The 72,089-nt window shown below is 31.3% G+C and overlaps 3 protein-coding genes across 3 annotated transcripts; 2 read left to right on the top strand and 1 right to left on the bottom strand.

The window, feature by feature from the left end:
• The first annotated feature begins 23,345 nt into the window (after nucleotides 1–23,345).
• On the top strand, nucleotides 23,346–24,255 carry LOC120084236 (protein TIFY 5A-like). The gene is made up of 3 exons (XM_039040135.1): nucleotides 23,346–23,604; nucleotides 23,688–23,775; nucleotides 23,888–24,255. Exons 1-3 carry the CDS (start codon nucleotides 23,468–23,470, stop codon nucleotides 24,095–24,097), a joined length of 435 nt encoding a protein of 144 aa, XP_038896063.1. The 5' UTR covers nucleotides 23,346–23,467; the 3' UTR covers nucleotides 24,098–24,255.
• On the bottom strand, nucleotides 24,251–30,409 carry LOC120084234 (phospholipase YtpA). The gene is made up of 8 exons (XM_039040134.1): nucleotides 29,944–30,409; nucleotides 29,430–29,474; nucleotides 29,219–29,348; nucleotides 26,061–26,130; nucleotides 25,931–25,979; nucleotides 25,560–25,657; nucleotides 24,849–24,987; nucleotides 24,251–24,632 (listed from the first exon to the last, which is right to left on the bottom strand). The coding sequence occupies exons 1-8, from the start codon at nucleotides 30,298–30,300 to the stop codon at nucleotides 24,486–24,488; spliced, it is 1,035 nt and encodes a 344-aa protein (XP_038896062.1). The 5' UTR covers nucleotides 30,301–30,409; the 3' UTR covers nucleotides 24,251–24,485.
• Nucleotides 30,410–45,549: 15,140 nt separating this feature from the next.
• LOC120083777 lies at nucleotides 45,550–46,872 on the top strand. Its single transcript, XM_039039643.1, has 2 exons — nucleotides 45,550–45,954; nucleotides 46,363–46,872. The coding sequence occupies exons 1-2, from the start codon at nucleotides 45,588–45,590 to the stop codon at nucleotides 46,665–46,667; spliced, it is 672 nt and encodes a 223-aa protein (XP_038895571.1). The 5' UTR covers nucleotides 45,550–45,587; the 3' UTR covers nucleotides 46,668–46,872.
• Nucleotides 46,873–72,089: the final 25,217 nt, after the last annotated feature.

Raw genomic sequence — 72,089 nt, 5'->3', positions numbered from 1 at the left:
TAAATTAGTAAATAAACATTTTATGATTTTTAAACAAGTTAACATGTGTATTATTTATATTATATTTACATTAGTAATATTTTGTTGGTTATTTTCTCTGTTTAAATTCCAAATAACAGAAGAGGGTATTGGCCAATTATTAAATAGAAAGTTGGGGTTTTTTTTTTTTTTTTTAACAATTAAAGAAATTGAGTAGTTAAAGTGTGTGTATATAATATATATGGTCAAAATTCAAAGTTAGCGTATATATATATAGGTTAGCAAAATATATACTTTTCCAAAGCTACTTGACATAGGTATTCTACATACTCTATCTCACAAGTCACAATACCAAGTCAAAATGGAATTCAATACCGTGGAAAATTAATCCTCTTATCAAAATTTGAAAAAAGAAAAAAATCAATTTTGATTAATTTGGAAGGATGTTACCATAACTTTAAAATTTTAAAGATGTTAGATTTTTAACCCTCGAATAATAAGTTCCCACACCAAATATTATTAAAAATATATTTTTTTTAAAAAAAAAAAAACCGTAGTCAATAAATTATATGATATGAAATTAACAAAATTGAAGAACAAGGGCATTAGAACTTTTTTTTTAAATTTATGAATTTTGGCAAAATTATTCTATAGTTAATCTATGCATTCTCAAACTTATTTTTGTATAAAGCTTTTTTTAAAAAAAAAAAAAAAAAAAAAAAAAAAATTGAAATCAATGGATTTATACAAAATTTTTCATTGTTTTTTAAAATCAGTGGTGAATTTGAGCTTGACATTGATTGATGTGGGTGTAGTATGATCTTCAGTATTATTGATACTCTCTAATTATCTCTTATACGAATACGGTTCACTTAAAAGACAAAACACATGTTCTTGAAATTAGCCTTCTTTTTAAGTCATCTAATTTAAAGTACTTTCAGTCTTCAAAGAGTGTTTGATCCTCTGGAGTATAGAGAATCTTCTAATAGGTTTATTTCTAAATCCTGTTTCTTCTCTTTGAAGTTTCAACTCTGAAACTTGAAAGAAAATGGAAAAAACCTCTATTTCATAAAGTCTTTTAACTCTTGAGGTATGTTATAGACTTTTGGGTTTTGATGGCTTTTGGACCTAGTAAGTTGGACTTAGGATTTGGTTAGCTTTAGACCAAATTAGAGTCCAATTTTTTTGGAATCATTCCAAATATCACGACTTAATTTGATCGAAGGTAATTATTTGATCGAAGGTAAGACATGTGATATTATTGGATACCGTCATTTTTTTGTCTCTAAATTATGTGTCAATTTGTAATTGATTCTAAAAGTTTAAAATATGTAATTTGTTGTCATTATTTAAATAAATGATATGACAATTTGTGATTGAATAAAATATTTTAATTAGCAAAGATATTTGCATCTAAATCAAATCTATTGAAGAATTATACAAAATATAATTATTCAAATAATAAATAGTTTAGTAAATTACAATTTTTTTTTATCTAAATTTCAACTTTGAAATGTATGTTTCATATGCTATTTTACAGTCAATTAAAATAATAATAAAAAAGGAACTCTGAGAATATTCTCACAAGAAAATCACTCCTTTTTCTCCCAAAAAGAAAAAGAAATCGCCTAATCTTTGATTAGAATGGTTGAAGTAAAATTTTAACTTTCTATGCCTAATTGTGTTTCGGACATTTCAAGAAAAATAAAATAAAACAAACCAGAAATATTTTACTTTAGAATAATTTGACATGTTTATTATATGCACAGTCAAAGTCAACCCATAAATTTTTCCAAACGTTTGATTTTATATATCTCTATCGTTGTAGGCTCAAAAAAATGACGACGAATCTTGGGGCTGGAGTGAAAGTAAGGGATTATCTTCAAATCTTTAACTTTTTTTCTTTAAAAAAAAAAAAACCTAAAATTTATTAAATAGGATCTAGAAAAAAAAAATTAATGAACTAAATTATACCTCTCATTCAAAATCAACAAACTACTTCTATGACATATATTGGTTTAAGAAATTTGCACGCCTTCGTATGCTTTCTTGACTTTAGTTTGTTCCTCTGGTTAATTTCATCGTCCCAATTAATTTGTGTGAAAGTACTAATATTTACATGGTGTCAAATCGAGTATACTTTGATGTCTAAGTTGGTATAAAGAATGTATAATTTTTAGTTAAGTACAGAGAAGACGATTAGAGATTTTCTTTGAAGTTTACTTACTTCTCCCCCTTCAGAGTTGTCGAATGGGGCTATTTATAAGATCCTTCATCTGACTCCATCTGTGGTTATGTGTAACATTGACAGTGTCAAGATGATTACGACTCACTATGTTGCAGAGCCTGATCGAGCTTGGCTCGATTAATTCCTGATCAGTATAATTCGTTTAGTTCAATTAGTTGACCCAAAACCCAAGAGTTTGAATTTCTCTTTTGGGATGCACGGTTTCCCATACCGCCTCTCGATTTTCCTTGAACTTGGTCCTATCCATAAATTTTGGACCTTGCTTGAGACGACTCTCAACAAACAAAAAAATAATAAATCTTAAATCAATTAAAAAAAAAGATATGGGTAAAGCTATTTAAATTCTAAAAGCTAACAAATTATAAGACAATATCTCATGGTTCAAAATTAGATAAATGATGTAGTTAATCGAGTGTTAGGCTAAGTTCTTGGCCAAACAATGAAAATCCATTCCTTTGAGTGGAGAGAGGACACTTTCAAAGAACGAAAGTTCAATATTTAAAAATTTATAGCCTCTTGCAAATAAATATAGTCTCGGTCCATTAATGGTCAAAGTTGGATAAACTCATGCTCAAAACTATTTTATGGTTATTTAAATGTATTTAGAGATAAAATGGTCATTTTCTTAATGAATTAACCCGTTTTGACATACGTGCAAGATTTTTTTTATTTTGTGCTAAAATGCGACTGCATTTTCTACGAGATGAAGGGTGTGGTTGGAATACATTTTCAAGTGTTTAATTTAAAAAATAAATAAATCACTACAAAAATCTTGGACTTTAATGTCGGTTGAAAAAAGTGAAATCGGATATATAATGTCGGTTTTTTTTTAAAAAAAAATAGATATTTAATATCAGTTTTAAATCGATATTGTAGGGGTACCTTTAATCGGATATATAGCCTCCATTCATCGATCTAGCTCTATTTGTCATCGATCGTGCAAGTCTGCTATGGATCTAGCCTCCGTTCGTCGTCGATCCGACCTCCGTGTCATCGCTCGTCGACCAAATTCACTTCTCCACTAGACATTTTTCACCCTATAGGTAAACTTCTAGGACATTTTCCTCTCCTCCTTCCGTGTCATCGCTCGTGGCGGTGATGATGGTGGTGATGCTTGAACACTACCACCACACCACTGTCTATTGATTTTCTTTTTTTTTTTTTTTTTTTGTTTCTCTTTCTCTCTAGGTGGGTGTTTGGATTCCGCGAAATGGGGAATGAAAATGATTGTGTCAGAGGTGGGGAAAGTTGGGTAAAGGAGTTTGAGTTTGGAAATGAGGAATTTATAGATGTTTGAAGGGAAATTTTGAAGGAAAAAAGTAGATGTTTGAAGGGAGATTGGGACTAATAAAAAAAATGCAAAAGTGATCTGGTGAAGGTAGAGTTTGAAGGTTTAGATTTGTTTCACGTCCAAATCAACTTTAAGATGTTATATTCATCCTAATCCAGTTAAACCCAATAACTTTTACAATTTAACTGAATGCATATGGTTTTGGTTAGATTGATAGAAAGTGTCTTGCCATTGGGATATCTTAACAGTAATAAACATTATTGGCGTCCATGGATTTTTCTGAGCCAGAAGATCAGAGCAATGCCTCAGATCTATGACTAACATTTGGTATTTTCTATCTGATTTCTTTCACTTTGCATTACATAATCTTTCTTCTTTTCAATTTTTTAATTCTGCTGAAATTTGAATATTTAATGAGATTGGGTATACTTTTAGTTTTTGTTTATTTACAACTTCTTATATGGGATATTCTGCTGAGCTTGCTCTCCAATCATTTGTATACATACTGTCACAAATACCAAGCTATTAGAAACAGTTTGTAAATTTTTATTGAATAGAAAATGGTGGTTCTGTTTTTTTTTTCCTGTGTTTTTTTTTAGACCGTTCTCCTGTTACTAGTTACCCGTAGAATAAATTTAACCTACAGGTCATATTGAATGACAGGCACCTATATGCTATCTAGAAATAAAAAATAACAATACCTATATTTTAAGCTTATAACAATTACGAAAATAATAATAATCATTTAAAAAAAAAACAACAGTAACAAGGAGATGGTAATGTTTTGAATGGGGTTAGCTTCTGATTTACATTAATAACCCTATTGGTATCATAAATTTAGTCATTAGTTACCGATATGTCCAAGCATGCCTCTATCTTCATATACATTAAGAATGTGTTGTATATGTGCAAGATATACAATATTGTGCAATTTACCCATTTACACATTCATTGTTGCAAGATTTAATGGTTGGTATATTCCTTTGTTGAAGTTTTAGGGTAGCGCATATATGCAATTTATGTTGCATCAATCAATCATCTGCTATCTTGTTAAAATTTGTGTAGATTTTTCAAGCTTGAAGACTTTTAATCTCGTACATGATATTTCTTGTTAGTTGTTATAATCTTCCACTTATATGATCAGAAGCAGTAGAAAGTTGGAGAAAGGAAAATTACAAACTCTTTCTAATAGAAAGAGTGCATTTCTTTGAATAGGTTCAAGGTAAAATTTTGTTTTTATTGTGGTAGCATCGTTATGTTGCCGAAAATTTTCCAAAATATAAGAGTTTGTAAACTTAGTTTCAAGTTAAATTTTTGTAACGGGGTCTGTTTTCTTGTATGCTAGCATGATCCTTGATTTACTTATTTGTTCAATTTTCTTTCTTTATTATATACTTTTCACTTTTTGAGTTATAACGCGTAATAAGCTCAAAATAGTGCCATTGAAGTCTTCTAGTCCGGATTTGTGTACATATAATAACCTTATTCACATGCTCTGTTTGGTAGGAAGGTTAAGGATGCACTTATCATATGGAAGAACTTAAATAGTTAGTTCATGGGCCTGATGCCTCCATTTTGATGCCTTCATTTTTATAAATTTGATAAAAAAAAATCTCTCTTGTGACGTTCATCAAGTTACCTATATTTATTCAAATCATGAAAATGCTAATCGGGTCTTTCTTGACGACGAAAGACCGGACCAGTGCGGTACGATGGTATTTTGGAAGCCTCCATTGCCATTGCAGAGCTTGCAAAATAAGGGTGTTGCCAGTCCTGTTATTAGTGGTAGTTATGGTCTACCATCACTAGATTCTGTTGCCAGGTGTATTACTCCTATTCAAATTAATCATTGGATTTTGCCTTTCAAAATTTCACTAGCTTGATTTAGTTTGCTCATTCAAATTCTTTTTCAGAAAACCTTTGTTCAGATTATTAGCTTCCTAGTTCTTGGGGGAAATTTTTTCATAAGAATATTATTAGCTACTTTTGTGAAGCACGTATGGATATTGTTATTTTGATCTTCCTTCACCAAGATTATAAATTGCTATCTCTGAGAACATATTCTTTTACAATGTTTAATTTGGAATTGTATATCCATTGTCTGTAAACTGGCTGAGGAAATTCAATAGCTGCTCTGAGAATATATTTTTTTTACAGAAGGTATGGTTGTATGGTGATGATCCTAAAAGATTTGTTTGACTTACCAATTTATTTTCCAAACAAAATTAGTATTAACCCTAATTTATTTTATTTGGCAGCCATTGGATAAAGAATATGTTGAAATTTTGCACCTTTTTTATGACTTAGAGATATCAACATTTTCAATCCATAATCTTCTTCAGGCAAGAAGAGCCTATGACCTTACTGCTGGGTCATGGGTGGGACCATATGCCATGTGTAAGTCATGGGAGACTCTAGTCCACTTAAAAAGGGAGACCCCTAATCTCCAAGACCAGTAACTTCCAACGGCCATTTACATTATTTCTGGAGACAAAGATGGAGAGAGAGGTGGTGCTCCAGTTTTATGCATTGATGATGCCTCAAGACATTGTTTTGAGTTTTCAAAAGGCCAACTTGATTGGAGCCCTATTCTTTTATTAGTTCCTTTGGTTCTTGGACTTGAAAAAATCAATCCAAGGTATGTTATAATTTTTTACTGGCCTTGTATTTTTAATACTTTGGGCTTAAATCTCATTTTAATAATAGTAAAATAGGATTCTAGTTCAAGATTTATTACTTGGAGAGGCTATAGTTTTCCCTAATAATTGGTTTTACATCTTCATGCTTTAGCAATTTTATTGAAAATTATAAGCGTTGGTAAGAAGTACTAAAGTTTGACCCTCTAGGTTTGGAAATGGTTGCTGTATCGAACTCTTTTAAGTTTAGCATTGCATATCCATTGTCTGTAAACTGGCTGAGGAAATTCTTGCAGCTGTTGATCACCACCTCTCTCTCCTTTTCTGCAATTTGTTTGAATCTCTGTTGTTTGACCTTTATCACCGTTCTTGGCAGGTTTGTCAGTCTTTTGGTTAATGTGGAGGACTAGTTTACAAAACAAAATAATGTTTGGACTTTGGAATGGTCCAACAACCCCTTAGAAGGTGATGGTATCCTTTGTAAATGTGAAAACCCAGTCTACAGAACAAGATGTCATCCATAAGTTGCAAAAAAGATTTTTGAGGTAGTCTACTCTTACGAGTTTGCCAGCCTTCTTCATTTCTAGTTTTTAAGAAATCCCACACAAATATGGAGCAAAAGCTAATGAATGGGTGAAGATGTGCAACATTGAAAAACAGATGACATATTTTCCTGATGTGCAACATTCTTTAATATGTTTTTATAAGTTCTTATTATATGTTGTTTGCCCATTTTTCTCTGCTTGCAGGAACATGCTTTCGATTTGGATCAAATCTATGGTGGATGGTGGAGAGAACATAATGACGGAGCAATGGAAAGACTATTTGGAAAACTCTATATAATGACAATAAGTGTGTGGGGGAGATATTTACAAGTTTTAATTTGTACTTTATAGTTTAAAAGTAAGTTCTCGCTCTTGTTTGGATTAAAATTTTAATTTTTTTATGTAACGCTTATGAGTTTTGGTAATTTGTTGATTACCTTGGTTTTAGAATTAAATTATCATCTCCGATTCCTCTTTTGTAACTTATTATTATGAATTTGTGAAAGCAATTAAGAATTTATTTTATGCATGTATAGGTTGATTACCTTGGTTTTAGGGATATGTCGATTTTAACTTTGTGACCGACATTAAAAATGGATTGGACAATAATTATATCGAATACACGAATAATAATTGAAAAACGGACATGGTATTTATAAAAAACAGACAATAATTGAAAAAAAAATGGACAATAATTCCGAGCGACATTAAAGATAGTGTTATTAAAGCTCTTTAATGTCGGTTTTAAACCGACATTGTACACCCTCTTCAATGTCGGTTTAAAACCGACACAACCGACATTAAGAGTTTTAATAACACTATCTTTAATGTCGGTTTTAAACCGATATTAAAGCCCAAAATTCTTGTAGTGAATCATTTTGAAAGAAATTGGAGTGTTTGGCAACCACTTAAAATAGTTTTTCAAGTATATTTAAATTAGTTTTTATCATAAGTAAAAATGATTTCTTTGAAAAACACTTTTTTCTCGAGTCATTTCAAACAGGTCGGACGCAACCGCATTTCTCATCTATGTTTTATGAATTTGTACTTTTTTGCCTGTGTTTTACAATTGAATACAATGTATTTATATGACCAATGTGTTAAGTACTATAGCAAATCGACTGTATTACGGTACAAAAACAAAATAGGAAAAAATATTCTTTTAGCCCCTAGGTTTCAAGTTTAGTTTATATTTGGTTTCTATGTTTCAAAATTTAACACTTTTGCTCTTGAGATTTTAATAATATGTTAAATTTTAATGCTTGAGATGACAAAATCTCAGTGACTTGACATAATGTTAACTAAAATGATAATGCGGAACTAATTTTAAACCTAAATAGGTTGAGACAATGTGACTATTTTAATTTAATTTTGATAGGGCGAAAAGTTCATTGAATGAAGTTGTCATTGTGAAGGCCTTTTGAAACCAAGGAGTTTGCATTATCTCAACCACTGAAATTCTCTTTTGAGGATCAATATCCAAACGCTCGGACACCCATTTCCATGGGTTTTGAAAAAAAGACAAAAAAAAAAAAAAACCAGGGAGGAAACTCTAACTCCACATTAAGTTGTCTTCTTCACATTATCAGCTCGAAGTGGAGTCGTCCCACTAGACCAAATATCCGCCTTAGCGCCGTCGTAACCCCTTTTACTGAGCACCTTAGGCGCCACATATGCCTATCCTCATCATACTCTAAGGAGTGTCTTTTTATGTGTCTTCTATTTTAGAAAGAAAATGTTGCCCAATCAAGATTAAACTAGTCATATCATCAATCTATTTAAGTTTAAAATTAGTAAAGTCATCATCCTAGTCAGTCTTTCGTTTAGTCATTAAGGAAATGTTTGATCCTTGAATTTGAAAGGTTTGACATTTGAAGTCAAACCCAGATATTGGTCTATTGAAATAAAATTCTCAGGATTAAGAAACTAAACATATGAGTTCGGAATATGTTTTTAAGAAATATAATTAGGTCTGAAAAAAAATTCTCTTCATCCCTTACATCTTGTCCATAGTTTTCGGCCACAACTATGGGCCGACTTTTGTGATCCACTGTCGGCAACCAATCGTCTTGACCATGGGAGACCGGTCGCCTTGATCATCAGCAGCAGACCGTTGTGGCCATTAACGATCAACTTGAGCATCAACGATTGATCGTTTTGACCATTGGTCGGTGACCATCTTGATCGTCGGTGACTGATCCTTGTGACTGTTAATGACTGACCATCGTGACTGTTAATGACCGACTATAGTGACAATCGATGACCAAACATTGTGACCTTCGGCTACCAGTTGTCATGACTATTACTGAATTATGGACTGTCGTGATTGTCAGTGACTGGCCGACTATTGTGACTATTGACAACTAATTGATCGACCATCATAATCATCGACAATCGACCAATTGCCCTATCGTCGTCAATTGACCATTATGATTATCTTAGTTCGATGCATGGTTGTCGGTGATAGTCAACAATTGCTGTTAACAGGCCGCTTGTGACCTTTGGCCACTGTCAACTTTTCTTTTTGTCCATTTCCCTTTTCTTCCTTCTTTTCCCATCGGATTTCTCATTCTTTTCTCTTCTTTATTTTCACAAAAAAAAAAATCTTTCTTGTTCTAGGATCTTCTCCTTGTTGAAGCATAAGGTTGATTATGATAGTCATAGATGGTCGGATGTTATTTGTCATCTATTGTCCACTATGAGTCACTAGGGGTTTATTTTTATTATTTTTTCTCCTTCTTTCCTCTTCTTTTCCTCTTTCCCCCCTTCTAACTTATTTTCACACTTCGGAAACAAGAAATTGACTCTTTCATCTAGAAGCTTTAAAGATTGAAGTGTTGTATGAACCGTGCTACTCATAGGTTATCAAATTCTCTCCACCAGCCATTGCACACCTACCATCGTTGGTCACCCACTGGCGGTTACACTTTTTTTTCTTCTTTCTTTCTTATTTCCTTTTCTCTCTTCAATTTCTCATTCTCTTCTCCTTCTTCATTTTTCACAAAAAATAAAATAAAATAAAAAAGAAAAGTGACTGATGAATTTAGAATGCTATTAAATGCAAAGCTCAAAGGTAAAATACATTTCATGACTACAAGAAAAAAAGAGATAATCTAGAAATTTAAAGCAAAACTATCTTTGTTATAAATATATTAGTATATTAAAGTTTAAAATTTACTACTTTGTTAAAAAAAAAAAAAAATATTATTATTTAAAATGAGATAAATTAGAAATGGGGCATTTCTAAATTTAAAAAATATTTAAAAATATTTATACTTTATAGCAAAAAGTTTCAAAAATACAAAGCACTTTGTAACTTTTTGCTATAAAGTGTAAATATTTTTTGAATTTTTTTGTTTATAAGAATCTGAAGGGGAACTGAACATATGTTATAAAACTTAATTAATTTCAAAACTCTGTTACTTTGTTACTAATTTTTTTCTATAAAAATAACTAAATCATTGTGATTCCTACATTATTGTCATGAAAATTTATGGACCAAATAAATTAATTTAGGATTACAAAAGATGAAATTAATATAAATTTCATTTTAAAATGAATGGATTAAAATTTTCTTTCAAAATTATCATAAAAATTAATCCAAAATACATTAAATATTATATAGTTAACAAAACAACCACTAAAAAAACAGAGGGAGGGAGGAAACCAGATTGTTTAAACCTATGCCTACACCCCAAACCCAGGTTTGGCTTAAAAAATGTAGGCTTCTGAACCCTGCCCCCTAAACACAAGAACCTCTTTAATTAAGTTTCCATACATTTGATTCCCAAACTTTTGATTCCAAACCTACGCTCCAAATGCCCCCTAACAATTATGTTATCTCAAAAACTAAAAGTGAGTATTCATGGAATCTCAGGGACAAAAGTGTAAGATTTTGAAACATAGTAATCTAATAAAAACTAAACACAAAATCTAGGGATCAAATGAGTTTTTTTTTTTTTTTCTTAACAAAATATTGGTCTATTTTTGCATCTCACCTCTATATCACACTGCCTAAAAGAAAAATAATACATAGTATATTTTAGAATACAAACTTCTTACTTCTTTATAAGAGATATTCCAACTAATTAATCACTAAGAAAAGCAAAAGCAAAGAACTATAAATTAGCCGCAAAGCATAGTTCCATGCATATATGTTTGGAACACAAATACACACTATTTCTTGCACTGCCTAAAAGAATAATAGATTAATAATATTAGTTACGGTATTTTAGAGCCCGAATCTCGATTTAGCCATGTTTCACATTAGTGTTTTTTTTTTTTTTTTTCACAATTTTAAAAAATGAGGGTATGTATATATACACACTACTTCTTTTCAATTTCATCTTTAGGTTTTCTTTTTAAAATACTCAAATTTAAAATTCTCACTCGGTCTTTTCACTAAAAAATGTCAGAGTTGGTTAACATATTGAGGCACATTTGCATTCTATTGAATCTGTCACTCAGAAAAGAGAAAAAAAAAAAAAAAAAAAAAAAATTTGTTAATTCATAGTTCAAATTTTATTAATTAAAAAATTCATTTTCTATCTTGTTAGAAATTTATTATATTTGTTTAAGGTTGATTGGTTTGTGTGTTAGAAGTGTTCTTCTAGTTGTCTCATTAAATATCTTATGGAATATCTCTCGGATTGTTGATTTTGCAGATTATTTTTTCCTTATTTGAAAAATCCTACGTTTTTATTACTCTTGGATATTTTCCTTTCTTAAGCTCTACAATTTTTTTAATTGAGTTATTTTCTTTTTTCCGTTGTGTCTATTTAAGAACGAGTTGTTTTCTTGCTAGGGTTGCCACTTTGAGTATTTTGTTTGAAGCTTTTCGATTTGTATGATAGTTGAACGTTGTGATTGTATGTCAATCTTCGAGATTGTGGTTCAAAGTTCTTGTAGATCTTGAAGTTGTGCTCTAGATCATTTTGAAGCTTGTTTGTGAGATAGTTGTCTTGATCTTAAGGGGAGCCTAAGATATCACTGTTTGAGAAGAGACTCTCAAACTTAGGGGGAATTTAAGTTCATCAAGTGAAGTGATCTTCACTAAAAGGTAATGGAAAAATTACAGTTGAGAATGAGTCTCACATACTTAGGGGGAGACTAAGTTTCTTTGAGAGAAAGTTCTACACTTAGGGGGAGCTTAAGTGATCATTCATCAAGTCGTGCTATTCTTGTGTCCCTGAATTTACGATCTATTTACATATAAGTACAACGTTGTAATTGTTTGACTTCATATTAGTAAAAGCATCTTTCTTGGGCACACTACCCCTAGATCGTATATCGCCGAAATGGATTACGAACTCTGTGTCTTGTCTTTCAAAGTTTGTCTCTTTAATTTTCTATTTGTTTTTGCCATTGCTGACACATTGTGTGTAACATTGTTATATTGTGTGATAGATAACTTTAACTTCACATCTACCATAAAATATCCAAAAAATATGTTTGGCTAAATAGATGTCATAAAATATCCAAGTGACATGTTTATGTTCACAAGGTTTTAAGGATGAACAACTTATAATTGACAAAATTTTTATGATAGAAACTAATTGAAATTTTTTAATAAACTAGGGGTAAATTTGGAAATATGAAAAGATTGAGAAGAAAATTGATAATTAGCTTTAGAGGACGTTTGGGGCAAGGAGTTGGTTATTATAGTCCTAAGTTATTATAGTTGGGTTATAATAATTCGTGTTTAGGGTGTAAACTATTTTAGTTTGGGTTATAATATTATGTATTTGAGAGGTAAACTATTTTAGTTTGAAAATGAAATATTAAATACTGTAGCAAAGAATAAAAAATAATGAATATAAAATAGTAAAAATGTTAGCAAATAGTAATTACTGTAGCAAATGAAGTTTTGAAATAGTATTGACTGTAGTTAACTGGAGATTTTAAAATAATATTTATCATACTAAAAGTTAATTATCATAGTCTTAAGATAGTCTTTACCTCAAAAATCTCTTAAAATCTTGGGAGAAGCTAATATTAGGGTTGGCAACAGGGTCGGGTCGAGGCGGGGGGCGTCCCCCGTCCCCGACCCCATGGGAAAAATTCTCCCACATCCCCGCCCTCGTCCCTATCATTTGAAGGCAGGGACGGGAGCGGGGATTCCCCACAGGCTCCATTCCCCGTTTCCCTGCAGAGAATCCCCTACTAATTTCCCACGGGGATTCCCCATTTTTTTAATTAAAATTTTATTTAAAATTTGATTAAAATTTGGGCTTAACTTTGGGCTTAGATTCATAATTTAGATATTTAATATTGGGCTCCACGACCTAAGTCTATACATTATAAATATACATATAAATAAGTTATTTTATATATTATAAATATATATTTATAAAATATTAAAAATATAAATATATCAAATTGAATGAGAAATTTTAGACCAATCACAAGTTGCCACGTCATTTACTAAATTAATGATGAAATTTCAAATCATTAAATTTGGGCTCAATTAGGAGTTGACATATGTCTTGAATTGAACTTGAAGACAAATTTCAATGACGCCATGTGGTTTTATCATGACCATTGAATCACATAAGATTAATTTGACCCAATTTGATATTATTATTTGGGTCAAAGTCCAACTAAGTCCAAAAATAAGCTGAATTTGACCCAAATGTCAAATCAGGCCTAAATTCGTTTAATTAGGCCCAAAGGCCAACCCCATGGACCAACCAAGCCCAAGTCCAACTAGGCCCATGGATCAACCAAGCCCAAATCCACCTGTGAACTCTATAAATAGATAAGCTCTCCTCATTTGGAGGGGTCAACAATTCCGACTCCTTGACTTCTGAACCTGACCATGCCTAAAGACCGAAGTCCTTTGAAGATGCAAGCATCCTGAAAACTGAGATACAAGCAATCTGACCATGCTTGAAAACTGAAGTCCTTTTGAAGATACAAGTAATTCTACATTCAGAGAGCCAAGAGAGAATTCATCAACAAGCAGAAGACTCTCAAGACTCCTGAAGCTGCACTCCTAGAAGACAGAACACCTTTGAAGACACAAACATTCTTCTAAGACTTCTACTTCAAGAACGTTCAGTGTTTTCTTTCTTCAAGTCAAGCGCATCCACCCAACCGAGAGAGAATAAGAGGATAAAGTACTAGAGATGGAACCACATCACATTAAATCAACCTCAATATCAACACCAACTCAAGTTCAAATCCACGAAACAAGTTTCTCCGGAAGCCTCGTGCGAACACTAATCCTCCAAGAAGATCAACAAGCCCAAAGGCCGATCATCCAAGAAGATCAACAAGCCCGAAGGCCGATCATCCAAGAAGATCAACAAGCCTAAAAGTCGATCGTCCAAGAAGATCAACAAGCCCAAAGGTCGATCCTCCAAGAAGATCTCAAAAGTCGATCTTTTAAGAAGATCAACAAGCCCAAAGGCCGATCATCCAAGAAGATCAACAAGTCTAAAGGCCGATCACCCAAGAAAATCAACAAGCCCAAAGGCCGATCGTTTAAGAAGATCAACCAACTTAAAGATTATAGTTTATTTTGAAAGTATCAAAATATTATGTATTAGAGATTATACTCACTTTCCACGAAATTAATACAAATACAATGTTCAAGTTCCACGAAATAAATTTCTCTTGAAATCTCGTACGAACAGTCTCCATCCCCGTCCCGTCCCCAGACGGGGCTCAAAAAATTTTTCCGGTTTGACCTCATCCCTAATCAAACTAGTGATTTTCCTCCCCGCGAGAACCCGATCCTGCCGAGAATTTTGCCAACTCTATCAGATATGGAGAAATGAATGGTTTGTAATCGCGGATTTGGATATGATTTGGAACAGCCGTCGAAAATTCCATATTTAATGGCTGAAAATTTTGAAAAATGAAGTGGAAATGGATTATTTTTAAGAAATTGCATTATCCACGTGTCGAATAACAAAAGGTGGAGAAATGTCGGGGGGGAATTGTGGGCCTTATTTCCAGCCCACAAAATTAGTTGCAACTTGAACTGCACGCCGAAACCACTTGCTTCGGTTTAGTTTTATTTCCACGTGGTCTCTTATTTTCACCACGTGAAAGTTAAATCATTAAACTAGAGCCAAAAAAAAAAAAAAACAACAATAATAATAATAACAAAACAAAACAAAAATAAAAACAAAAAAATGGTTTACAACACTATTGGTCCAAAAATAAGTAACAATTAAATCATTAATCACAATTTAGGCTTCCAAATTTCTCTTTCTTTTTATCAATGTTTTAAAAAAATTAAGTCAAATTTTAAAATTTAAAAAGAAAAATAGCTATTAAAAATTTGTTTTTTCTTTTTTTTTTGGAAATTTAGCTAAGAATTCAACCATTTTATTTTAAAAAATACAAATTATTGTAAGAAATAAGGAAAAAATAAGTTTAAATAAAAAAATGAAATGTTTACTAAATGGGACCTAGTTATTCTATTTTCAAATTTGTAACAATTTAATTAATCTATGAACTATAATAAAAAAGCAATCTAATCCGTCCACTTTTACAATTTGTAATAATTTAATCTCTATTATGAAAAATACTGTTAAGATTTTAATGAATAATTTTACATATGAAGATCGCCGATCAGAAACTTATCGAAAATCAATTTTGTTTATAAATTATAAAGGCTATGTCATTACTTAAAAATGAACACTTAATTTTGATAAGATTTTTTTTTCCAATAAGAATTAAATTGTTACAAAATTTCAAATATATGGAACAATTTTGTTTCTGGTTAAAATTCAAGAACTAAATTATTATTCTATGAAAGTTATAGGATCAAAAGTATTTTTAAATCTGAAAATTTAAAAGTGTGTGATATTAATTACAGCTATATAGAACATTAAGAAGTTGGTATCATTTATTTAATCTCAAAAGCTATATTAAAACTATTTACTTAATTAATTTTTACTCATCAATTGTCATATAAAATTATATAAATGATACTTCAAATGATGTCATGTATATGTCTTCCTATTTTTACAAATTAGCCATTGTGAATTTTTATTCTATTTTAGTGAAAAACTCTCTAAGACAATTTCTGGAAAAAATTTCATAGTTGATAGGTAACAATTAAACTTTTCAAAGTCTTGTGAATATAATTAATTCTTTAGTACGTAGTTAGAGGTAGGAGGATTCGAATCATATATTTTGTAGTTAATAATATACTCGCATGTCAATTGAGCTATACTTGATTTGGCATGTTTATATAATTGAAACTAACTAAAAGTTGGTGGGTATTTGATATAATTTAACTCAATATAAAATAGGTTAAATTATACAAAATGTCTCTAAACTTTGTATTTTATGTAAAAAAAAAAATAATAATTTTTTTAAAAAAAAACTCTTAAACTTTCAAAAGTGTGAAAAATACCCTTAAACTTACAAAATGCATTAAATAAATCCCTTTACTGTTAGTTTTGGATGAAAAATGTTAGTATTTATGTCAAAAAATACCATTGAACTTTCAAAAGTTTCAAAAGTAACCACTATTAAAAAAATCGAAAATACCTTACTGTTATAAGAATGGAAATCGTTGTTACCGTCTTTCTTCTTTATTTTCCTTCTTTTTTCACCCATCTCTTCTTCAATATTCTATTTACTCCCTTTTCAGTTAACTGTTTGACATTTATTTATCTAAAAAATAATAAATAAATAAAAATGTGCGATTCATTTAGGACCTATTTGTTTCACAGGTTTTCCCATAGAATTTTAAACAGACATTTAGGGCTTGTTCCCATTTCTTGTTTCTTATTTCTTGTTTTTTAGGAACTAGAAGCGAGAATACATTTGGTAACTATTTGTTTCTTATTTCTTCTTGTTTCTTGTTTATTGTTCTTAAAAAAATGAAACAAGAAACAAAAACAGAAATTTGTTTGATAATCATTTCTTGTTTCTCTTCTATTACATTTTTCCTCTTACATTTTCTCTTATTTTATAGTTTAAATATAATTTAGTTATGTAATATATATATATATATATATATATATATATCGTGAGCTCGCAGGGCTCATAGGATGGGATCGAAGAGGAAAGCCCTTCTCTTCATTTCATTGATGGGTTGGAGAAATATTCACGACGTAAGTCAGTGGAAGCAAACGGGCAATCGGCTGCCTAAAGGACCCCATTTGTGGTTGAAGGCTAAGTTCATTTTTTGATATATCTCACTCCGCTATGCTAGAAGACTGAGCAGCTTCAGTTTATTACCAACCTCGAGTTCAACAACTATTGGGTAAAGCCTAAACCTTACTCCTTTCCTTCTAGCATAGCGGAGTGAGATATATCGAAGAATGAACTTAGCCTTCAACCACAAATGGGGTCCTTTAGGAAGCCGATTGCCCGTTTGCTTCTACTGACTTACGTCTTGAACATTTCTCCAACCCGTCAATGAAATGAAGAGAAGGGTTTTCCTCTTCGATCCCATCCTATGAGCCTTGCGAGCTCACGATATATATATATATATATATATATATATTACATAACTAAATTATATTTAAATTATAAAACATTTACATTGTTAAATATACATAAGTCCTGATGCAATATTAATAAGTATAATATAATTGTTTTTATCATTTATATGTCGCTAAATTTTATATGCAGTATTATTTTTCACTTAAGTCATTTGTCTCATCTTGATTCAAATCTAATTTAATTATATTATTATGTAAATGTCTTTTTGTAAATGTCTGATTGTAAAATATTAAAGTGAACCAAAAAAGGAAAACAGAAAGGAATATAGCATAGTTAATATAGAAAAGAAAGAAATTTTTTAAAAAAAATGACTTAGCTAGATGCGAACACAAGACATGGTTGCAAAGATGTCTTTACGTGCACCTTTAAACCAACTAGACTTCTCAAATTTTAGAAACGAGAAATAACAATGGTTATCAAATAAGTCGGTTTCTAGAAAAATGAGAAACGAAAGCAGAAAACAAGCAATGAGAACGTTGTCAAATGGGCCTTTAATATCCTTATTTGTTTAATAGAACTTCAATTTTTAAGGGCTCATTTCGTAACCATTTGGTTTTTTGTTTTTGTTTTTGAAAATTAAGCCTATTTCATCAACATTTATTACCATGGTTTGTATCCTTCTTATGTACAATGATTGAATTCTTAGCCAAATTAAATTCCATTAACAAGAATAATTTTTTGAACTACTTTTTTTCTTCTCAAAATTTGGCTTGATTTTTTAAACCATTGATGAAAAGTAGATAAGAAAGGAATAAATTTGGAGGTGGAACTGGTGTCCTAGGCTTAATTTTTTTTTTAAAAAAAAAAATAAAATAGTTACCAAATGAAGTTTAAAATACTAGATATTATTATCCAAAACTTCAAAATCCATCTAAAGTGTGAGACTTTTATGTTTGGGAGATGACCAATAAAAATATAGCTTAATTGATTAACAAATTAATATCAATTACTCATGATTATTAATTTTAATTAATTATTAAATATAAATATATTAATTTAGACTTAATAAATTTCAACTAAAATTTTTACAATTAATTATTTATACTATCTTAACTATTTAATATAATTATTATTATGATTATGATTATCAATATTCTAATTAATTTATTGATAATTAATTATTTGTAAATTAATTAATTATGTTTAATATAAAAATATTTATTTTTATTTTTATTGATTAAATAATGTTAAATTTATTTGATGACTACAATAATTGATCTTTTGTATTTAGTTAATTAATTATTTAATTTTGGTTTATAATTACAAATTTGGTAGATTGAACACACATATTTAACTTTCAGACATTAATTATCTTGTATATCTAAACACAGACATTAATTATTCTAGAGATTTAAACTAAGACATTCAAATCTCAGATATTTAATATCTATGCACATGAACTAATGTTTATGGTCCAAATGAACCCTTTAAATGAACTATAATAAGAAAAAAGAGAATAATGAAAGCACCAAGAGATTTTAAAATTTAAATGTTTAAGAAAGTTGTATGCCAGTAGTTGAGTGAGTGTTAATAATTAAATAATTTTTTATTTGACAATTTATCCTTTGATATGTTTTAAGAGGAGAAAATTTTGATTTTGGAATTTTATGAGATTTTATATTTTAACTTAAATCTTTAGTTTTTATTTTGATTGTTGAGAAAATTGGTGTAAGAATTGAAGAAATAGGAGAATAATGAGAATATATATGGAAAAATGATATATATGTACATATATATAAAATTTATTTTTAAATTGGTTCTTTTCGAATTCAAGAAAACTTTAAACATATTGATCATCATACTAACGGTACGAGCATTTTTAAACTTTTATTTTTAAAAAAATAAACTTATTTTTGCAATGAGGTATTAACATTTTTTGTTTAAATACTAACGGTGGGGTATTTTTTATTATTATTTTCTTAAGTTTAAAGATATTTTTGAAACTTTTGAAAGTTCGAGGATATTTTTTTAAACAAAACATATCCAAAATTAATGATAAGAATATTTTTTTTAACTGTTTTTAAAAGTTTAAGAGTATTTACATTTTTTTTATAATTAATATTCACAGATATAAAAAAATGTCAAACTACTTACAGAAATAACAAAAAAAACACTAATAGCGTGATAGATTTCAATCGATTTTTATCACTGATAGACTTCTATAATCGTCTATGAATGATAAATTTTTATAATAGACTTCTATCGATCTCTATAAAAAAAAATTAAAATTTTATTATTTTGTATAAATAATTTATCTTATTTTTCTATTTTAAAAATCACTTAAAAATAATAAATGGAAGGAGATTAGAATTGTTGAGGGCAAAAGATTAGACGGCTGGCTGCAGCTATCATTGCCAAATACGACTCTTTTGGTAGAGCCTGCCCTCCACTTTCCACCTCTCATCTTTTCAAAAGTATACTTTTAAAATTAAGCTTAAAAAATCAAATTCTAGTTCGTACTATTACTATTATTATTATTATTATTATTATTATTATTATTATTATTATTATTGTTTGGAAACAAAAAGGATCTGTTCTGACCAATAATTATTCTGTTTCGGTTTTTGTTTATCCAACGTTTCAAACCTCCAAGTTTAGTATTTTCTTATTTAGTCAGTCAAAAACAGTTAAAATATTGTATTTGTTTTGAATGATAATCATACTAAAGAGAAAGAAAAACGAAAAAAGAAAAAAATTGTTCACCTATTAAGAGCATATTTAGGGCAAAGACTATTGATAACCTAGCATTGGAATCTAATATTGGAATACAAAAAAGTCAGACTTGTTGTAACAAGATAACTAATAGACCAAGTACCTTAATATTAAATGATAAGATCGGTGTAGATAAAAAACACACAAAGATTGATAACCTAGCTCGATATAATATACTTGGAGGGTAGTATGCCTGGTGAAAAGAAACTTCATCACTAGATAAAAGTTAAGTAATTACAACAATGAACTTAAATGAACGACTCTCTTTCAAGCAACTCATGTAAAAGCCTAGCTACTTTTCAATTTCAACTTAGGCTCCTCCTAAATTTGAGCTCCCTCACTTCCACTGCACGCTTTCTCCTAGTTTTGAATGAAATTCCCTTAATATATACAACATCAATTACTCATCCTGAGTTCTCACTTGCTCCCTGAATGACTTTCTATACTCATAACCAACTTACCAAGTCTAATTGGCTATTGGTAACACTTTGAAACAAAAGTACATCAATTTCACGATCGTGCATGCATAAAGATTGAGGTTTAGACAATTTCTAAAAACCTAAATATATACGTATCTTCTTCAAAAGAGCTAACCCTAAAAATAGAAAAAACAATCACAATATATATGTCTCATTTTGAGACTATTTTTAAGAAATAAATATTATCTACAAAAATATATACGAAAAAAAGTACAATATATATGTCTCAATTTGAGACTATCTTTAAGAAAGAAATATTATCTGCAAAAACATATACGAAAAAAAAAGTCAATGAATCTGCACGACACACTTCAACCGATAAGAAAAGAATCTCCAGACATAAACTGCAACATATAAAACTTGTTGTTTGACATAGTACAAGACATCTTACAAAATATGTTGCTCAATGCAATAAAATCAACCAAACATACTGCAGTAATACAAGGTTGTTCATAGTAAAAGTTTATTAAAATAAAAATTGAGACTTTTTAGTTTTTATGAATTAATAAATAAACCCAACGAATTCACAAGAAAATTAAGGGTCAGTTCAATAGAGAATCAGATTTTGTTTTATGTTTTTAGATTAACTGAGTTTAATAAATATTTATCTAACAGACAACTCGAATTCTGTTTCTGAAAATTGTTTTCGGATTTCTTGATCCAGATGGTGCAAATTTTTAAAACAACATTTTTATGTTTTCATTATATTTTGATTTTGAATTTCAATTTTAAAATGTAGAATTATATTAAATAAAGAAGAAACATTTAGAAATATAATATGTTAGGTTATAATTTTTTTAAAAAATATATTATCTATTATGTAATGTAGTATAAATTATATATTACTACAAAATAATAATTATATAATATTTTTAACATAAATCATATTCATAAGTAAATTAATAATAATGTATTGTCAACTAAATATTAGTAGGTAACTACAACTAGTTTTATAATTTATAAATATACAATATCAAACACATTTTAAACAATTATTTAAATTAGAATCCAATTTTTTAATCGACTAACAAACACATATCTAAAAATATGAAATATAACTTTGTTTTAATTGAAGACCTGATAAGAGAAATAAAAAATTTTAAAGTTTCATTTGCGAAAATGTCAAAAAGGTTTCAAAATTGTAAAAATATCAAAATGAAATTATATAATAGAAAAAAAATGACAAAAGACAATAAAATTAAGTACAAACAAGAATGCAAAGATATAGGCTTAAAAAACAACTAGAATTCCACAAATACACCCTACCTAAATATTCTAGAACCACAAATACATAGTATCTAAATATTCTAGAAGTAAAAGTTAAAAATCACTCAATATGGACCTTTAATACTTCCAACTATATATAGAATTCGTGTATATGAGAGAAGACGATGACCAGACGGTGGGGGTCATTAGAAACTTATGGATGTATAAACTTCGTCCAAGGTGAGAAAGAGAAAAATTGATTGTACCAATGAAGTCGTTGTTAGTAAGTGAGTATTTAAAAAAATTGTAACTTCAGGACGATGTAACTATTGGAGATTGATTGCTTTTGATATCAAACCAGTTGTAGAGAGTTTTATGGTCTTCATTCCATGTGATATTTTGCTCATAGGATCTTGAAAGCCAACTTTAAAAATTATCAATCCTATAACGCATTATTGAAAGCGATGCTCGAAGTAGAAACAAAAGTAAACGAGCGAAAAAGGTCGGCGACCTGGCAAGGGTGGTCGTCAAAAGCTAGTCCAGACGATGGAATTCAAGAAAGGGTTGTTGAACCAACGATCGCAAACATGAGGCTGAGAAGGAGAAAAAGAGATTTTGGAGGACGACTAAATGAAGAAGATGAAGAAGATGAGTTTGAGGATTTTTTTTAATCTTATTTTAATAATAATGATAGTGATAATGATAATAGTAATAATAATAATATTATTAATATTAATATTAGTAATAAATTGAACAATATATATATACTCACACATGTTTCAAATATATGGTCCCAAAATAAATTCAAACTTAAAAACTAAAAAGGTAACATTTTGAAATTTAAGGATTAGATCCAAAACCTATCAATTAAAAAGATATTTTTACTAAATTTAAACCTCTTATTAAAAAAAAAGTATGATAATTACAATAGATATCACTTTTAGCGCTAATAATTGAAGTGTATAGAAATATTTTTTAAAAATTAAAAAATATAACAAAATCTATCAATGATAGACTCATAACTTCTATTAGTGATAGATCCTATCATAGATAAACTCTTATTAGCGATATGATTTATTATTAATAGACTCTGAGAACTGAAGCTCAATCTTGCTATATTTGTAAAAAAAATTTTGTATTGAACTATATGTGCTAATATTTTAGACCTCATTACTATATATATATAATTTTCCTTTATAATTATGGATAAAGGCAATCAAATAGATTGATGGAGACAAACCTAGAAGGTTCATGAACAACCAACACTCCGCTAAATATGATTCTATCCCCCAAGAAGGAAGGAAGAAGAAGAAGGAAAAAAAGAACACACACACAATATTTCAAACCAAATTTGCCGACGGTGACGGATTGACGGCGAAGGTGGGTTGATAAATATAATATTTATGAGCATAAATTAAGAATTAAATATAATATCACGTGACTCCTAAATAAAGAAAAAAGACCTTCAATTTCTTTTTTTTTTTCTTTTTTTTCTTTTTTTAAATTCAAAAGGACTTTCAAAATTCAAACTTTACTACCAACCACTAAAAAGCAAGAGAGGAGAGAGAAAATCTTGCCGACTTACCCACGTGATTAAAATGACATTAAAACCTAATAATAGTAATAAATAAAAAGAAAAAAAAATTGAGCTCACAATCAATAACGGCGGATTGTCTTGGTCCTTAGGTTGGCGTCTTCATCTTAAACATTTCAAACGTGCGTTTTTTATTTTTTGATTTTCTTCTACACGCATACATATAAATAAACATTCATTCTTCGTTGGATTTTTCCATTTCTATCTGCAAAATCTCATCGTTTTCCGATTCCTACAACTCACCGGCGATTTTTCTCATCTGGGTCTCTCTTTTTCTCTCAATCTTCAAATTTGCTTTGTTTTAATGGCGGTTCTTCCCATTTCCATGGAGCAAAATTGCAACTTGGAACTTCGTCTCTCTCCTTCTTCTTCAACATTCTACCCCCACAATCATTCCGACGACCACCGTCACCACCACCACCCTCATCTCCACCAGTTCTTGTAAGTTTCCTTTTTTCTCTTTCCCTATAAATCTTTATATATGTGTGAAAAAGTATTTATTTTGGGTTGTTTTGTTATGGCAGGGATGATGAATTTAACAAAAATTCTCAGCAGCAGATGACCATTTTCTATAATGGTAGAGTTTGTGTTGCGGATTTTACAGAGGATCAGGTACTTTTCTTCTTCATGTTCTTCATTTTTTGTTATGTTTTGAGGATTGAATTAGATAATAATGGGGGGAGGAATTAAGATTTGTAATTTATGAACTTGTTGGTGATTTCAGGCTAAAGCTATAATAATGCTTGCAACAAGACATGTTGAGGAGAGATCGAAAAATCCTCAACAGAAATTGGAACGATCAACGTCACCGGAGCAGTGTAATGTTGAAGCTGTTTCTGGTTCTGGTTCTGGGCTCTCCATGAAGAGATCTTTGCAGAGGTTTTTACAGAAAAGGAAGAACAGGATTCAATCTGCTTCACCTTACCATCATTAATCATTCATTGATCCACTTTCTTTTTCTTTTCTTTCTATTACTTTTTGAGATGATTGAATATGTAACAACATTTTAGAGTTGTAATTTGTAGAGAACTTACTTTTCTGGTGTTCCTTCAATGAAAATTTTGAATGATATAAAAAAAAAAGTTCATTGTTTGGATCTTGCCACATTTAACTCTTGTTTCCCCTCCCCGCCTTTAAACTCAAGATCTAGAACTTGAATGCTTTCGAAACGTAGCCGGTACATGATTGAGTTATAGAATGACTCAAGTATGGGGGAAATTTATATGTAAATATTGATATTAATTTGAACAAATCTGAAAAGTTCGATCTAGAAAAGGGGGAAAGAGAAGTTGAATGTTGATAACAAAATTGGAATTTGATGTTTATGATCGTAAACAATTAAGCCATGTTAAGATAGCTTCTGCACCTTTTTGCCAAGAACAATCCAACATCATGTCATGAGCAACTCCTTGTACACAGATTGGTGTCACACCGTAAAACCTGCCTGTTTCATTCAATCCTTCAGCATCCTACACAAGAAGAAACAATTTTCCATCCATTACAAAAGGGGATTTGGATTTAAATGTAGCAATTAAAGATTTTGTTGAATAACAGTTTTGTTTCCAATTCTTAAGAATTATGCTTGAAATTAACCCTTAAAACCAAAAACAAAATCATTACCGGGTAGAGGCCAAATTGATATAAACCAGGACATGGAAGATGAGTAAACTTGGAAATAAATTTACCACAATGAAATCATCACTTGCGCCAAGCACTAGTACTTCAATGCAAGATTTGGGCAGAGAAGGTACTGGAAGAGAAGCATTCAACTTCCTCAGATCAAATAATGGCATCCTTGAGCTTTTTTTCATCAGTTCTTGATATCTGAAAGAAAGGTTTTGGGAAGAACGGAAGTAAAATGTTTGTTTCATTTGATAGTGAAGGGACTTTAGAGTTCCGAGCAGATAAGGTTTGTTATTCTTCGGTTTATAGATGCAAGTTATGATACACTACGTTTGGTTTTGAGTGGAAATAAATAGCTTACTTTTAAGGGAACATCAAGTTAGAGTAAGCTGAAAACTCAAGTATAACATCTACATACAATTTGCAAAAGAAACTCAAACAACTTGATGTTACTCTGTATCGACAACGTAAAACGTACAAGTTATAAACGAACTCGGGTTTTGTGTTGTGGCGGAAGCAACCATCGAACAGAATAATATACTCTCCGCCTTAATGTAATAGTCATAACATTCAATGAACTAAATGGTATTTCCATTTTACTTCAACACTCTTCCCCCTTTTTTTAGTGAATAAGGAATCCCTTGTTTTCTTGCAATAACCCCGTTGCTTTCTTATCCAACTAAGCTATCAAATTTCCAATGCACTTATGGAGTGGAAACCTAGCAATGATCGCAACAACTAAATTAGCTTTGGCCATTTCAAACTATACAAACCGCAAAACAAGATGATCCTCCATTGTCACAGAGAAGAATGTCTCCTTGCAAAGAGGAAGAGATGTTTGAAAAGCCTTTGCTGCCAAACTGAGTGTCACCTACTCGAAGTAAAACAAGATAGTCATGAATCGCTAAAATATATGGGAGCACATTAGAATGTTCAAGATTTAGTAAAAATATGTCATGTTCACTGATGTTTTCAGTGAAATACCTTTATAGAACAAATATGAGCAGGAAAAATAGAAGTCACTACCAAAAGCACGCCTATTTATGATATTCCTAATGAACCAAGAACAGTCTATACACTTATAGAAAAGGATGCACAAGCCACGCAGCACTAGTTATTATTTCTCAAATTCACGAGCAATTACCTTAAAAGCAGCAATGGGTTTCGTAAAGAGATAGCGTTGTACGAGTCCACTAAAGAAGAGAAGAAAAATTCCGAGTTAGTTTGATCATTTTCATGAATAAACAATTTTGAACTGAGCAGCATGGATTTACCTGTTGCCAGAGGGAGGTACAGAACAGATAAGAACAGCTCCAGTAAGCCTTGGGAACAATTTTTCTGCATCTACATCATGCATTTGGTATGAAATCTCAAATCAGGATGCAAAGGATTCTTAGGATAAGATATGAAATGCACATGTGAAAGGTTTGACCTCATTACATAAAACCATATAATTTAAAATGGTGACAGATAAAATCTCCACATTTTACAAACCTATTGGATTATGAATTTGATTGGCCCCCAGTTATTAGGAGGTATGTGAGAAAAAGAAAGAGAGGAGGTGAATGAAATGTAAATGATAATGATTGTGAAAGGAATTTAGTTAGTTAATGGGGAGTAACGGATTGTATGTGGGCCCGAGGGGAAGACTCAATTAGTTAAATTGAGGGAAGCTATATTTAGACAGTATGAGGTGAGTATGATTTTCATCTTTTTGCATTATATTGAGGTGTAGCTCAGGGAGCTTGTAAGGGAGGGAGTCTCGACTTCCTTGGCATTTTAACCTAAATAGTGAATAGATAATCCGAGTTCTATCATTTTGGTATCAGAGCTGCCGCTCCTTGGGGGATGGTGAAGAAAATGGAGGCTCGAATGCCTGCGATTGAAGAACAACTCACTCTGTTACAAGTGGGAATGGAGTCTTGGATGGACCAACGATTTGCAAAAATGCAGCAACTGATGGGAAGTTCCATGGCAGCCCGATTTGAACGATAGGGGAGCCTATGGAATAGAGAATGATATTAGCACTTGAGGCACGGTCAAGGAGAGGAGGTACGGTAGAAGATGGAGGAAAATCAGCGTCGTCTAAACTTACAGTGACTGATAAAGGCAAACAACCAGCAGTTGAGGAAGCAGAGCAAATGGGGAGTACATCTGAAAGGGAAAAAAGAGAGGTACCCTTGTTTGACACGCGTTTAAGAAAGTTTGAGATACCGATTTTCAAAGGAGAGGTGGGACATGATCTGCTTGGATGGTTCCATCGAGTGGACGGTACTTTGTGGTTAATCACCTGAGGGAGAAAGATAAACTCGATGCTGCAGTGCTTTGCTTGGAAGGGGAGTCACTAGAATGGCATCAGTGGGAGGAAGAACGAACGCCGATGGATACATGGGCGAAAATCAAAGAGCAACTGCTGTTCCATTTCTTATCGACGAAGGAGGGAGATCAATGAGTGCAGTTCCTCAACCTAAAACAGGAAGGGACAGTAAAGGCTTATCAGTGTAAGTTTGAACAATTATCTGCGCCAGTGAAAGACTTGCCTGATGCAACTTTGGAAAGAAAATTCGTAAGTGGGCTAAATTAGGATATCCAAATAGAAATGAGAATGTTTAAGTTGGTGGGTCTTAAAGAGAAAATGGGAATGACCCAATTGATCGAAGACACTGAAGACGCCCAACGAAAGAAATGAGAGGGAGGAAGCCCAAGCACACCTGACAAGACAGTCGGGTCAAATTCGACCTCAACCCAAGGCAAACTCAAGCTCGGGGGCAACTAGAACCATTCCCCTCAACCCTAATTGCAACTCAACTACCTCACCAAACACGGTGACTTTATGCAACGTGAACGGAGAATCATTCACAGTGGGGTCGTACTAGTGACTATCAGATAGCGAAATGCAAAGTCGGAGAGATAAGGGCCTATGTTATCGATGTGATGAAAAGTATAGTGCGGGCCATCGATGCAAAAAGGAGTTAAACTTATTGGTGTATCACGACGAAGAAGAATGGGAAACCGTGACCAAGGCAATCGAGGAAGCGACCATAATAAAGGAAATACCCTGGCTACATTAGAGACACTAGTTATCAACCCAATGGAAGTTGAATCAGCTGAATTGTCCCTCAACTCATAGGTAGGGCTGGATTCTCCCAAAACAGTGAAACTGATGGGCATGGTAGGAGAGAAGAACGTGGTAATAGTAATTGACAGTGGAGCATCTCATAACTTCATTGATGAAGAGCTAGTGAACTCACTTAATCTGCCTCAATCTGCAACCTCAAGTTATGGAATCATGTTGGGTACAAGGAAGTCTGTTCGAACGACCGATATATGCAAAATGTGTGGTTCTCAATCTCCCTAATTTGACTGTTATTAATGATTCTTTTTCCTTTTTCGTTGGGCAATGCTGATGTTATTTTAGGGGTTCAATGGTTGATGACGTTGGGACGAGTTGAATGTGATTGGAATACCTCAGAAATGGAGTTTCAAATTAGCGAATGGAGGATCCAACATAAGGGAGATAGAATCTTAGTGAAGTCATAAATATCCCTTAAGTCAATGATGAAATACGTGAAAGAAGAAGGCCAAGGAGTATTACTTGAGTTGAACGCAGTGAAGGCACGAATTCAAGAGGACCAGCACAACCTTATGCGACAATTTCAATCAGTGTTCAAACCGATTGAGGGATTACAGTCGTTGAGGCATCATAACCAGGCCATCAAACTAAAACAAGGGGAAGGATCTGTGACTGTATGACCATACCATTACCCTCAGTTCCAAAAGGATGAGATTGAACGTCTAGTGGAAGAAATGTTGGCAACTAGCACCAACCCCTTCTCCAACCCCGTTCTCCTAGTCAAAAAGAAAGATAGAAGCTGGAGATTTTGTGTTGATTATTGAGCCCTTAATCAAGCTAAAGTCCCTGATAACTTTCCAATCCCTATTGTTGATGAACTTCTCAATGAGCTAGCAGGTGCCACTGTATTCTCAAAGATTGATCTCAAGTATGGCTATCATCATATTCGAGTGATACCAAGGGACATCCATAAAATGGCCTTCAGAACTCATGAAAGGCATTACGAATTCTTGGTAATGTCATTTGGCTTACGAAACTCCCCATCAACATTCCAATCGATAATGAATGATATACTACGCCCTTACTTATGGGGGAGCAACGGATTGTATGTGAGCCCGAGGGGAAAGATTCGATTAGTTAGATTGAGGGGGGCTATATTTAGTCGGTATGAGGTGAGTATGATTTTCATCTTTTTGCATTATATTGAGGTGTAGCTCAGAGAGCTTGTAAGGGAGGGAGTCACAGCTTCCTTGGCATTTTAGCCTAAAAAGTGAATAGATAATCCGAGTTCTATCAGAAATATACCAATTTAGACCTTATTTCCTTTTGGTCAAGAAGAGATTGATGAAAATGAGCTACCTGAAGAATCACCATGTTTGCTGTTTGCTATGTAATACTGTACAATAAGACCTCCAAATGAGTGTCCAAGCAACACTGGTGGTGTACTAAAACTTCTATGAATGAAGTCAGCAATATCACTCGCATGTGTCTACTACAAAATTTAGAATGAAGAATAAATAAGAAGGCCACCGATACATCCAAATAACAGAGAAACATCCAGCTAAATTACCTGGAGAGTACCAGCAACAGATGCAGATGGGGTATCACTTTCACCCTGTGAATTCATAACAAGTAAGAAAAATATGATTGGATGTTTTTAAATCACCAATTGACCTAAAAACTTCCCCTCACTTGTGAATATGAAATAAGTAGAAGACCAATGAGTGGAAATCAATATTAATTACGAAATAGATATATTGCAATAAGTGGAAATCACATTCACCCTCCTAGACCAGATGCTTCTATACCATCTTTAACTTACCGATAGACCTAATATTATATCATTATATCATCGAACAAATGCAAATAGTTTACAGTTTTTTTTAGCCCACAACAGCAAATTGATACACAATGAGATGAAAATGGTCTGAGTAAGGCAATTTAAACATAGAATCAGCAATTAGGTATGAACTGAGAAAGCCATCCAAACCCAATTTCAGAAATGCTAATCAAACCCCTAAATAATACCTCATAAAGAATGGAATCAAGTGATAACGAAGATTTAAGAGGAGAGGGAAACCCACCTGACCCAACAAGCTGATGGCATAGCAATCGAACCCAGAAGCCGAAAAGAATGGCAGCCAGTGTTCTGCCCAAGACCAAGCAGCGTGGTAGCTTCCATGGAGAAAGATCAGAGGTGGGCGTTCTACATTTGAAGGCATTGATTGGGCTGATTTCGGCGAACCCTTTTGCACAATCACCTCCATTTGAAGACCAGAGGGGAGTTCGTGGAAAATGCGGTTCTGTTCCTCCTTCAGCTTGAATGGAACTCGCATTTTCTGGGGTCTAATGAGCTCGGCATTTGCCCTGACGATGGGTTTTGGAGTGGGAATTTTGGGTTGGAAGAAGGAAATGGAATGGATAGAGGGAAGAACAGCCATGAATTTGAAAATTTTGTTCGTTCAGGTCATTTACACAAAACCTTCGCCTTCGCCTTCGCCTTGGTTGCAGTGCAGTTGCAGTTCGGATCCCAGAGAATAAAATAGTTTTTTCTTTTGTTTATTTATTTATTTTTGTTAAATTACATTTTTAGATTCCAAAGTAATAATTTGGTTTCGGAATTGTAGTGGATAAAAATTTAGTCTATAAATTTTAATAAATTAGAGTAAATATCAGTTTAAACTCCTGTAAAAATATATCAAGAGTTTCATAAATCAACTAATTAAACCTCAATTTTTTTTTGACCAATTTTAACCTTAGATTGTAATTTGAAATAATTTAGTTTCTTTTCATAAAATTTAATTGAATTTCTTAAATCAAAATGCAATTCAAATTGGTTGATAAATGAAAAAGACTAAGTCGTAATGTAATACTCTAAAAAAATTGTAATATAATAAAAAAGTGATACTTAACCTTGATGAGATTTTTTATTGTAAAAACTAAATTACTATCATTTTCAAAACATATAGACTATATTACTCATTACATTTGAAAAATTAATGTCTCGTTTGATAAATATTTTGTTTTTTGTTTTTAGTTCTTGAAAATTAAGTTTATTTCATCGATATTTCTTACCATGATTTGCATTTTTTTAAGTACATTGATTGAATTCTTAACTAAATTCTAAAAACAAAAACAATTTTTTGAAAGCTACTTTTTTGAATTTTTTAAACCATTGATAAAAAGTAGATAATAAAGAAGAAACTTGTGGTGGGGTAGTGTCTATAGATTTAATTTTCAAAAAAATAAAAATAAATAAAATGGTCATTAAACGAGATCTAAAAGATTAAAAAATTGAATGTAAAGGTTAAATCGTTACAAATTAAAATTTAGAGACTAAATTGCTAAATTCAAAACAAGAAATAAAAGAAAAAAAAGTTTAGGGTTTGTTAGCAAAAATTGGAATTCAACCAAAAAGAAATTCTATTCCACCTTTTATAGTAATTTTAAATAGGTATTTGGTAGCAAATTTAGAAGTTATGTATTTATTCAAAATGTGTTTAGTGAAAGAGGTTCATGCGGTGGAGACGAGAATAGCGCAACAAAATTCTCCATTAATATGGTACGAGTCGGGGATATTATATATAGGACTATTTTTAATATATGAAAATATATCAACTTATTTATAAATATAACAAAATGTCACTATTTATTATGTCCATATCAATAGATGTTATTGAGAAAGAAGTTTGAATCCTCTCACTTCTAAAGCACTGCCTCCTCGAAGTACAACCTACTTATACATTGTATACTAGTTTCTACAACATGACATCAAAGTAATATTAGTCACACAAAAATAAAGTACAATACCTCCTTCATCACCTTGCATTTAGTATATCTTTGAACTTAAAAAAAATCTTCCACCTATAGAGTAGGTCCAATCAAACCCCAAAATTAAAGTTTGGGTAAGTTGCATTTAGAGGGGTGATCATCGGGTGTGCGGTGTCGGTTTTGGGTCGGTGTTCGTCGGTGCATGGGTGCTTGCTACCACCGTTCGTCTAATCACACGGTCGACGAAGCAGGTGGTTTCATCGGTGAAAATAAGTAGTTGAAGTAAAAAAAAGAAAAAAAAAAGGATGAAGAAGAAAATAAGAAAGGGAGAACAATAACTAACGAAAACAAAGATTGAGAAGAAAAAAGAATGAAGGAATGGAGAAGAAAAAAAAATGGAGAGTGAAAGAGAGGGAGGGTAGTGTTTCAAAATTTGTGAGAGAGATGGGCCAAAGGAAAAGAAAATGGGGAAGAAGAGAGAGAATGGGGAAGCCTGTGTGAGAGAGGTAAAGAGGAGAGAGAAGGAGAAAAAAGCAACGATGATTATTGGAAGTTTGAAGAAGGGAGAAGATACTCTGTGTAAAATAATAATTAGTTTCCGAAGTTGGGAGAAGGAAGAAGATATTTTATAATAAAAATATATTATATTTATATTTATATCCTATAATATATAAACCAAAAAGAATATAATACTTATATTCGGCCCGTAGCTGTCGGTTTCGATCTACATGTTGGTCAGAGGTGGTCGATTTTTAACAGTATTTTGACTAGGGGTATTCAAAAAATCCGATGACCTGAAAAAACCGATCAACCCAACCCAACTCGTGCGGTTTAGGTTAGGTTGGATTTAAATAAATGAAAATTTTATGGGTTAAATTAGTTTATGGGTTCACCTAATATAACTCAAACCAATCCGAATTTATTATTAACTTTAAAAAATATTTTTTTTCTTACTTATAACACAATTACTTATACATATATTGATTTTAATTTTATTTAATTCCCATATTTTTGAATAATTTATTATTCAACAACTCTTAGAAGTAGTTTCTTTATACTTTAAAGAAAATTTTCCCTATATAAATTGAAATTGAGTTTTTAATCTTAATTCAATATATGAAAAATAATTAAATTAGACTTTTACATATTTACGTTTTGCTTCTTTTTAGAATAATATTTTAAATAAATTACGTGATTAACCCGAACCAACTCAACCCAAATATTTCATGGTTGGGTTGGGTTGGGTTCATTTTTTAATAAAGGTTATTTAGATTGAAAAAATTTACAACCCGAACAATTGGGTTGGGTTTAAAAAGTCTTTAAACCCAACCCATGAACACCCTAGTAGACATTATAGTCTTACTTATGGATTTTGTAGACATTTGAAAACATTGTTGCCTATATTTTGAATTTTGTAGATATTTGGTCTTTCTTGTGAATTTTGGAGACTTGTTTTGTTATAATAGATTTTAGATATCGTTCTTGTGAATTGTGGAATCTTATGTGTATTTTATTGATGATTCCAGGCTTTTTTTTAAAGGGAACCGATAGAACCAAACCAACCCAACCCATTTTTTATGGGTTGGTTTAGTTCGGGTTCATAATTTAACAAGGGTTAGTTTGGGTTAGAAAAATACACAAACCGAACCATAGGGTTGAGCCTAAAATATCCCTAAATCCAACCTAATCCAAACCCACGAACACCCCTAATTTTGACAAATTGATCCTAATAGATTTTGTGAAAAAATCGACCTCCAACCTTCGATTCGATCGATGTTAATCGTTTGGCTCGATTTTTCAATCATCTTTGTCCCCCTACTTTTAGTTAATGGTACTGTTTGGAAGTTTCAAGGTGTCCTAATGATTTTTTTTTTTTTGAAAGAATAATCAATTTTTTGTCTGACACCATATTAAAAGTGTATTTATATCCAATGTCATAATCCTAAGCTTTATACGGTTAAAATTTTTATTATGGTATATGTTTCAAAAAAAAAAATTATTATTATTGTATAACCATTTAGTTAATAAACGTTTATTATTCATTTCAAAAGAATGATAAATACAAAATTGAACATTTACATATTTATTTGATACAAAATTAAGAGTTTGGAGACTTATTAAACACTTAATTTTAAAGCTTAGAGACATACACTTAATTTTAAAGCTTAGAAACATACTGGACATAAAATTAAAAATTTAGAGATCTATTAGACTTTTGTTTAACTCGTAACCAAAAGATACAAAAACTTGAAAGTTCGAATACTAAACTTATAATTTGACATATGTGTAAGGCTAAATTATAAAAGATACTCATGAATTTTGTCATTTATTTCAAAAATATTGTTATTCGTTTAAAAATTGTAATATTATTCTCAAACTTTAAAAAATATTTCTAAACTAGCATAAAGTGTTACGCAACACTGTGTCTACGACCAAAAATTGTCGAATGTCGAATCACCAATCTTGGTAAAAATAGCGGCGAAACGACTGTCATGATATTTTATCTTATTGACTCGTTTGAGTCCCAATTTTCAATGATAGTTGTGTGGTTCTACATTGCTAGATTGAGATCTGCAGGGTGGAAGAGTGGACGGAAAGAAGCGAATACTTTTTCATATGAAATTTCTCAGACCATTGGAAACGAAATTGCTCGTGTTCTTCTCGAGCGATCCATTCTATGAGCGGGGTTGCTGCTAGTAGAGAAAAAATCTCCATCTTTTTCTATTTTCAAAATACACTTACCAAATCGTTACTTTTGAATGTTCTGACCAAATTGTTACTTTTAGGAATAAAGACTAATAACGATTTTTGAAACTTTTAATTTAACCAACTTTGGTTGGTTTTTTATGCTAAATCCATAGACAAAAAAAATTTGTATTTGTTTATGTGAAGTACTAATGACCTAAGCACATACATGAAAAAAAAAAAAAAAAACATAAAGACACATGATCATCTATGAACTATACATGTTGTCATCAATCCACAACTCTAATTTCTAATTTTTTTTTTTTCATTTACCATGTTTTTGTTAACCCTAATTCTTGTATGTGTCTAGATTTGTTCACTTAAGTAACACATAAACAAACACAAATATTTTTGTACATAGGTTGAGACAATACTTTTCAACATAGGTGGAGCCACGTAGGAGCCAGGAGCACATGCCCCCCATCAATTTATCCGTCTTTTTGTATTTTTAATATAAATTATAAAGTGATATGTATTAATATATATATATAAAGTTCAACTTAAGTAGCTAGTGTTAGCTTGTGGTGTGGATTCAAATCTTGCAATTCACTAACATTTTATTTTTGAATTTTAAATGACTTTTTACCTAGATTTTTTCATCTCTAATGGTGTTTTAAAGTCCCACTCATGTAAATCCTAATAAAGAAAAAGTTAGTCAAACAACGTGCTTTAAAATATAATATATTTTTAAATAAATAATAGTTCAACTAACTACTTTTTTTTTTTTATCGGTAACATAACTGGGTTTCTTCTTTTGAATTCACTTTTCAATCTCAACTCTCAAGAACATTCTATTATAAATGTGTTTCGTTCATTTTTTTAATATAATTTTTATATTTACATTACGCATTATATAAATCCGTTTGTTTCCATGTTATTTTTACTTTCACATTACTCGTAGTTAGTTTTTAAAATTTAATTTCAAAGTTCAAGTTAAAGGATTATTTGTTTCACTCATTTGATATACAACTTGGACAAGTAGTTTTAAAATATTCTTAAACTTTAATTTTGATGCTTTTTAATCTAATATAATAGAATGTAATATCTTATTATTAATTACTTTTGTAGAGTTAATTCAAAATTATATTGGAGAGATATTATAAAAGAAAAAACAACAATAGAGCTATAGAGGCATCATATTTCAAAGAAGAAATTTTTTTGGATTGTGAATCAATCTTATACATGAAATAAATCTAGAAGAAGTAATATTTCTTATATTAATACTTTTGTAGAGTTAATTCAAAATTTTCAATGGAGAGATATTTAAAAGAAAAACAACAATAGAGACTATAGAGGCATCATCTTCAAAGAAGAAATTTTTTTGGATTGTGATCAATCTTATACAGAAATAAATCTAGAAGAACTACCTACAGATCTTGATCTAAGATATTGTGAATGCAATGAATTTAGTCAAATTTTGTAAAGAAATACTCTGGAAAACAAGAGAATTTGATTAGGATTCGTTGTTGAGTATGGTTTCTGATTTCAATCATAGTCATGATATTAAAGTCCTTAAAATGGATGACATATTTCTAATTCGAGGACGAAAAAGGCGAAATTCTCAGTCACTTACGAATTTACATCATTATCGTGTTGAAGTTTTCTATGTCATTATTAATATGCAACTTCAAGAGTTGAATAATCATTTTACTGAAATAAATATTGAATTGCTTCTTTGTGTGACATGTCTAAATCCGAGTAATTCATTTGTTTCTTTTGATTATAAAAAAAAACTTAGTTAACTTACTCAATTTTACCGAAAAGATTTTTCAGCTATTGAACTCTCTATGCTTGAGGATCAACTTCAAAATTATACATTTGATGTAACAACCCCACTCTCTAAGATTACTAAAAAGGGGATCGCTACTGCATGCATGCATAAATATTCTCATTGAAGAAAATAAAGTAAATTAAAGAAAATAATCATAATCTTAAACTGCATTAAGTCTATAAAAAAAATGTTCTAACATATCTCAAAATCTTAAATCGTTCAACCTAACAAGAAACAATTTATAAAAAAAAATGAATAAATAAATAGATAAATTAATTAGTTAAATTATGATAAATCCATGAAAGGATAAAAACAAAACATGCGAAAATATAAACAGTCAAATGCGGAAGCGAATTCTGGTTCATTTGGTACTGTCACGGATTCCTCTTGTCAGTCGCCCGAGTGTCCTTGCCCTTACCTGAAAAAAAAATAAGGATAAAGGTTGAGTATAATAAATACTCAGTAAGTGATCCCATTACCAGGATCAGACTATGCATCCACGAGCAAAGAAAAAAAATAGCCCGTGGCTCATACAGTTACATCAGTTTTTTATGATGAAAGGAAAACCAAAAGACGTACTATCTTGCCTTGAAACGCATGTCTAGCGGCCCGTAGGTGCACCGTCAAACATGATAATGACATGAACGTAAACCCGTCGACCCACGCATATCTAGCGGCCGTAGGCACACTGTCAAACATAATAATAACATGAATGTTAACCTGTCGGTTCACATATGTCTAGTGGACCGTAGGCACACCGTCAAACATGATAATAACATGAACGTTAACCTGTCGGTTCACGCATGTCTAGCAACCCGTAGGCACACCATCAAACATAGTAATAACACGCGTCAAGGTAAGACAATAAACCGCTCTACTGGTCTATTCATGCATCACATACATAATATCAGTACTGATTATAATTTTAACATGCTCTTAATACTTGTAACCACCATACAACTAGCAAAACATAATATCAAACAAAAATCATGCTCCAGAGTCAACCAAGTAACTTGATAAGTCTAATCTAGATCGCCTGGCACGAAGGCACCAGTAATAGTATCACTTACCTTAACTTGGTCACAAAAGTCCACGCAAATAATTCCTTAAAACCTTTGGAAAACTTGAATCAACCCAAAGTTGTGGCTTGATCCAAGACAAATTCCAAAACTTAATTCAAGTAGCTAATCTGATCAAGAATTAATTCCAAAATCAATAACTTATTTTTTTCCACTATTACTCTCAATCCAAAAACTTGATTCAAGTAGCTAATCTGATCAAGAATTAATTCCAAAATCAATAACTTATTTTTTTTTCCACTATTACTCTTAATCCAAAAGAATAACCAACCAACTTACATAAAACTTAACAAAACTAAAACTCTTCGATGAAGAGAATGGTCCTTTCTTTGTTAGCAACGCCTCGAAATCCAAATCCTGAAAGTCGACACAATGGGTAACACTAAAATCGTTTCCAACACCAAGAGGCACTTTAAAAAGACTCAACACCAAAACTTGCCCAAAATAATCCAATTCTTACCCAATCTCAAAAAGGCAGAGGCGGCAAATGGAACGGCAAGGAGGCGACACTGATTGCGACAGCGAGGAGCTCACAGTGACGGCTGGAACTCACGGTGGCGATGACGGAACGACAAGGCTGGCGGCTGGAAGGCGGACGGTGGCAGGTGGAAGGTGCTGGCAGCTAGGGCTGGAAGGAAAAGAAGAAGAAGGGAAGAAAAAAGGGTTGCGTGCGTGTGGGTTGAGGAGAGAGAAGTAAATTTAATTTACTTTTTTTTTTTTTTTTGCATTCCTTTAACCCTTTCCATAAATATATATAACCAAATTAAACTCTTCCTTCTTCCTTAAAAAACAAATTCCTTAATTATCTCCCAAAATATATATACTTATATATATATTTTCCTTTTCCTTTAAAAAGAATCTAATATACACATTTAATTATCTCCCTAGATAACCAAATCTCCCAAATATAAGCCAAAATAAAACTCAATTAATTCCAAATAATTAAATCATATTTTAGCTTAGCCCAAAAACATAAATCTCATATAATTTATCCAAGTAGCCAACAATAAAAAAACTTTAATTACAAAATAAAAATCAGGATGTTACATTTGATATGCATTTAAATATTGAGTTTATTAAACTAAAAAAAATATGTGATCTTGCAGTAAAAATGGTCATGACGAATAAAGACAAGAACTATCCATTAGTTTACAAATGACTCACATTGGCATAGATTTTACCTGTTGCCACAACTATTGTAGAGAGAAAATTTTATGGTATGCATATTGTGAAGACATGATTGCACAATCGAATGGGAGGTTAATGAATGAATGATTGTCTTCTAACCTACATTGAAAATGATTTATTTGATGGACATTGATACTGGGCCACATGGACTATCTAGACTTACATAGTAAGTCAGTCTTCACAATCCAAAACATGGGTTCTGATACTAACTATAACAACCTGACTCCCTAGGACTCAAACTAGGTCATTACTAAAGACATGCATGCTTACTATTCAAATGATACCTTTTCATGACTTAGTAAAACCAAATAAATAGCATAAAATAATTAACTTTATAAAAATTAAATAATTGAAATTCATTTAACAGGATATCCTTAAAACCATAAAACAAACTAGAAAAATTCTCTTTTAAAAAAAAGTCTAAAAGAAAATATACTCAAAACTTCAAGTTCAAACATCAAGATTAAAACATTAAAACATAAAATCCTGAAAACATGAGCGGAAGCATATGACTGGTCCAAGTGGCTCGATCACGGATTTGGTTTGTCATTCACCGACGTGTTCTTACCCTTATCTGAAAAGTAAACATGAGAAAGGATGAGTATATCGTTTGTCATTCACTGACGTGTTCCTACTCTTATCTGAAAAGTAAACATGAGAAAGAATTAGTATAAAATACTTAGTAAGTAACCCCACTACTGGGGTTAGGCTAAGGATCTATGTCCTCAAGATGTCGCTCTTCGGTGGAACGTACATAAACCTCTACTTTCATGGGATGGCTAACTAGTGGTTAGTTGAACCTGCTCTACAATAGATTAGGTGTACCCACAAACCTCTGATGAATCTGGAAAGAAACACAAACCTCTAGTGAAGTCCAAAAAGAGATCACCACTTCTGGTGAAACCCAAAGGAAACACGAACCTCTGGTGAATCCCGAAGGAAACACAAACCTTCAGTGAAATCCCGAAGGGGATCACCACTTCTGGTGAATCTGAAGGAAACAAAAACCTCTGGTGAATCCCAAAGGAAACACTAACCTCTGATGAAATTTTGAATGAGATCACCACCTTTGGTGGGTATCTAATTACGAACGAGCGTAACTATCACTATCATTAACATAACATGCATCATAAAACATAGTCATAAACATGCTAATACATATCATCATGCTTAATGTTCATCTAGAAAATCATATCAAACAAATAACTTAGTTCATGCTATCACTCATAACATGCTTCAAAACACAATCAATGCTAGGTCATTTATCCTCATGCATCTCAATACAAACAATCTCAGAATCCTTAAAACTATTCATAAATTATATTGTCTGGCACAAAGGCAGTTCTAGTAGTAAGATTACTTACTTCAAATAAGCCCAAATAATACTTCTGCAACCTCTTCTATCTAACTTTACAACCTTTAATCCAATTCCAGGTCATGAACAAAATTAATTTTAATCCTTACGCCCAGTTCCATATATAAAACAATTTTAGAAACCATCAAATTGCTTACCCTAAATCAAGTAACCCAACCAAAATCTTGCTACAAACAAACCTTCAAGGTGTTGGACAGCCCGCTTTTGCCTAAAAAACTCCTTTAAAATCCAAATCTAAGGTCCAAATTGAAGGAAATCGGACATGAGGATTTCCATGAGCAGCGGAATGATCGTTCCAAATTCCATTCGTATTTGAACATACACAATTACAATAAAGAAAAGGAAACATATAGACTATGCACAAAACGAAATTACAACATGCTTTTAATAAGATCAAAGGAAAGATTATCATACCTTTGGAGACTCATCTTCAAACTCCCTCGATCACGAGCGCTCGTTTCGACTCCAAGTCAGCAACGCACGAACGCTCGAACATAGCACGATCAACAATGAACTCGAACACAACAGTCTCCAAGATCACGAACCCAATGAACGGCCTTCAAAAACCTCGAACTATGTCGAGTTGAGTACGACACCACCAGAATGACTACCTTGGTATTCTCGGTGTAAGAATCCAGAAATGTGGGCTCTGTATGGACTTGGTTAGAGGACGAGACCGGAACGATTGAACAAGTGGGAGGTGACAAAGGTCTATCGTATAAACGATGCCCAATCGTTTAATAAATGCTATGCGATCATTTAGCAAAAGCTCCGCGATCGTTTAGCTAACGGCCAGTTGAGTGAACTATCATGTAGTGTCACTCAACGATCATTTAGTCTCTGTTCAGCTATCGTTTAATGAATCTAATCCACTTGATAGCCTTTCCGTGAGTAGTTCCGAGAATGGAAAATCTTAATTCAACAATTATTAAATTTAGGAAAACATATTTCCTTTTATCTCAGGATTACCATGAAACCACCAATAATCTCCCACTCAATTGGTTATTAGAGAAAAAAGATATAATTATCCAATAATTAATATTATTATAAATATATATGATAACCAACTTACCATATTATATTTATAACCTATAGTTTTAATATTTCATCTCATGAAACATATAAACTATAGTTCTTTTTCTATTTCATGGTACTTAATGTAAATCTCATTTACATTAATCCTCCACTTGATGTATCTCATACATCAGACCGATCATATCATATACAATCAAATTTTCTCTTGTCAATTTGAAAATTTCAAATCAACACTAAGAACTGATTCTCAACTCGAATCCATTGAGCTACCAAGGGGACCTTATGGACCTGTAGCTCGAAGCTCCAATGGTATGTGAATAACTGACTAAACTTTTTAGTCACGAGATCCCCCATCCATTAACTGCCAGGCACTCCACTAAAGACCGATAGTTGAACTCTCTTTACTACAGATACATTATGTGTCCATATCAACCAATCAACAGTGCGATAACCCTTCACAGATCGCTCGTAAGTACAGCTGGGCCAATAACCGTTATGCCCCTGTAGTTACATCTAACTCCTTAAGTACCACTAATCCCTCTAATGAACATAAGTCATAGTCCTACTATGACTGAGTCCTTTCTTCCAAAGAGAAGCTGTGGCCATTATGTTCAAGACCAGGAATCAGCCCTTAAGGGAGCAATCATCTACTTACCCCTGCTTCGAGGAATGAGTGAATTCCATCTTGTGTAATTAAGTTCCCAGCTCTCAAATCAGACAAGTCCCTAAAATGGTAGGCATATTGAGTTGGCAATGTGGCCACTCTCACCCATACTAATCAAAGGATCACCCTCAAAGGCAAGAGTTTCTAAAAGACTCAGGATTGAGGTCATGTCACCTATGGTCGTTTAGGTGAGATGTAAGTCTCAAGTATCAATGGCTATATACAAAGACTAGTCATCTCGTGGTCCGGTCTTATACAAACTCTTTATATAGGACACCTCCGGCGCTCGGATGTCTCCACTCGATGTTTAGGATCTACCATCTGTAGTATGTTACACAAACACTTGCCAAACCTCTACAAAGCAGGCATAATCCGTAGGTGTCAATCCAGGATCAGGTATCCCTCCTTAATGCCTATATACTACAGACCTATTTATGGTTATCATTAAGGCAAATGATCCATTGTATATCTCATAATAATGCTTAAGTTTACATACAATAACCTGGAGCTTTTGTTTATTGGATATTGAGTAAATGCCAAATAAAATAACTCTTATTTTATTCATAAAAATATGTACAGATTACAAAACTAACGAGCTCTAGGAGAAATTAGGAACAACCCCAACATAAATATAGTGGCGTAAATGTTAAGTTTGTAAGCCCAAAAACTTGATGAATAATCAAGATTCCTCAAAGAAAATATGGAAAATCTCACCAAAAACTCACCAGAAAGTTTCACTTGACCGGAGACCCATAAGGAAAACTGGAAATGGCCGTCCTCGATAGAGGACATGACAATCAGCGGTAAACGTACTGGCGCTGGTCTTTGACGGCGAACACGCGTCACGAGTGTGGCGAGCGCGGCTGGTCACTTTAGTGGCAATGTGGCTAGGGGTATTGGCGCGGACTAGCGCACAATCGGCTACTGCGACTGCGTGAGGGTTGGATCTATGGCGTGATTGGTTGAAGGCGGCGACTTCCCGAGGGCGTCTGGGTCGATGACTAGGGCTCTTGGTAGATTTGGGTGGCAGTTGAAATAGAGAGCGACAGCTAGGGCTTAAAATGGGAACGAAAAGAAAATTTTATGGAGGGTTGTGTAGAGATGTCTATTTTCCACAGGGACGGGGTCCCGCCCTGAATGAATGGGGATTCTTGATTAAGCGGGGAATGAGGGGAGAGAGTGGGGGAAAAGAATTCCCTGTGAGCTAAACAAGAGATGGGGACAGGTAATGTATTCTCGTCCCCGTCCCGTCCCCACCCCCGTTCTGTCCCTCGTCCCCGGCCCCGATTTGCTCTACATATTTATTTAGTATAGTTATCTAATGTTATGTATTATTTTATTATATATAAATTACATTTAAATTTTAAATTTGATTATTTATGAGAAAGATAATGAATATGTTGAAATTGAATATTTAAATTTAGATTATATATGTGATAATTTAATTAATATTTATTTCTTTCTAAAAAAATTAATTAGCCTTTTTAGGCAAAAATTTGAGTAATTATCTTTAAATTCAAATTGTTATTGTAAAACTAACCATAATAAACAATTTAGTGTTAAAGTTAATTTATTTAATTAAATTTGCTCACTTTAGTGTTTTAAATTAATTGGTCTTTTACAAAGAAAAAAGTAATGGAAAAATTTTCTCGCAGGGAACCTGATCCCTGCAAATTCCCGTGGGTATCCCGCCCGATCCCGTGGGGATTTCATAGGAATGAAAAATGAAACGGGGAGCGGAACGGGGATGGAGAATGGCATCCCCAACCCGACCCGCCCCGTGGACATCTCTTAGGCTGTGTCCTCGCGCGTGAAGATGAGAGAAGAATTTTTTTTTTTTTTTTTTACTCAAAAATACAATATATATATATATATAATATACACTTTAAATTAATTTCTCTTTCCTTCTCTAAAAAGTCAAGTCCAAAATTCCAAATCCTTCTTGGATTTAAATCCCATGTCCTTTTAGGAAAATAATTTCAAATCCATTTTCTCAAGTAATCGATTTAATTTAATAATCTTCTCCAAATTACAAAATAAAACCAAATCTCCCAATTTTAATTCAATTTTTCGAATTAAATTAAAATTGAAACTATTTGACATAAATCCCAAATTTTCCTTAATCAAATTTAAATTTCAAAATTCTTCTCTAAACAAATATTAAAATTGAGTTATCCTTTTATAATAATTTAATTTAACCTTCAAAAATCCAAAATTATCTTCAAATATTATAAAATAATTGTATTTAAGAAACCTTATTAATTATCAACTTAAGCATAATTCAATGGGTAATTAATGTATATTTTATATTTTCTTATTAAAAAAGTAAGATTTGCAAATTTCAACATATATATTTTGAGGTTTTGAGTTGACATAGATTTTATCAATTATTTAATATATCACTAAAATAGAGGTTCTAATTTCTTTTAAAGTCAACATGAATATAACTCAACTCAATTGACATAAAAAACATATATTCGACTAAAATGTCAAATTTCTAATCTCAACCTGGATAAACATATAACCCTCTCAATTCAATGAATCAAATTCAAACAATATTTATAATTCAATTCTAAGTTAAATTTTGGCTATAAACGTAAATGCTTTAATTTTAAGTAACAAGAATGTATTGATAATAAAGTGAAAATAAGGAAAGAGAGATTACACGAGCTTACATCTAATTTGTGAAAGAGAAAATTTAGAAGAGTTTACAATTTCTCAAAAATTATTTCTCCCATTTTTCTCTCAATTAAAAGACTCACAAATCAATTCAACAAAGCTCTCTTAAAACCCTTTAATTGAAGATTGAAAACACATTTTTTCGTCACTTGAAAACCCTTTAAATGAGATTACATGAGCGTATTCTCTCACTTGAACTTATACATTGGGTTATTAAATTATTCTATTTAAAATTTAAAATTATTTTAACATAAAGATATTGTTAAAATCAAAGTAATTAAACTACTTTATTGATTTTAAAATAACAAAAAAAAAAAAAAAAGTAACAAAATCTCAACCTAGGTATAGTTGAATAACCAAATACATAATCTGAAAGGGTGTTAAAAGTTCGAGTACTAGTAAATGTATTTAATATAGTTTTAATAATTAAAAAAAAAACTATTAAAGCTTCCACTAATGAAAGCAAGCTAATTAAATTGAAAGAAAGAAAAAAATTGTAGTGAAAAGGACATGTGAGTAAACAAAGAAGAAAGAAGAAATTAAAGAAGATTGTAAATATAATTAAGGTCAAAAAATGCTATTTTAGGACCTCTATTTTGCATCTGGGTTCTGTTTTCATAATTAATGTAGAATTTTAGTCCTTAAACCTTAAAAAAAATCTTAAAATTAGTTTCTAGAGCTAATTTATTGTTGATTTTCTTAAAAGAAAATAATCTCTACTAGAATTATCTTTATAAATTATGAAAATATATACGCAATGTCTTTTCTTATATGAAAGTTGTTATTATTATTTAACTAGTTTAAATAAAATTAATTTTGGATGACTAAATTTTAAATTGATTGAAAGCATCGAAAATAAAATAGGAAAATTGAAAGTATAACGATTAAAATGGAATGAAATTTATAAGACTAAAATGATATTTTAACTAATAATTAATTCATAAGGAGGATAATATGCATTTTTCATTGTACATTTGGTTTTGTTTCATTTTGGTTTTCATACTTTCAAAATATTTATTTTAGTGTTTATACTTTCAATTTTGGTATTTATAATTTCAAAATGTTCATTTTTATTTTTGTACTTTCATATTATCGTTCACTTTACTTTTTGAACTTTTAAAAAGTGTTGAATTTGTTCTCGAAATAAAAATAAAAATGAAAGTGACTAAAATGGTAACAGAGATCATAATGACCAAAAGTTAAAAGTATAGAGACGGTAATAAATACTTTTTAAAATAACTAGACGAAAATGAGTCAAAGCTGAAATGACGTTGATCAAATAAAAATAAAAATAAAAAGAGAGAGAGAAAAAGGAAACCCAAATCCAACCTATAAAAAGGAGTGTTTTGGCAATTAGAAACTACCATCAACTGATTTTCAAAACCCCAAAACAAAAATTCTCCCTTTATTTGTTTGTTGATATGTATGTGATGAGGGGATTTTCAGCAGCAAAATCATTAGTAATGGGCATAAAATTACCCAAAAAGTTCCTCCATTTATTTGCAAAGGCAGCTCTGTTCCTTCTCTCCTTCTTCATTTACTTCTCTCTTTCTTCTAATCTCTTCAACCACACCAACTTCTGGTTTTTCCTTACCAACACTCTCATTTTCATCATTGCCGCTGATTCCGGCGCTTTCTCTCCGCCGTCCAGCTTCGTCGCTGCCACCGATACCGTCCCAACTCCGCCAAAAGACTTTAATAAGATTGTCGTCGTTAAGGAACCTCCTAATTCACCCATACTAACTCAAAATGAAGAAGAAGAAGAAATAATAATCCAACTTACCACAGGTAAAGTTCACACCAAAATTCTCTCTTCCCTATTTTTCAATATATATATTTTTTTTTATTTTACTCTTTTTTTATCGTCCTCAATCCGCTCATCTAATTAAAAAAAAGTGATGGTCGATAGATTCAAGCTTCATGATGATTGAGATGCAGTTCTTATTTTGAAGTAGAAAGTTTAAAGTTTTAGTATAATAGAAGTTGATGTTTTTGGTGAATACCCTATTAATGATATATTTTTTGAGATTTTTAATAATTAAAAGAAATTAGTCTTCTCTAAGTGCTTTTAAATAAAAATGTTTTCATTCTAAAAATACTTTTTCCTATAAAGCATTCCATAATCTCTATCTTAACTAAGTGCTATGTTTTGAGCTTATCAATTAGTGCTGATTGATAATGTGTCAATTATTTCAGAAAAAACTTCTATTCCTCCTAAATTTAATAATTCAAGAAAATCTTACCAACGAAGCAAGTCAGAGAAAGAGATAAAAAGACTGAGGGAGAAAGCGGGAAAAATCACGATGAAGAGATCAAAGACGATGATACGACACGACACGACAACGACAAAAAAGAAGGAAGAAGAAAAGGATGAGTTTGCAGAGATGACAAATGAAGAATTGAACAGAAGAGTTGAAGAGTTTATTGAAAGATTCAACCGACAAATAAGACTCCAAGAAATTAATGAACATGGCAATGAGAATAGAGAGCTTTTAATCTAATTTGGTTGTTTATATGTGTAATATGCATTAACTTTTTTGTTTTTGTTTTTAGTTAGTGTGTGTTGTCTTCTTCCTCACTTGTCTCTTTCTAAATAGCTACAGTTTTTCTCTTTTTCCTTTAATGGTGATAACTCATAATACTTTTTCATGTATGGAGCTGTCTTCATCCACAATCCATATATATGAATTATCATCTCCCTTCTCATTGTTTTTGTTCGACTCTTCATAGTTTTTTCAAATTGACCCAGGTATGATTTGCCTTTTTAATTTGTCATTCTATATAAACAATGTTTGTTTAATTACCTTGTCTAAATTCAATTTTTTTTTTTAATATAAACAACGGCTCCCACCTCTAGATGTTGGGTTTTATGCCCTAAAATTTGTAGATAATAAGTGTTATTAATTGACTGTCATCAATAAAGAGTTATAGATGTTAATTCAATAAATGTTATTGATTTTGTTGTTTTCTATTTTGTCATAATAATCATAAATCCAATAAACTAACATCCAAGGTTGCCTTATGGGTCTTGAACTGTATGTGGAGACATATAAGGATCAATGTTCAAGATACAACATAAAGGATTTATGGTATAAAGATAAGGTTGGGTATTTTATCTTGGTAACACTATGGATACGACCCACTTTGTGTTTGATACAAATGAAATGATCCAACACATGCATGTAGGTGACATGCGAGTGGGGGTATCATATGCAATGAATTTGCATAAGATTGAACCGTGAAATAGTAACCACTAAATGTAACACCGTTAACTAGTTAGGTTCCCATTTTAATTGGATAACCTAGGCAACTTAGCCTTAATCCTGAGTACATTATGAATTCCTGTTCACGAGAGATTATCCTTTGATTTGTATGGGTGAGAGTGTTCAGTTCCCTGACTCAATATGCTTACCATTTTAAGGACAAGATCGAGTGGGGAATTAGGAACATAATAATATAAGATGAAATTCACTCATTCACGTTTTTCAGGGTAAGTAGATGAGTGTTTCCTTAAGTGGTGCCTTCGGAAATTGAATAAAGGGTCTTATCTTCTCATTGGCCCGAGAGGGGTTTCTGTTTATTAGTTGGACCATACACAAGTTGTTCATTAGAGGAGCACTGCTACTTAAGGAGTCAGAGGTAACCCAAGAGTAAAACGATAATTTGACTCACTTGGAGTTACAAACACTCGTAAAGGACTAACTTGCAGTTATTGGTCCATATCCGTGGACACAGAGATATATTTGTAGTGAGAAGAATGCAGCTGTGAGTCTTTAGTGGAGTATACCTACAGTTAACGAATACTGATTAACTTGGTTAATTAGTTTAGCCAATTAATCATTGGAGCTTCTGATCTACAGGTCCATCAGGTCCCCTTGTTAGCTCACTAAAAAATATTAAAGAGAAATGATTTGAATTGTTCAAATCAATTTGAGGAAATTATATATTAATATGATTAATATGTAATTGGTTATGGATGTGATCTATAAACCAAATCAAGTTAGAAAGAAACATTTGAATAAGATTCAAATAATTAATTCAAGTGAATTAGATTCACAAACAATTAATTAATAAATAGAGAAGTATTGCACATAGGCATATGATGTTTATGATAATTAAATATGTAAGTTAAATTGGATTTAATATATAAATAGTTATTTAATTAATGTACTAATTAATTAAATAAGTATTATTTAATTAATTGTGCACAAGGAAAAATTAGAAAAATACTTGGAGAAGGGTGGTTGACTCTTCTCTATATAAAATCTTCCTTATGGCCCTTTTGGGCAAGCATTTATTGTGCAATTTTACCCTAGCCACAAAAGAAATTCTCTCTACTCCCCCAAAGGTTTTTCTCCTCACCCTCTTCTAATAGTTGGATACCACTTATCCTTCTTTTAGAATCCTTGAGAATAACAAAGTTACTCTCGTGGTCGTATTCAAGATTGTTCGAGGAAACATTTGTGTTCAAGATCGTTGGACGAGTTGTTCGTTGGAACATCGAGAGAATCGTTCTAGGAGCTTGAGAATCTACAAGCGAGAATGGTTATATCCTTTCCCTAAAGCATGTTATTTCACATGTTTATTCTACATATATTCTATTTTAGTACACTGAATTTGTTCAGGTAAAAAAATGATTTGCAAGATGCAAGGCGTTCACATGCTTTCGTTCAAGATTCGACCCCCTAAATTGATATCAGAGCCAATTTCTCGAATTTTTGTTCTTCATATTTTTCAAAAAAAAAAAAAAAATCTGTTTAAAGGTGGGTTATTAAATCTGAATTTTGAATAAAGGTTTTCAAGATTGGATGTTTTAGATTTTGACACACAAATTACTTTTAATTTGTTTAAAATGTAAGAGTCCATTGTACTTTTTTAGCAATTTAATTCTTGCTTCGATTCTGTAAGTCCGTGTCGATCGATAGAGCAACTGTTGCTCAAGAGATCAAAAGAAACGGTGGTGTTCCGAACAAGTTCTGAGGCGAAATCGTGCAAAAAAGAGGCATTTTTCCCTTCAGCATCGTGACGCTGCTATCGCAGTGTTGTAATGCTGAAAGGCGAGGTGGTACGACACAACACATGGAATTCGTAGCGTTGCGACGAACTTTGATGAAACTGTGATGGCGCGCGTGCGAGGAGTGATGCAACGGCTGAAGCTTCATTTGACCTAATTTAGATTTTGTATTTAATTAATATTAATTAATTAAATTGATATAATAGTTATATTGATTTAATTAATTAATTTTGAATTAGGATTCCAAAATTGGTCCAATTTTATTTGTTAAAATTAATTTAATTATGCATTGAATGTATGTTTAGATTAATATTTGAATTCATATTACATATTGTTATGTCATATAGATTCAAAATACCAACCTTAGGATAAACAATTAAACATATACATGCATGATAATTAAATATAAGGGTTATATCTTATGGATGCATGATTAAATTAGCATGCTCATGCATCATGATATAAGTGTTATGTTATAATGATGTATGATTACACTAAGCATATTCATGCATCATGCTGTATATTAAAATTGTTATAATGAATAGTGGAATGATGTATGTGAATGCTTGATTTTTATGTATGATTTATATAAGTGTTATATTTATCAAATGAAAATAGAATTTGTATTGAGCATGACATTACTTAAATTAATATAATTGTTGTATGTAATCAATGTCATTAGATGCAAATTTATAGGTTTTAATAAAGCATTAAAATATAAGTGTTATAGTTTTAATGAGATAGTTTAAAATCTATAATCAAGAGTTGCCTGCAAACATAGGTCCAAATTAATTTTAAATAGTTTAAAATTGATCGACCTAGACTTATGTTAGAGTTTTTTCTAATGGAATTAAAAATATGTTACTCTTTTTAATTTGTTTTAATAGGTTAATCTTTTTAATTTGTTTTAATAGAATTAAAATGAATTTAATCAAAAGATTAAATTTATAAAATAATTGTCCATAAGGGACCTCTGTCTAAGGAACGTTCTATCTAGGCAAGGATATTTAAGCTGACGGAAACATAACACCTCTACGTGAGAACCGACCTAGCTAGAAGGTGAGTTGGGAAAATATTTTATAAGCATTTGATTTTATTATAGAGTTTAATAAATGAAATAAAGTATTGTTGAATCATTTAATATAAATGTTATATTGAGCAAATTAAAAGGATTTAGATAAATTAATTAGCCGATTTTTTAAACTAAGTATATAATAAAACCCTAAAAATATTAGAATACCTTAGTGGGAGGAAATTGGTATATATGATATATCAAGCTTCAGCTTTCACGTCCCTAAGAGTTCACATCGTGAGATCCATGCTCGATTTTGTATCACTCTGGGCGCAGCCTCCCTTCAGAAAGTATTTGCATGAGTTAATAACAAGGTGAATAGGGAAAGTGTTCATAGAAAGTGAGAGTATCCTACGGTCTCCTCCATTAGGTTGTATCGTGAGATTCCTATGGTCTGCTTGCATGTCATCCTAGAGCGATCATCCCTTCGGAGGGCCTGATCATAGGAGTCGGAACAACGCATACTCCAGCAATGGATCTGATTTCTTAAGTTAATCTTCAACAGTTATCTTTCCTTTTGTTAGCCCGTTGATGAGTACCTCTGGGATTCGAAAATGAGAGGGTCACATTTATAGGATGAATTAAGCTAGTTAATGAATCCTCGACCAAAATAATGGTAACTAAAACTATTAGAATAAGAGTTATTCTGGTATTAGTAATTAGCAGAGATTGCCTCAATTCAAGGAAGAAGTAGCTGATCACCCTTTGGTGGTTGTTGCTCTAAACCTCTGAAGCATCATTGCAAAAATTAAAATCAATAGTTTAATTAGGGTTCTATGATTGCATGTGTTTTTTTTACTAAATTGATTGGATAATTATGTAATGGGTTAAGACAAATATACTAATACGACCAATTGATAGTTGTTTGTTTCAACATGTCTTCCATAATCATTTCCTTGCTTAAAAACAAAAAATTAACTAGTGAAAACTATGCGACGAACCTGAATAAGATTCTAGTTATTGATGATCTGCAGTTTGTCTTGACAGAGGAATGTCCTCCAGTCCTTGCTCACAATGCATCCCAAGCGTTGAAGGATGCTTATGACTATTGGGTGAAGGCCAATGACAAGACCCGAGTCTACATCATGACAAGTCTATCTGAGGTTCTTACCAAGAAGCATGAGGCCATGATTTCTACACGTTAGAACATAGAGTCCATTTAGGAGATGTTTGGACAACCGACCACTCAGATCCAACATGAGGCTCTTAAGTACATTTGCAATGCATGCATAAAGGAAGGCCAGACAGTGAAAGAACATGTTCTTGACCTGATGGTCCAATTCAATATTTTTGAAATGAATGGAGCAGTCATCGACGAGCAGAGTTAGGTATCCTTTATTTTAGAATCTCTTCCAACGAGTTTTTACAATCTCACAACAATGCGGTTATGAATAAAATACAATACACTTTGACTATCCTTTCTTAATGAGTTACAAACTTTTGAGTGCTTTATGAAAGGTAAGGGACTAGTAGAAGGAAAGGCAAATGTTGCTCATTCCAAAAAGTTCCATAAGGGTTCATCCTTAGAAACTAAATCTGTTCCTTCATCCTCTGGTTCTAAGAAGATCTAGAAAAAGAAAGGAGAGAAGGGGAAGGCTGGAAAGGGAAAGGCTAAGGCTGACAAGGGAAAATGTTTCCACTTCAATGTGGATGATCACTGGAAACACAATTTCCCCAAGTACCTTGCTGAGAAGAAGAAAGATAAGGAAGGTAAATATGATTTATTAGTTCTGGAAACTTATTTAGTGGAAAATGATCATGATACCGGATACTTGATTCAGGAGCTACTAGTCACGTTTGTTGTTCTTTTACAGGGAATTAGTTCCTTCTAGTAGCTTGAGGAGGGTGAAACGGCGCTCAAGATTGGAACGAGAGACTCCATTTCAGCTCATGTAGTGGGATCTGCTAAGTTGTTTTTTAGAAGTAGATTTTTTTTTAGAAAACATATAGGGGATGTTTGAGGGCCCAACATGAGATGGTATAACATGGGTTGGTATATCATCTCAATGTTGTGGGGTCCATTATCCTATCTCACCGATTTGAATTGTTTGTAGGCCCATTTTTCTTCCGTGTTTCGTATCTCACCATTTCATTTTTCTTTGTGTATCGTATGCCACATTTCATTTTCCTTCCATTTCACGCACATCGGTAGTCCTCTCTCTAACGACTCTCTCAACCATACTCGATCATACTCAATCATGCTTGAACATAGATCATACTCGATCGTTCATACTTGATCATGCTCGATCATACTAGATCATATTTGTTCATATTCAATCATGCTTGGACATACTCGATCATGCTTGAACATACTCGATCATACTCGATCATGCTTGAACATACTCAATGATACTTGGTCATACTCGATCGTTTATACTCAATCATACTCGATCATACTTGATCATAGAAGAATTGAAATTGATGCTTTTTATTTCTCGATGAAGATATAATTACATCATATAATAATGTAAAAAGACCATAAAGGGCATAACAGAAACTTCAATAATAGAATGGTATAACTAATATCTAACTAGTCAGTTTTATATCTAATACCAGTCATGTTTAATTTTTCTAAACATTCAACCTATTGATGAGACTATTCTGTTTCTTGCTTCGTTTTTAATATTGTGTCTTGTTCTGTGTCTTTCATTCAAATTTTCAATTTCATTTTTAATCCTGCCATGTTCTGATTTTCCAGCCATGTTTAATTTCAATTTTTTCTTAACATGCAACCTATTATTTTGTTTTTAATATTGTTCTAATCCTAATGCCCCCGTGAATCTTGAATTGTGTTAGTCCTATTTATTAATTTTTGCACATTTTCAATTTTATGCATTATTAGTTACTTCATTTATTAAACTGTCCACCAACTTTAGTAATGACTATTTTGATTGTTTGCTAATTTTATTCCATTTGCGCATTTTCACTGCCCATTCAACTACTTCATTAATGACCCAATCGGTTTATTAATTGGATTTGAGTTCATTTACACATGATGGATGCAAATTTTTCTAGGCAAGTTGTAAAATGTTCATATATAAGGCTATCAAATTATGTAAAATTTTTTGAGGGGAATGAATTTAATGAATTTCATACCCGGTATAATTTTTTTTTTATCAGTGGAATGAATTTAATAAATTTCATATCCGGTCTAAATTAACACTATTTTGTAAAATCATTTGGCTTTCTTTAATGAGAAGTTTGGAATGAATAATATAAAATCGAAATGTATACTATTTCTTGAGATTGGAAAGAATAAAAAAATGCAATCAATGTTTTATTCTAAATAGGATGGATACAATAATTGAATTATAAGATTTTTTTAAAAAAATATAGTGTTCATGCAGGAAAATTATTATAGAGTACAAAAATTGAACCAGATAGCAGTGACATATGAACTCTGTACACCAAATACAGACATATGAGCTTCGACATAACAACTCTACACACACAAATACAGACATAATAACTCTGCACACCCAAATGCAGATATATGAACTCAAACATAACAACTCTACACACCCAAACACAGACATTAGAACTCCCCGGATATCATAACTCCAGACATCTTATATCATCTCAGCGCCCCAAACAATCCCATATTTTATTCCCAAAATGAGAAAGAACCTTGTTTCTATTTCATGTTTAATGGAAAGATCATACTCTGTTTCCTTTTCTTCTAATGAAGTATTCATTATGAAAAATGGTGTGACTATTTGTTCAGCTAAACTAGAAGACAACTTATATGTTTTAAGATCAACTAGATCAAAAGAACTTTTAAATCATGAGATGTTTAAAACAACGAATACTCAAACAAAAGGCGAAGAATTTCTCCAAGTAACAACGATACGTATCTTTGGCATTTGAGATTTGGTCACATAAATCTCGATAGGATTGGGAGATTGGTAAAAAATGGACTTCTAAGCAACTTAGAAGATGATTCATTACCTCCGTATAAATCCTGTCTTGAAGGAAAAATGACTAAAAGATCTTTTAATGAAAAAGGTTATAGAGCCAAAGAGCCCTTAGAGCTCATATATTCGTATCTTTTTGGTCTAATTAATGTAAATACTAGAGGAGGGTAAAAATACTTCATTTCTTTCATAGATGATTATTTAAGGTATGGTTACTTATACCTAATGGAACATAACTTTGAAGCCTTTGAAAAGTTCAAAGAGTATAAGGCTGAAGTTGGAAACCTATTAGGTTAAAAGATTAAACCACTTCTCTCTGATCGGGGTGGAGAGTACATGGATTTAGAATTTCAGGACTATATGATAGAACATGTAATTCAATCCCAACTTTCAGCACTTGGTACACCTTAGCAGAACGGTGTATCAGAGAGGAAAAATAGAACCATACTAGATATGATTCGTTCTATGATAAGCTATCCTCAATTGCCTAACTCATTTTATGGGTATATAATAGAGACTGCAATTCACATCTTGAACAATGTTCCCTCGAAGAGTGTTTCTGAAACACCTTTCGAGTTATGGAGGGGGTGTAAACCGAGTACACATTACTTCAGAATATGAGGTTGTTCTGCACATGTGTTAGTGACAAATTCAAAAAAGTTGGAACCTCGTTCAATATTATGCCAATTTGTTGGTTACCCTAAGGAAATGAGAGGTCATTTGTTTTATGACCCTAAAAAAACAAGGTGTTTGTATCGACAAATGCTACATTTTTAGAGGAAGACCGCATAAGAAATCATAAACCATATAGCAAAATAGTATTAAGTGAAGCTACTGATGAATAAACAAGGGTTGTTGATGCAGCTGGTCCTTCATCAAAAGTTAATGAAGAAACCAGCACTTCAGGTCAGTCTCGTCCTTCTCAATCATTGAAAGTGTCTCGATGCAGGGGGAAGGTTGTGATACAAACTGACCGTTAATTAGGTTTAACTAAAACTCAGGTTGTCATACTAGATGATAGTGTTGAGGATCCATTGTCCTATAAACAGGCAATGAATGATGTAGACAAGGATTAATGAGTTAAAGCCATAGACCTTGAAATGGAGTATATGTACTTCAATTAAGTATGGGAGCTTGTAGATCCACCTGAAGGGTTCAAACCCATAGGGTGCAAATGGATATATAAAAGAAAGAGAGTTGTAGCTGGAAAGGTACAAATCTTCAAAGCTAAACTTGTAGTAAAGAGTTATACCTAGAGGGAAAGGGTTGACTATGATGAAACTTTTTTTCCCTGTTGTTATGCTTAAGTCTATAATAATTCTCTTGTCCATAGCCACATATTAAGATTATGAGATATGAAAAATGGATGTCAAGACTGCTTTATTATTGACAATCTTGAAGAGAACATCTTTATGTCTCAGCCTGAGGGGTCCATAGCCCAAGGACAGGAGCAAACAGTTTGCAAGCTGAATCGATCAATTTATAGGTTGAAACAGGCATCCAGATCTTGGAACATTAGATTTGATACAACAATTAAATCTTTTGGTTTTGATTAAAACGTTGATAAACCTTATATCTACAAAAAAATCATCAACAATAAAGTAACTTTCTTAGTACTTTATGTGGATTATATCCTACTCATTGGGAATGATGTAGGATACCTTCTTGACATTAAAGAATGGTTGACAACCCAATTCCAAGTGAAAGATTTGGGAGAGACGTAGTATGTACTTGGGATCCAAATTATTAGGGATTGCAAAACAAAATGTTGGCTCTGTCTCAAGCAACTTATATCGACAAAACGTTGACTTGATATTCGTACAGAACTCTAAGAATGGTTTATTATCTTTCAGGAACGGGTCACTTGTCTAAGGAATAGTGTCCTAAGACATCTCACGAAGTTGAAGATATGAGACGTATTCTCTATGCCTCAGTTGTGGGCTACTTAATATATATTATGCTCTACACTAGACCAGACATTTGTTATGCAATGTGAATAGTCAGTAGGTACCAGTCCAATCCTGGGTTAGACCACTAGACTGCAGTTAAGAACATTCTCAAGTATCTTAGAAGAACGAGGGATTACAAGTTGGTGTATAGAGCTAAGGATTTGATCCTTATAGGATACACCGGCTCTGATTTCTAAACTGACAAGGATTCTAGGAAATCCACGTCAGGATCAGTGTTTACCCTGAAAGGGAGAGCTGTAGTACGACGTAGTATCAAGTAAGGATGCATTGCAAATTCCACCATGGAAGCTGAGTATGTAGCTGCTTGTGAAGCAACAAAGGAAGCAGTTTGGCTCAGAAAGTTCCTAAGCGATTTGGAAGTGGTTCCAAATATGGACTTGCTCATCATCTTAACTGTGACAACAGTGGGGCAGTAGCCAACTCTAAAGAGCCTCGCAGTCACAAAGAAGGAAAACATATTAAGAGGAAGTATCACCTAATACGGAAGATTGTGCAACAAAGAGATGTGATCGTCAGAAAGATTACCTCAGATCACAGCATTGTTGATCCATTTATGAAGGTTCTCTCGGTTAAAGTGTTCGATGGTCATCTAGAGAATCTAGGTCTATGAGACATATACATCGTATAATCTAGGGCAAGTGGAAGATGTGTAATGGGTCTATGAGACATATACATTGTATAATCTAGGGCAAGTGGAAGATGTGTAATGGGTATATGGATGCCCTAGTTTATTGTATTTATTTACTACAATCCCGCTGTTTTGAATTCTGATATCATGTACAATTCGCTGTTATTAATTGACCGTCATCAATAAAGAGTTATAAATGTTAATTAAATAAATGTTATTATTTGTGTTTTTTCTTATTTTGTCTTAATAACTCTAAATCCAATTATCTAACATCTAAGGTTGCCTAATGAGTCTTGAATTGTATGTGGAGACATACATGTTCAATGTTCAAGATACTACCTAAGGGTCTATAATATAGGGATAAGGTTGGGTACCTTATCCTGGTAACACTGGGGATATGACCCACTTTGTATTTGATACAAACACAATGATCTAACACGTTCGTGTAAGTGAAATGCGAGTGAGGGTATCCTATGCAATGAGTTTGCATAAGATCGGACCGCGAAATAGTAACTACTAGATGTAACACTCTTCTAATAGTTGGATACCACTTATTCTTCTATTGGAATCCTTGAGAATAACAAGGTTATTCTTGTGATTGTGTTCAAGATTGTTCAAGGAAACATTCATATTCAAGATCGTTGGAGGAGTCATTCATTGGAAGAGTGAACATGTAAATTGGGAGTTTTTATGTTCATATAGAAGATTTTTTTTTTCTAATTCATAGTTTTTTTTCAAGTTGGGAGTTTTCCATGTAAATTCTTGAGTTCTCAGTTTTTATTGCTTTCTTTTAATCTCTCTATTACTTTTTCTGTTTTTTCCTATGGTAGAAGTGAGAGTTTTTTCTCAACAGTAAACTCACTTTGGCACCTTGTCTAAATTCAATTAGGACAATATTATGCCAAAGAGTTATATCATATATTACATAATGTATTGGCTTGGTTTAATTAAGTTGCTGAATTTTTCAAGTATAGCTCAACAAGTTAATGCATTATGTTACAAACTTTTTAAAGATTCGAATCCATTCCTCTATTGCTATTGTTTTTTTTAAAAATACAATTGGAAGTAGAAAAAAATCGAACGAAAGTCCTATGGTCATTAACACATCCTTATACTAGTTAAGCTACTATGACCATTGTTATTGATTGAACTAAGTAAGGCGATTTGTCTAATTAAAACATATTTATGCTTATAAAATACTATATTTTAATATTCGTTCATTCTTACTACACATTAACTCTGACATAATTTTTCCCACTCAATATTTATTGAACTAAAAATAATAATAATTCTCAAACACATATATTGGACGGGTTCGTTCTTCGCACGACCAACTTCGACAACCAATTCTGGCCCCCGACAACTACCTCCAGTGACCCAACTCCAATAACCACCTTTATGCTACCAACTCCGATGACCAATTGGCTCCAACAAAAAACTCCGATGACCAACTCCAACTACAAACTCTGATGAAAATCACCTTCAATGATCACCTTTGAGCGAGCAACTCGGACGACCAACTCAGGGTTTTGATAACTACCTTCGCAAACAAACTCTGACAACCAACTCTAATACGACCTTCATGCGACTAACTTCGGGCTCCGACAATCACCTCTGACTATAATCTCAGTGAAAATCATCTTCAATGATCAACTTTGACGACCATTATCGCCCGACTAGCTCCGAGATTCGAAAACCACCTCCGATGACAAACTTCGACAACCAACTCCAATACACCTTTATGCAACCAACTTCAGACTCCGACAACTACTTCCGACTACAAACTCCAGCAAATATCATCATCGATAATTAACTTCGACAACCACTTCCGACTACTATAAGACTGATGACTGTTAAAGTATATTGTAGGGTTGTTGATTCTATAAAAAAATATTATTTTATCTACATTAAGTGCAATATTTATACGTAAAAATTTGTAAGAAATGTTTTTATTTAATTGAATTCACATATCAAATGAGTGTTAAGAGTATGTAGATGAAAAGTACGTATGTAGTTAAAAAGTATGTAACATATAACAAAAAAAAATGAAAAAAAAATCCTAGAACATTTTTCAGCAAAAATTAGTGAAAAATAGAGATTTGTTCTTTGGTGATCCTCCAAATTTAGAGAAAATGAAAGTGAAATTGATAAAGAAATGTGGTGATATTCCATTTGTTGTTACAATGATGGAGGAGATTTAATTAAAAAAATTCACGACATAGTAAAAATATAGAGCAACAATAGGAAGAAAAAGAAAAAGAAGACGATAATGAAACTCATAGAGAAAAATTAGCTAGAATCAAAAGTTTTGATTTCGGTTTGGTTTCTTATTTTATGTAAACATATTTCTACAAGAAATATAATGGATTAATTGTTGTTCATTACCCAAAAAAGAAAGAAAGAAAGAAAGAAAGAAAAATTTAAAATTAAAAGAAAAAATTACAATCCATATTTTATTCAAACAAAGATTGGTAGAATTATTGAATAAAAAAGTTTTAAAAAATGCATCAAATACTCAAATATATGAACTCTATACCCCAAACACAGACATATAAACTCAGACCAAATAAGTCTGCACCCCAAACACATTGACATATAAACTTCACATATATATAAACTCAATAAACATATGAACTCCAAACATCCTATCCCAACTCTACGCCCCAAACAACCCCTTAATATATTTAATTCTTACTTTTCTCTAAAATTTTATAAATATTAAAATAATTTTGAGAAATTGTTAAAAATAAAAAATAAGGAAAACTATTTACATAAAATAGCAAAATTTTAATCTATCAGTGTCTATCAGTGATAGAAACTAGACACTGATAGAAACTAATAAACGTCTATCATCGATATAAAAGTCTATCATTGATACTATGTGATAGACACTGATAGAAGTCTATCAATATTTTTGTTTGCTATTTCTAGAAATAGTTTGATATTTTTTCTATCTTTAAAAAATTTCCATAATTTTATTAGTTTGCAACACATTTGGTCCTTAAAAGCTTAATCATGAAAGTAATAACTAATTCTTAAACTTCTTCTTCTTCTTTTTTAACAATAAAATCCACAAATTTTAGTTTGTCAAAATATAAATAATATTATTGACAAACTTTTTTTAGTCTAATATTATTAACTACAATTTTAATATTAAATATTTTTTTTTATTAATATAGAAAGAGACCTATACAACATTATACTAAAAATGTTTTTTTTTTCCTTATTTAAACAAACATATGAGTTAAGAGATTCAAACTTTTAACTTCAATCTATTTAAACTAACACCGTGTAACAATTTATATACAACTTAATGAGTCATAATTTATAATGATATGTCAAGCTTTCTAGTCCCTTCTAGCTAGTGATAGTGTATAATACAACATTTTACCACCACAATATATTATATAAAAGACTGAAAGAGAACAAAATTTATTGAAGTAAATTGACAACACATAAATCATAATCAGACCAAGTTCCTTCAATTGATCTATGTTGTCGGCCATATTTATTTTATTTGTTATTATTGTTTTATTTTAATCATATTTATTTTAACCTTACATTTTAGAAATATATCCCTTCATGGACTTTAACCTAAAAATCATCCATGAATCAATTATTACATGTATCTAAGATTTCTTCCAAAGTAGTTAGGATTTGTTTGAATTCACCTGAGAAAAAAGTTTTTTTTAAAAATTAAAAAAACTCATTTATATTTAAGTATTTATGATAAAAATTGATTAAAATATATTTGATAAACTATTTTAGTGGTTGTCAAATACTCCAAATTCGTTTAAAATGACTTATTTTTAAATTAAACACTTAAAAATGTATTTCAAATACACCCTAACAAAATAGACCACTAGAATTAATGTATAGTCCATTTTCAAATGATTGAAATTCCAAAGTGTGAGATTTCAATTTGATTTGTCTATAAAAATCTAAAAGTTTACTTAATAAATAAAATTATAAGTTTCACACAATATTTAACCAAAAGAAACGTAATGAAAGGTGTAAATCGATACACCTTCTAAAGTTTAAAACTTAGATTGATTCAAATAATAATTCACGAATTTAATTGGATACAACATCTAAAATTTAGGAGCGTACATTTATGTTTAGACCATAAAAATTCTGTGTGCTCTAAATAAGAATTTATTATAGCAAAAAGTTCCAAAAATGTTTTGTAATTTTGATTTTTTTTTTTTTGGTTATAAAATGTAAATATTTAAAAGACTAAAAAAAAAAAAAAAATACACTTCTTATGTTTTTCATAAACAGTTTAGCAAATTATGTTAAGAATTAATTTTTTTTTTAGCTAAAACTTCAAAAGGTTTTGAAAAGGGTAATTCTTGGTATTGATAGAGGTCTATCCATATCTATTATTCATAGTCAATAACATTCGATTATATTTATAAATAAATTGACTTATTTTTCTATATTTGAAAATCTCTCTTTTAAAAATCTATTAAAACGACTTTAAAAAAGTTGGGATGAAAAAGTATTTGTTTTAGTACCACTGAGGTGCTAAGGAATAGGGTTTGGACTTGGATTATATAATTAAAAAAAAATTAGATTAATATTGGTGATAAATATTAGTGAGTTATTTAATTATGATTTAAGAAACAATTATGGAAAGATATCCAAAATCATATCACATTTTGTTTCATTAAAAAACTTGTGAGATATTGAGATTTCTCTCTCGCTTCATAAAAACACATAAATATTTAAAATTAGTTTAATTTTTGTGTATAATTCAGCACCCTTAGGTTTGCTTTATGCTATACATGAGTTTATATAACACAATATTGATTAAGGCATATAACTTTAGACATCTTGTTTGAAAAAAAAAATATATATACATTTGAGCTTATAATACAATCAAACAAAAATGTCAAAGCTAATATTATTGAACATAATCAAAGGAAAAGAATAACACTTCCATTGTGGCTAAAAATATTTTTCTAAAAAATCAAAAGAAAAAAGGAAAAAAGTTTAGAAAAATACATCTTTAAACTTGACATTTTAATCTTTGAGGTTTGAGAAAATGATTTATTAGGTTCATGTTGTTAGTTTTCTATTGAAGGATATTAACATGACATATTTTTTTTTAAATATATGTTATTTTTCTTGCTCTCTTCTTTTTTTTCTTCAAGAAAGAAGGAGGCAATAAATAAAAAAACAGCAACGAGTAGAGGGGGAAATATATACTTGAAATATTTTCTTAAAAAAAAGATCTATAAGATAACTCAAGAACCAAAATATTACTAAATCAAATTAGGGGAGAAAAAACCATTTAGAGGACAATTACTCAAGTAAGTTATAACAATCTTTTGAAGATGAAAATGGTTTGTTATCGAATATAAAAAAATAACCAAAATATTTACAAAATATAGCAAAATTTTAGAACTATCAATAATAAACGCTGATAAACACTGATAGACTTCTATCAGCGTCTATCAGTAATATTGATAGATACTAATAAAAGTCTATCAATGTCTATCTTTGATAGTTCTAAAAATTTATTATATCTTGTAAATATTTCAACAGTTTTACCATTTAAAATAATTTCTTGATACATAGAAATTTATTTCAAAATATTTTCTAAACAACCCTAATATTATTAAAAGTGGAAGTTTACCTTATATTATAAACAATGGTTCTTATAATATTTTAAATAAAAAAAAAAGGAGTTGAGATATTTTGAATAAAAAAATATTCTTCGAGAGAAATGGTAGGATCTACAATTAAGTTACTTAACCACACACCTATTTGCTTAACTTTTCTTGTTTTGATTGTTTGATTTTCTAAAATGATACATATAATCACATTTAGTTTTTGTGATGGAACTTAAAATAATACAGGTGGAACTATTTCCCATTTAATCAATCCTTCATAAATAAATTTTTCTTTCTTTGATGGAACTTAAAGTGATTATAATGTCTTATTAAAGTTGTTTTTTTTGTTTAATAATGCATGCTTTAAAGTTTAAGCTGAATATAATTTCGATTAAATTAATCTCCAATAATCTTAATTTTGAATTCGATAAAAGATAATTAATACAAGTTATGTTCTTTTAAGAATTTATTTATACGATTTCTCATCATGAATATAGCTCAGTTATCTTAAATTTGTATTATCAATCTCTAAATTAGAAATTCGATCTCCCACCTCACATGTCATCAAAGAAAAAAAATTATCGAATTAGACTTTTTTAAATTTTTTGATGAATGATCAATATACAAAATTAGGAAAAACACAGCCCGTCTTATTTTTCAAAATTGTGTAGTGTGAAGTGAAAACTATTATATAGTTTTTTTCCCACAATTATTCTAGTCCTACCACCATAACCGTAAAATACTCTTAAATCTTATAATTTGATAACCTTTTTTTATTAACATAAAAAATAGAATGCTAAAAATCCTTAACTAAATATATGGTCCAAGTCATCAAACATAAAATAGCTCAACAAATTATATGCTCAGGTTGGCATTAAACTTAATAATATAAAATGTAAGTTCTTATTATAAGGACCCACGTGTGCCTTTGTGTTGATAATACAAAATATTTTAAACTAAAAAATATACAATAACGAAAGCTAAATTATATATATATATATACATAAAAGTAACTTATTATTATTATTTACATTTAAATATAAGGTAAAAATCAAGAATATATATCTTAATCAGTTTAATTAACATATACTTGTGGTTCATTTTTATTGTATAAATATTAAGACCCATATTTTGGAAAGCGATTCTAAAAAATATATTGCAATATTAAACTTCAATGAAATTTAGACACGGTATAGTAGAGCAGCATAGAGTAATAAACTTTTCAATAAGATAAATTATTTTTCACATGTACTAGAAAATAGTTCTTTAAGATAAAGGGGGAAAAAGTTGTGTTACTGTTAGATCTTTTATTTTATTTTATTATTTTGGGGGTTGAATCTTTTATTTTATTTATTTATTATTATTATTTTAGGGGTTGAATCTTTTAATTTGGTGGGTGGGAAAGGAAGTGTAAATTTGTTGTGCCACGTAGCCGCTTTAATTGCAAAGGAAAAGATTGTGGAGGGCCATAAACAAAGGCCTTCCACACCACCAAATTAAAAGTTAAATTCACAAGCCCCTAAGTAACACAATATTTTGACACCTTAGCATTTGTGATATTATAAAGATTTGTAACAATAAGGTCTTAATCATCAAACATTACCATTTAATATTTATACCTTTCATTTCAATTCTTTTAAATTTTGATGTAATTGTTTGTCTTGTCTTCGTATATGTACTTTGGTTCTACCATAAATAAAGCTTTTTTTTTTTCCTACTGAGATAAAACTAACCAAAGGTTTAGAATTAGAAAAATGATCTTAATGTTATTTTTTTAAATAATTTTTCATGATCTTAATCATAAGAAGAAATTAATTGTCTCTTACTTATTAAGAAACAATAATAGAAAGAATATAAATGAGATTAGGCTTTGCTATCACGTTAGAAATAAAAGACTATGAGTTATGAAGAAAGAGTTGGAGTTGAGCCTTAATCACATTTTTTTAAAAATAAAAGGAATTTCACTTTTCTATAATTGTATGTGATTTTTTTTTTTTAATGTTTTGGTCCAAGGCCAAATACAATGTTTATTGTTAGCATGTGTTAAAGATTCTTTTTAGATTCGAGATCTATGTCAAATAATCTCTGTATGTGAAAGATTGTCTCTGGCTTTATTCATCAATTATTTAATGTACAATAAAAAGACATGTGTGAGACTACATCACACGTGTAAATTTGACCTAGTTTGTACGATTCAACATTATAACTCCATTTTTTTTTTGTGGAATGTGCAATTTAGAGCATTAAGTTCAATGAATGCATTGTTGCATCAATGATTGTGACAAAAAGGTGATCATGCACCATTGCATTTGTACATCTCCATGAGATTTAGACCCTTTCTTGAGCTTTGAAAGTCTTAGATTAGACTCCACAGTCCTAATCCCTAATGACCCATTTCATGTTTAAGCTTAAAAACATTGGTTTATTATTTTTCATTTGTGTTAAATTCAAAATTTACATTTTTATTGTCGCAACATTATCGTGACGCATAGTGATCGTCGTCTTTTCTTTGGAGTCTCTTTGGAGATGAAAGGTTTGAATTTGCCACCAATCATTACGGGATGTGATTGGTCACCCCTAAAAAAAACAAACAAGACTGGTCTTGTTTTACCAAAGATAGGTTTGGACGTCGATGAGTATAGGGAAGTTATTAGCACCTTACAACATCCGTTTGAAAACGTTTTTACTCTATTATTGAAATTTGTAATGAAAGTTGATAAAGATGAAAACTAATAAAAATTATCTAGTTAAATAATTCCCAGATAGAAGTGTTCCCTTACGGTCTACATAAGTACCTCAGCCTAGACATAATTATTACTTTCTAATAAATTTTGTTTTAAGAATATTTGGTAAAATTTAAATAAAAGAATTGTCTCACCAAATTTCACCATAATTTTAAGAATAAGTATAGTTGAATTGTGTGATTGACAATATATGTTAGTCTATATTTGATTCCTTTGTAGAAGAATTTCTTGAGAATCTGAGATATTAGTCATCTCAATTCTATCATAGGAAAATGTTGCATGCATAATAATTTAAGAGTAAAATGTAAATCAAAAGTCATGAGTGTGGTTTAAATCATTTAAATTGAAAAAGCATTTGAAATTTTTTGAAATTTAAATTAGCTAAGGTTTGTTTTGGAAGAACTTGAATTGGAAATCTAATATGAACTCATTTAACAATGCTAGATTAGGACCTACATTATTAAAAAAAAAAAAAACATTACAATGTTTTAAAGCGATTTCTAATTCGAAATTCTTCCTAACAATTTGTATTTACAAATTGATTTTAAATGCATTTCAGAACATTTAGATCCCAAATCATATAAAAAAGCCTTAAACTTCAACCTAAAGGAAATTGAAGACTATTTGAAAACAATTTAAAGACAAAGGAATCAATGGAAGATATTTTGAAGTAATTTAAATTGATGAAATAAATAAGAAAGGAGAAGAAAACCAAATAAGGAGATAACCAAATGTTGAAAACCAAAATGGGAGAGAAAGATATATATATATATATATATATATATAATATATATATATATATATAATAGAAAAAATAAAGATAATAATGAAAGTGTACTTTTATTATTAAAAAGAATAATAAAAATAATAAGAATAATAAGAATAAATTGAAAATATCTAAGTAAATAGAACCCAAAATCATTTAATGGAAATCCTAAATTACAACCTAGAGCGGATTGAAGATTACTTAAAACCATCTAAGATTTAGAAAAAGATATAAAAATAAAACTAAATAAATAAGAGAAATTTGGAATCTTCAAAAAAAAAAATTGAAATAAATAAATAATACTAAATTAGAGTTTAAAAAGCGACTAAGAAAAAACAAATCATTATAGCCTTAAAAATAAATAAATATTAAAGTGGGCCCACTATTTTCATTAATTTTGAAAACAACTAATAAGTGGGACATACTATAATTATTAAAATAAAAACAATTTTTTTAAAAGAAGGAATGAGACCCATCATTTAGTTAAAAAAAAAAAAATAAGGATTTTTACATTAAAAAACCATCTTTAAGTCCTATATTTCAAAAATATCTTTAGATTTGAATTTTTTTCGAGAAAGGCTTTTAATATTTTTTGGACAAATTTACTCTTTTTAATTATTTTTATTCTTGATTTTATATATATTTTCCTATTTTCAAAACTTTCTTAGTGATGGAGGGAGAAACTGCATTTATTATGGAGAGAAGATTAATTTAATATGATTTTTTTTTTTATATTTTCAAATGAGGAGAGAAAATGCATTTATTTGTTGAGATTTTTTCTTTTATTTAATTTAATTGGAGAGAAAATACATTTAATGATTTTTTTTCCTATTTTTATTGGTTTCATGATTTTTTTTTTCTTGGATTCATGGTTATTTAAAATATAGCTTAAAACATTTTGTTAGGAATTTGAAAATATTCTAACTAATATATGAAATATACTATAATATATAAATTCAATACTTGACATAGATCACAATATAATGCATTTATTATGGAGAGAAAAAATGCATTTATTATGATTTTCTCCTTTTTTAATTGTAGAGATAAAATGCATTTGATATATTTTTTTCATTTTCATTTAGAGAGAGAAAATGACATTTAATATGATTTTATTTTCCATTTTGTTTTTCATGTTTATTTTTGATATTATGCGAAATACATTGTTTGTTCACTTGCACATGTAATATATTCCATTGTTTATTTGTACATATCAATTTATGTTTTTTTATTATTTTTTTTTATTTTATTTTTTTTTACAGATTAATGGTTATTTTAAATATACCTTAGAACATTTTGACGGATTCATGTATTTTAAATATACCTTAGAACATTTTGTTAGGTATTTGAAAATATTCTAACCAATATATGAAGTATACTATAGTTTATAAATTAGAGATTGACTCAACACTTGACATAAATCACAGTATAAACCAACATATGAAATATACTACAGTATATAACTCTTCATAAATTTCATTTACACCACAGTATATATATCATAATACAATAAGTCTAAATAAAAAAAAAAAAACACTTGTTTATATCAAATAAACGAATGCATATACCACAATATATATCAAATTTCCTACAAAAGCTAAAACAAAGTAAACAAAGTTCATCTTCATATGGGGGTTTATAATACATAACCCTCCATCTTCATCTCTTCTTCTTCAGCCATGGCCACCACAAATCTCTCTCCCCATCGTCGTCAACTGGATTTGCTCGTCTCGTCGTTCCATCAATTGAATTTGCTCAACCTGTCACTGTCGATTCACCCCACGCCGTCCGTGCCATCGATTTGTCCCAAGTCGTTTGTGTCACCTCGTATTGATTAAGCCATCAATTCGTCCACGTCGTCGTCTACCACCTACAACTCACATCGCCGGATAGAGAAAAAAGAGGGAAGGGGAAGGAGAAAAGAGAAGGAAGAGGAAGAAATGAGTGTGAATTACGGGAGAGAGAATATATGAAATATATTATTGGGGGAGAAAGAATATGCATGGGAGAGAGAGAGAGTATGCATGGGGAGAAAGAATATGCATGGGGGAGAGAAGTATGCATGGAGGAGAGAGAAATACATGCATATATATATATATATATATAACGTAGGTGAGGGCTAAATTGTAAATAGCCACTGATATTAGTGAAAATTGGGAGGCCAATGGTAAAAGTAAAGCAAACATGACTTAACCAATCTTCGAACTCCAATCTTGAATTGGGTTTAAATTAACAAATATGAAAAGCAAATTGACCTGACTTGACCAGACTTCGACCTCAACTAAATAGCAAGGTTCTATTTAACCAACGGTAAAAGTAAAGCAAACTTGACCAGGCTTCGAACTCTAATCTTGAATTGGGTTAAAATTAACAAATATGAAAAGCATATAGATCTGACTCAACCAGGCTTCGATCTCAACTAAATAGCAAGGTTTGATTTAACTAATAGTAACAACTCGAAATGCGTTTATTGATGTCAAATGCTTGAATGCATGAGGTGAGTGTAACATTCAGTATCGTAAAATAGTGATAAATAAATTTTGCTTCTTATTTTAAAATGACGATAGCTCGATCACCATCTTTGCTTCGCACATCTCCAGAAACTTTAGCTGAATCTAATAGCTTAATCTTCACAACACTATCTTTAGGGTACTAAAAATAAAAAGGTTTTGCTACAATTTCAACTTTATGATGTTTTAACACTTTACCGAAATAGTGAGCTACCACAATTGTTTTGATTATCAATCTAATTATTTATTTCTGGTATCGTAAAGGTAATGCCAACATTTTCAATTTAAAGAAGAAGCAAACGAAAATATATTTCATAAAGAACATCTTATTAGGACCAAAGTCGAAAATAAACATCAAAGTTGAAAAATGAGAATGAAAAAGAAATGCAATCCTCTTAGATACTCGCTGAAACTTTGCTAAGACTTCTAAAATTTAAGCATGGTACTTTCGCACATGATCTAAATTCATTAGATTAGGAAGTCTATGGTTATCCATATTGTCAAGATTAGAGCTCCTCTAGAAAAGGCCTTTTCTACTACATATGGTCCTTCATAGTTTGAGTCTATTTTCCTCGGCGATCATTTCTGAAACGGGAGAATTCGCCTTAAAACTAGATCTCCTTCTCTGGAAACTCTAAGGCATACCTTCTTGTCATAAGCTCTGTCATCCTTCTTTGATAAATCCGACCTCTGCATAATGTTGTTAATCTTTTTTCTTCCACTAAATTAAATTGTTCATAGAGATTTTGGACCCACTTTGCTCCTTTTAATTTAGCTTCCACAAGAATTCATAACGAAGAAATTTTCACCTCAATTGGAAGAACAACCTCCATGTCGTGGACTAGAGAAAATGGTGTTGCCCCAGTTGAAGTCTAGACTGATGTACGATATCCATGTAGTGCGAAGAGAAGGATTTTATGTCCTAAAACTCATGGTTTGTAAACAACAAATCTTATTCTGAAAATTCAATAAGTTGTTATTGAATATATGAATTGCTTATTTCGTTTTAGAAATAAATGCAATAAACTAAAAGATCCATGACTATTACATGAGTACTTGAGCTTTATGTGGAAACATAAAAGTAGATTAGGTTCGAGTAAATAGTCAAAATGATCTATAGTATATAAATAAGATTGGGTGCCTTATTCTGGTAACACCATTGGATGTGATCCACCCTATAGTAGTTACACAGAGTTGTAAAGTACTACAGACGATGTGATCCTACTTCGTACATGTTATGACATAAGGAGTGAGGGCGTCCTATGCAATGGGTTTGTACAAGATCGGACAACGAAATTAGTCACTCTTACTTTTATAACGCTGTTTACTGTTTAAGACTGACTATTTCAAAGCGATGACCTAGGTAACTTAATCTTAATCTTGAGCTAACTATGAACTCCTGTTTATTCGAGATTATCCTTAGATTTGCATAGGTGAGGGTTGACTCAATAGCGCCAGCTCAATAAACCTCCATTTCAGAGGTAAAAATGGGTAGATAGTAGAGGACATAGGATGCAAGATGGAACTCACTCCTACTCGCTTTCATGGATAGTAGAGAGGTTGTTCCTTTAAATGTTGACTTTGGGTCTTGAATAAGGGGCCCCACCCTCTCATTGGCCCGAGAGGGACTCAGTTTGATGATTGAATCACAAATCAATTGTTCATTAGAGGATCAATGGGACTTAAGGAACAAGAGGTAATCTCGGGAGATAAAATAGACATTTGACCAGCAGTTATTACGAACAACCTGTGAAGGGTAAACTTACTAATCATGGTTATATCGAGTGGATATAATATATCTATAGTGAGGGGAGTGCAATTATGGGCTTTAGTGGAGTGACTCATTAGTTAACGAATGGGGGTTAATTCGGTGTAAAAAGTTTAGCCAATTAATCTTGGATCGTTGGAGCCCATGATCTGTAGGTCCATGAGGTCCCCCTACTAGCTCGTAAGTGGATTAGCCTTAGAGTAGCATGATAAGTTAATTTGAAAAGTTCAAATTAGAATAAAGGGATTTAGTAATTATATGTGATATAACCACGAGTTTTATTTTGGAATTAAATGGAATTGAAGAATCAATTAATATTTAAATATGATTTAAATATTAAATTCATGAATAGGGATTCATGATGGTGGATTTTTTATTAAAATTAATTTAATATTTGATATTGAATTTGTTGGGTATGATGCCCTAAACTCTCGTTGGGTCTTATAGTTTGTAAACACAGTTTTGAACAAACACTTGTGATGTAATAGTATTTGATATTTTCTTCACTTTTGTCTATGGAACATTTGATGTTTGAATTGCTTTACCACAAACCAACAAACTAAGATTTCTGGTTGTCGTTTGTAACTTAAGCATGTATGTGAAGACATACAGGTGGATCATGCCTTAAGTGATAACCAAAATGGTCTATAGTATATGGATATAGGAGGGAAACCTTATCCTGGTAACGCTACAGATGCGGCCTGTTTTGTAGAATAGTTACAAGTGTTGTAACTTGCTACAGATGGTCTGATCCTGATCATTCATGTGGAGACATGCGATCGGAGGCGTCCTATACAAAGGAATTTGTATAAGACTGGACCATGAAGTGTTATAGTCTCGTTATATAATGTCATTCATGACAGAGACTTCATTTCACTAGGATGACCATAGGTATGACCTCAATCCTGAGTGAGTTGGAAACTCATGCCTTTGAGGGTGGTTCTTTGATTTCCATGGGTGCGAGTGGCCAGATTGCCGAGTCAAAACTACCACTATGGGGATTCGTCTAATTTGGAAGTTGGAAACTCAGCTACACAAGATGGAATTCATTCCGTCCTCGAAGTAGGGGTAAGTAGTAGATTTCTCCTTTAAGGGTTGATTTCGGGGCTTGAACGATGTGACACCACACACCTTCTCATGGCCCAAGAGGTGTCCACACATAGTAGGACTATGTTGTATTGTTCATTAGAGGGATCAGTGGTACTTAAGGAGTTAGATGTAACTATAGAGGAAAAACGATGAATTGGCCCAACTGTACCTACGAGCATCTATGAAGGGTTATCGTACTGTTGATTGGTTATATCTGATGGACATAGAAATATATTTGTGGTGAGAAGAGTGCAACTGTTGATCTTTAGTGGAATGTCTGACAGTTAACAGATGGTGGATCTTGTGGCTGAAGAGTTTAGTCAGCTATTCACATACCGTTAGAGCTTCAAGCCATAGATCCATAAGTGTTGGGGTTGATGCCCTAAAGTCTCGTATCCTGTAGTTTGTAAACAGTTTGTACGTACGCTTGTGATGTATAATATATAATATTTACTTCACTTCTTGATTTTGCTCATTTGGTTGTTTTATTTGCTTTACCACAAACCAATAAATTAAAATCCCTGGTTGTCTTTATGTAACTTAAGCATGTATGTGGTGACATATAAGTGGATCATGTCTTAACTAATAACCAAAATGGTTTGTAGTATATGGATATAGGAGGGAACCTAGTAATGCTACGGATGCGGCCCACTTTGTGGAATAGTTACAAGTGTTGTGACTTGTCACAGATGGTCTGATCCTGATCATTCGTGTAGGGGACATGCGAGCGGGGGCGTCCTATACAAAGTGTTTGTATAAGAACTGATCACGAAGTGTTAACGTCTCATTATATAATACCGTTCATGACAGAGACTTCATTTCACTAGGAT

This window comes from Benincasa hispida, chromosome 8 (genome assembly GCF_009727055.1).
Source record: "Benincasa hispida cultivar B227 chromosome 8, ASM972705v1, whole genome shotgun sequence".
NCBI classification, from domain to species: Eukaryota; Viridiplantae; Streptophyta; class Magnoliopsida; order Cucurbitales; family Cucurbitaceae; genus Benincasa; species Benincasa hispida.
Note: the sequence above shows the minus strand (reverse complement) of the source record. Positions and strands in the feature narration are given on the sequence as shown.

What these genes read in the sequence shown, in the direction of transcription:
- LOC120084236 (XM_039040135.1), top strand. Translation starts at nt 23,468, where the DNA reads ATGGCGGTTCTTCCCATTTCCATGGAGCAAAATTGCAACTTGGAACTT. An exon ending in CCTCATCTCCACCAGTTCTT is followed by an intron (nt 23,605 to 23,687) that starts GTAAGTTTCCTT and finishes TTGTTATGGCAG; the next exon opens with GGATGATGAATTTAACAAAA. An exon ending in CGGATTTTACAGAGGATCAG is followed by an intron (nt 23,776 to 23,887) that starts GTACTTTTCTTC and finishes TGGTGATTTCAG; the next exon opens with GCTAAAGCTATAATAATGCT.
- LOC120084234 (XM_039040134.1), bottom strand. Translation starts at nt 30,300, where the DNA reads ATGGCTGTTCTTCCCTCTATCCATTCCATTTCCTTCTTCCAACCCAAA. An exon ending in GAGGATCATCTTGTTTTGCG is followed by an intron (nt 24,988 to 25,559) that starts GTTTGTATAGTT and finishes CCTTTCTTTCAG; the next exon opens with ATATCAAGAACTGATGAAAA. An exon ending in CAAGTGATGATTTCATTGTG is followed by an intron (nt 24,633 to 24,848) that starts GTAAATTTATTT and finishes CTTCTTGTGTAG; the next exon opens with GATGCTGAAGGATTGAATGA.
- LOC120083777 (XM_039039643.1), top strand. Translation starts at nt 45,588, where the DNA reads ATGTATGTGATGAGGGGATTTTCAGCAGCAAAATCATTAGTAATGGGC. An exon ending in AATAATCCAACTTACCACAG is followed by an intron (nt 45,955 to 46,362) that starts GTAAAGTTCACA and finishes CAATTATTTCAG; the next exon opens with AAAAAACTTCTATTCCTCCT.